Source organism: Neltuma alba, unplaced genomic scaffold (genome assembly GCF_004799145.2).
Source record: "Neltuma alba isolate B1F8T4 unplaced genomic scaffold, ASM479914v2 tig00012964_pilon, whole genome shotgun sequence".
Taxonomy (NCBI): domain Eukaryota; kingdom Viridiplantae; phylum Streptophyta; class Magnoliopsida; order Fabales; family Fabaceae; genus Neltuma; species Neltuma alba.
The window spans coordinates 140756-201703 of NW_021637323.1; the positions used below are offsets into that span (position 1 = coordinate 140756).

Genomic DNA, 60948 nt, shown 5'->3' on the forward strand with positions numbered 1-60948 from the left:
GGAGGAGGAGGAGAAGCAGGTTCAGGGGAGTGAGAATCCCCATAATGAGCAGCGTCCTGCTCCCAGATGCCAGACCGGTTTTGAAGTAGAGTGTAGGTAAGTATTTATTTAATTTTTTTTAATTTGACAACTATTTAATTTATATAGAAATTATTTAAATTAATTAATATATAATTAATTTCTTAATTAAATTTTGTAGACTCTGAGGGGAACTGATCCTATAGGAGGCTGACAGCTAGAGAGCTGTCCATGACGATGAGCGGACAGGTGGTTGTGCCGCTGAATGAATTCGGGCAACTAACCAAGAAAGGTGGCCAGCTATATAATAAATATGTGCACCTTCTTGCTTAGCAGTGGACCATGTTCCCCATTTATGTCAAAGATTGGAAGAAAATCACTCCGGAAAAGAAGCAGCAAGGCTGGAAAATAATGACAGTAATATAAAATTTTTATTTATGATTTTTTTTAATTCAAGTAAATGAATGTATATTTTATTTCCAAACTATTTAATTGTTTGATTATAGTTTTTATTTATTTAATTAATTTGTTAGTTACAATATTTTTAAAATAGTTAAATAAATATAATTTTTTATTTAAATTACTTAATAATTGTTTGATTGTAATTTGTTATTATTGTAATTTTATTTTTATTTATAATATTTTAAAATTAGTTAAATTAATATATATTTTTATTTAAATTAATTAATTTTTTGTTTATAATTTTTTATTTATGTAATATAATTTTTAGTTATAATATTTATAAATTAGTTAAATATAAATATATTTTTATTTAAAGTACTTAATTGTTTGATTATAAATTTTTATTTAATTAATTAATTTATTACTTATGATATTTTTAAAATAGTTGAATGAGTATATATTTTTTATTTAAAGTACTTAATTGTTTGATTATAATTTGTTATTAATATAATTTATTTTTATTCATAATATTTTGAAATTAGTTAAATGAATATATAATTATTATTTAAAGTACTCAATTTTTTGATTATAATTTTTTATTTATTTATAATGTTTTTAAATTAGTCAAATAAATATATATTTTTTATTTAAATTACCTAATTGTTTGATTATAATTTGTTATTTATTTAATTTATTATGAATTTGTAATATTTTTAAATTAGTTAAATGAATATACATTTTTTATTTGATTTACTTAATTGTTTGATTATAATTTTTTATTTATTTAATTTTTTTATTTAAATTTGCGAAATGAATATAATTTTTTATTTTTTTAATTACAGAGTAAATTTATATTAGGAGAGGAGTTGAGGGCAGATACGATCAAGAGACTTGGGGTGGCATGAAAGAATAGGAGGGCTAACCTGTGGCGGGAGAAGAAAGGTGACGAGACGAGGCCCCTGCAGGAGATACTGACAGATGTACCAGGTGGAGTCCTAGAGCAAGACTGGTCAAGTTATGTTTATTTTAGGATAACGGTTGGCCATATGGTATGATAGTATTGCATTAACTATAATTTTTTTATTTGTTGTCCAATATGACTAATTTAATTTGTTTACATTTTGTTTCAGGCTCTTTCCCAGAGAAATACTGGGAGCGTCAGGCAGCAGACGGTACATCATAGGGCTGGATCCAGAAGTTTTGCTATCACCTATGACGAGATTGTAAGTACTTGAAAAAAATTTGTTAAATATGTATATATATTTAATTTGTAATTAATATTTTTTTTCATTTTATTTTTCAGAGAGAAAAGACGTGGTAGGAGCAGGGATACACGCTCACCTATGGGGAGATGTGGGTGACTCTGTACAGGCCTCGAGATGGGTCTCCCGCTTTAGATGAGGTTGAGGAGATGGCGGTAAGTAAGCAATTAAATATTAATATCATATCGCCGTATAAATATTATTTCATACTAATATTTTTATATTAATTTTGATAGGCTCGGATGACTCAGGTCGATACCGAGCTGCGAGAGTCTCAGGAGTCTGCCTTAGATCCCACTGCCTCACTTTTAGCGGGTCGTGGCTGAGCATAGCACCCTGGTCGAGTTAGCAGGCTCGGTCTTGGACCCACACCGACTAGGCTGCCTCGCTCAAGTTGCACGGGCCCTTCATATACTACGGGGAGCTCTTAGTCAGCAGCAACGTCCCATCAGGTGAGCGCAGGAGTGAAGCGGCCGAGTTCCTCATCGTCAGACGAGCTGCGAGAGGAGATCAGGGGAGATCCCTGATATATGCCTGGAGCGTGATCGTCAGTTCCAGTTATAAATTGACCAGTTGAAGGCAGCTGCTATGGTTATGCATGATATGGTCATCGGTTTCGCTCCTAACATCCCGATTCCCGAGATCCCTGACATATGCCTACCATCAGTCCAGCCCCTGTATGACCAGCAGCCAGTCCAGTCACAGGACGATCAGAACCCTGTCCACCCCTAGCAGAACTAGCAAGAGGATCCAGCACCCGACGAGTACGATGATGCTGCTTCTGCTCCTCACCCCTTATTTTTCTTGTTTTTCTTGTATAGGATTTTATTTGGATTTGGACTTTATTATGTTATGTTTTATGTGAATATTTATTTAAATTTATGTTTATTTGTTTACTTTTATTATTTATTTCTATAATTTTATTTATAACTTTTAATACCTATTTATTATTTTGTAATTTTTGTAAAAGTTAATTTAATAAATATCAATTTATTACATGAAACTAAAATTAAATTAGGTTAAAAGATTTGGGCAAAAATAATTAGATTTAAATGAATAAAATTGATGTAATTGTAAAAATATAATTTAGAAATTTCTTAAAATGAGAAGTAAAATAATAAATAAATTTAATTTTAATATAAATTAAGAAGGATAATTATTTCTAGTGGTCACAAAACCGCTACAAAAGTCAGAAGAAATTTTTATTCTGACTTACACTTTCTAGCGGTTAAAACCGCTACAAATTTTGGGCAATGATAAACATTTCTAGCAGTTGATAACCACTAGAAATTCACATTGTCACATTGAGATTCAAATTTCCCTCTCCTACAAATTTCTAACGGTTATAAACGGCTAGAAAATTAATAACAACATTTCTAGAAAATGAATAACTATTGGCAAATTCAAATTTCCCTCCCTCCTCCAAAATTCTAGTGGTTATTGACCTCTAGAAAATGTATAACCGCTAGAAAAGTCTTCTGACTCATTAATTCTATCCGTTGAAATCGTTGGAAAATTTGTGAACCACTAGAAATTTCTAGCAGTTTTAAACCGCTACAAAAATTTGACTGTTATCTATCCGTTGGCAACCTCCTTTATAAGCTGAAGAACTCCATTTGAAATTCATTTTAACTTCTCTTTGACCTTCTCATCTCATATGCTCATGAAATTTGAGTAACATTAGTGATAGATAGGTCGTGGATCAACTTGCATCGGTCGACTCCGCAATACTTGGCTGGTCTAAACTATTTCTTGGATTTTGCTTTCTCCAATGCCACTGTAAACGGTAAGATTCAGTGTCCATGTCCTAAATGTAATTTTAAAAAGTGGCATCCCAGAGATATTGTTAGAGAACATTTGATCTTTAGGCCCTTCCCGTGAGGGTATGTATTTTGGCAACTACATGGGAAACGACTAGATATGGTTGCTGAGTGAGTTCAAGTTGTTTCATGGATGGGAGTTCAGGTGGAAGAAGCCGATGCCGTGAACGATGCTGTGCGTGATGCTTTTGGCGTTCATGAAGGTGAGGATTCCAATGAAGATGAAGTAGAGGGGCCTCAACTGGAGTTTTTTAGAAACGAAACTGCCCGGGAATTTTTTGACCTCATGAGCGAAGCTGATAAGCCTCTTTATTCTGGGTGCACAAAGTATTCTAAGTTGTCATTCTTGGTGAAGTTGTATCATATCAAATGCTACATCTTGATAAGTTGTCATGAGCGAAGCTGATAAGCCTCTTTATTCTGGAATTACTGGAAGATGCTTTCCTTCAAGCTGAATTCCCTCCATCTTTTTATGAAGTAAAGAAGATTATTAACAAGCTTGGCTTGAACTACAAGAAGATAGATGCATGCCTAAACAACTGTATGTTGTACTGGGGAGATGATGCAAACAAGGAGATTTGTGCGAGATTTAAGACGTTTCACTATAAATCGGTACGGAAGGGGAAAAAGTAGAAGAAGAAACCAGCCAAAATTCTCAAGTACAATTCATTATAATGTGTTACTTGTTCCATCTCTAAATATTCGATATTTGAAATTCTCAATACAATTGATTATAATGTGTTACTTGTTCAGTCTTTAAATATTCAATATTTTAAATTTTTAATACATTATTTCCTTAGATACTTTCCTTTGAAACCACGGTTGCAAAGAATGTATATGTCATCAAAAATGGCAGCACATGAGGTGGCACGAAAGTGAGGAAAATCCAGATGGCAGGTTAAGGCACCCACAAGATTTGGAGGCGTGAAAAACATTTGATGCGAAATTCCCAGACTTTGCCAGTAATCCTAAAAATGTATGTCTTGCGTTGGCAACCGATGGTTTTAATACCTTCGAAAATATGAGCACAAGTTACAGTATCTGGGTGATGGTGTTAATTCCATACAATCTACCACGTTGGATGTGCATGAAGCAGAGCTCCCTTTTGCTTTCCATGATCATTCCTGGCAAGAAAGCATCGGGAAATGATATAGACATATACCTGTAACCGTTGATACATGAATTGATCGACCTGTGGACGAATGGTGTTGAGACATATGACTCATATAACAAGCAACTATTCAATCTCTGTGCAGCCTTGATGTGGACAATAAGTGATTTTCCTGGCTTGGGAACTTTGTCCAGCTAGAACGTGCATACTGGGTTGGCCTGTCCTGAGTGTAATTTTGATGCCGTATCATGTCGCCTTCCACACAGTCACAAGTGGTACTTCATAGGACATCGACGGTTCCTCGATTCTAAGCACAGATTTAGATTGCAATGGATTCACTTTGATGGAAAACAGGAGAACAAAGATCCTCCTGTTACTTTGTCTGGTGTGGATATTTTGTGGCGGTTAGAAGATGTTGATGTCGAGTTTGGCAAGAATGTGGATCTCGAACAACTGGGACAACGGTCTCGTGGGACATCTGATACACAACCTATACAATGGAGGAAGAAGAGCATCTTTTTCACTCTTCCTTATTGGGAATCTAATTTGTTACGACACAGTTTGGATGTTATGCACATTGAAAAAAATGTGTGCGATAGTGTGCTTTATACGTTGCTCAACGAATCTGGAAAGTCCAAAGACCATCTTGTAGCTAGAAAAGATTTACAGGCCTGGGGAATTCGTGAAGGGGCTTAGCCTGATGAAAATGACAAGTTTCAACCAGCTCAATTCGCCTTGACGAAGCAGAATAAGGATATCTTCCTTTCGACGCTGAAAAACATAAAAGTACTTGATGGATATTCTAGCAACATCTCAAGATGTATTGCCCTGCAGGAGTGCAAGGTTACTGGGTTAAAAAGTTATGACTCCCGTGTTCTTATGCCACAACTACTTCCATTGGCTTTGAGAAACACACTTTCTTTTGATGTATCAGTGGTTTTAGTGGAATTGTGTTCATTTTTCAAGAAGTTGTGTGCGAAGGTCTTGATAGCGGATGAGCTTGATCAGTTGTAAAATAAAATAATTCTTACACTTTGTCACTTGGAGATGATATTTCCTCCATCATTCTTTACTGTTATAGTTCACTTGACTGTCCACCTTGTTCGAGAAGCAAAGGTTGCTGGCCCAGTTCACTATCGATGGATATACCCTATAGAGAGGTACTAAATTATCTTTTATCCCTGCCTCTTTAAATTTGACATTGTTATTTCATTTGCTCGCAATTATTAATGGAATATTAACCTGCAGGTACTTGGGAAAATTAAAATCATATGTTAGGAATAAGGTGTGGTCTGAGGGGTCAATAGCAGAAGGTTATTACGGAGATGAGGTCCTAACTTTCTGTTTAAGGTATTTTGATGACATGGAGACATCTTTTAACCGCCCGCGTCATGTAGATGATTCTCCTCCTGGTCCTTCCACGTCAACTTTATTTCCTCCTGTTGGGAAACCAATTGGAGGATATGAATTCTTCAGGCTCACTCCCACAGAGAAACTCTAGGCACACAGACATATTTTAATAAATTGCAGCGAAGTTGAACCCTTCATGCAGTAAGTATTATATAAACTCACTAACTTTTACACTTTATATTTTTTAACACTGACTATTCTAACAAATTACACTTCGTTGTAGTGAGTTTAGAAGTTATCTCAGGCGGCAGCGACAGCGATGTGCACGTTCCGCTAACGTTGATAAAAAAAAGTCCACAAAGAGTTTCCCTATTGGTTTACACGTCGAATACATAATCACAACAACCCATACATAGATGACTTCAAAGCTCTTTCCCTCGGTCTGTTAGACCATGCACGAAGGTTTACCGCGTATAATGTCAACGGCTTCAAGTTCTGTACGGTTGGACGTGATCAGGGATTACTCACACAAAACTCTGGAGTTTGCGAGACATTCGGGATGAGACGTTATGCTAGCAGCAGTGACGGCGATATACGCTTTGGAGGCGTTACTTACTATGGAAAGCTAATTAACATCATTGAGTTAAGTTACCAGCTTTTCATCGTAACTCTGTTCAAGTGCTCCTGGGCAAATACGACAACTTCACGAGGACTCGCTACTGACCACTTGGGCATCACCTCTGTTAATTTCTCTAGATTTATTCATACGGGAGAATATGAAGATGATGAGCTATATATTCTTGCCTCCGAGGCACACCAGGTTTATCATGTCGAGGACTAGAAACATAGGGACTAGAATATGGTTAAGCCACGGGATCTTTATGATATAGGTGATGGTGACATTACTTACGACAGCGAATTCTTTTAACCCATGAATTTTGAAAACTTCTTTCCTCAAGGAGATGATAATTTGGCCATTATCAGGTATATGTCTTTTATTAAATTAGTTAAATAATTAACTACTAATTACTAAATTTTTTCTAGATATATTATAATTCTAACAATAACTTTTTTAACATCTCCTTTCAGGCAGGATGATGATCAAGAATAGCAGTCTCAAAAATTTTTATCATTCAGATAATTTGTTTTTCATGAATAATTAATACAAATTAAAATTAGCTCATTTTTTTAAAAATTAAAAATTTGTAATTTCTAGCGGTTTAAACTACAAATAAATAAAATTGTTTTTATCATTTAAAAATTTTTATCATTCAAATAATTTATTTTTCATAAACAAATATGTACAAATTAAAATTATTTCAGTTTTTTAAAAATTAACACTTTACAATTTCTAGCGGTTTCATAACCGCTAGAAAAAAAAACGCTACAAAATCAATAAAACCGCTGCAAATAGTGAGAAACTGTTAGAAACGTCTCGCTGATATCTATAAATACCATATCACCTCCTCATTCATTTAACCCATCTTTTTTCCTTTCTCTCCTCTTCTTCTTTATAATTCTCTCTTTTCTTCTTACTTTCTCATATGATGATTTTTTCCTCTTCTTTATACGGTAAGATGGTATTCATTTTATAAATCTTAATTTCTTTTATTTATCTTTATTTATAATTTACTAACATATTTATTTATCTTCTTCTTTCAGATTTTTCTTTTTCACATTTGTTATACCCTTGTCAACAGATTCAACATAAGAGTTAAGGTTCAATATTATAAATTATCTCATATCTAATTCAACTATCTTATCAAATTAAATTCAATTCAATCCAATTCATTTGACACAATCATAATTTAGTTACCTATTATTTATCACAAAATTAAAATATATAACATCTAATACATTGGTAAATATACATATTAATAAAAATTCTCTAATATAATCAATTTATGAAATAATTTGATTTTATTTTTTAACCATCCATGATCTTTGTAACGGTTCAGAAACTGCTAGAAAATTTTAAAAAAAAAAAGAGAAAATTTTGCAAAATTCAAATTTGGCTGCACTTGGGGCCAAATTTCTAGCGGTTAGGAGCTGCTAAAAATTTTTGGCTCCAATTTGAAAATTTTGTTTCTTGACAAAAGTGGATTTTTGTACAAAACTTTTTAGCAGTTTTCAACCGCTAGAAATTTTGGCACCAATATGAAAAATTTCGTTTCCCGGCAAAAAGCAATTTCGCCTAAAACTTTCTAGCGGTTTCCTTAAGCGCTAGAAATGTCGTCTTGCCTGCTTGTTTTTTTTTTCTAGCAATTAGAGTAATCGCTAGAAATTTTCTAACGTTTTGACCACACTACGTAGTGGTTCCCATAACCATTAGAAAACTGTTTCTTACACTTGATTTTCTAGCAGTTAGGCAAACCGCTACAAATGGTGTTTCTTACGGTTGAAACCGCTAGAAACGTCATAATTTAACCTCTACAAAATACATGTTTTTTTTGTAATGATCAGACGATTCCCAGAGATTGCAATGATGTGAGACTCCCTATCCACTCTAACAACCATTTGCCACTAGATTCACAAATAATCAAATTTCTGATTATGTGAGGCGGCTCTAAAGCTTCTAAAATTATCTCATCATCATCATGCTCGTATTCTTCCTCAAATGAATGTGGAAATACCCCCCAAAGTATGTGTAATCCTCCAAGATATGACATGTGAAGTAGAAACTTTGATGACTCAACCTCCTTTACCTTTCTTTGTTGCCTTCTCAAATTTGTAATCTCCAAATTTCCCCTCAAACATATCAGATCACGTAGCTCAGTTATCCTTGCACTACCACCACTCACTTCGTCCACAATAAATGTTGTCAGTGTTTGGAGATTAGTCAAACACCCCAAACCACATGGCATACGTAGCAAGCCCCAACAACCATCCAATTCAAGATGTCTGAGTCTAACCAATCTCTTCAAGTCACTAGGAAGTTCTATTAAAGAACAACAATGATTAAGTATTAGGGTCAACAAGTTATGTAATTTGGTAATTCGTCATGGGAGCTTATGAAGTTTACTATTTTGAGTTAAATCAAGATATCTTAAATGTTTCAAGTCTCCAATGCTCTTTGAAATTTCCAACTCTTGCTCTAAGAGAACTAGTACATCTAAGTGTTTTGGAAGTGATGTTGTAGGCCCGCAAATTAGATTAAAAACTCTTGACGAAGCCTGACTCAAGATAAATTCCAAATGTCCTTTTAAGAACAAAATTGTTCTCATTTTTTGGGTGTTGGCATTGCCAAGTGGAAACTTCCAGGCACCGTCAAAATAAATTGACATATGACGAGTCCCATCACCAAATTTCTCTTCTTCTATTCTTTCACCTGTGACAATGTAACACTCATTTTTAGTGATTGATTATGCTGGATCATGTATGAGGTCATGCATCTTACACCGCAATATGTCACCAAGAGAATCATGCACCACATCTTGAAACAAGCACCTTGCTTGAAATACTCATCACCAACATCTTCCAAGCACCTATTTTCATCCAAGGGTTGAATGAACCCCCCGGCTATCCACAGCCGAATTAGTGTTTCTCTCTCAATGGTGTAATCTTTTGGAAACACAGAGCAAAATGCAAAACAATTTTTCAAATAGAAGGGAAGATGATCATAACTAAGTTTAAGGATAGAAAAGATCTTATTATCCTCATAATCTATATTTGCAAGTTCATTGTTCCTAAAAGATGACCATCCCTCACTCCTAACTTTTTTGTGAACAATAGGCTGCCAATGGTTCTTATTGCGAGTGGAACTCCAGCACATTTTCTCACAATATCCTTTCCAATCCTACCAACTCTTGATTATCAGGTTCTTTTCCATCTTGAAAAGCCACTCTACGAAATAGCTCCCAAGAGTTTTCAAAATCCAAATCATTTAAGTTAAGAGGCGCAAGCGTGCCCATTATTCGTGCCACTTCCGTACTACGTGTAGTGACAATGACCATACTCCCTTTCGTCCAGCCCTGAACAAGTTTTCTAATTTAAGCCATTGCCCACGATCCTTAATATTCCAAACATCATCTAACACAAGTAGAAAACGTTTCTCCTCAATTTTATGTCTTAATAGTTCGAGGGCACCATCAGATGTTTCCTGCTTAATGATCTTTTGAGCTAACGTGCTATTGGAAAGTTGATGGGATTCATCAGACACACAAACCCATATCATAAGCTCAAAATGATTTTTAGCAGCCATATCATTATACACTTGTTTGAGCAAGTGTTGTCTTCCCCAATCCTCCAATCCCAACTATGGGAACTACTGAGACATCATTTTTCACATCACGGTTTAAAAGGATCCTAACAAGGTGCATTCTTTCCTTGTCTCTCCTGACAACATCTTGTTCGCTCACAAATGGGTCGGTTCGTCTCCATTCATGAGACTCTTTCAAAGTACTCAAAAAGCTCTCATACAATTGGAACGGATGCTTCTCATCATAAATTTCATCTAGTTTCTTCCTAATTGCCCTAATTTTTTGACCCATTTTATGAGCACAAACAATTCGGTTTGATTTGGAGAAGAATATGCGTACCTCCTTCGCCATTTTATCTTTGGTCATCACTTCCCTTGCTAGCTCCTCAGCAGAGTAGGCATCCAACAAGCCTTCGGCATCAAGCAGCATATCTCTTAGCTTCTGTAGCCAATCATTGATCGCTTCACTTTTCGTGGCCTCTCTCAGCGTCACGAAGCACGGCTCTAATTCCAGTGACTTTCCTCTTCATAGTCTCCAAATCATCTTGGAAATTGCAAAGAAGGTCAAGCTCTTTGGCAGCGAAAGGGCCCAGTAGCCGAATGACATTTTCAGCAAGGGCTTCCATTGATGATTGATGGCAAATTCAAATGGGGCTTGTATGATGAGGAGAGTAATTGTAATAAACACACCTCCAACTGAATACAATTCGTGTAATAATCGGAGACATAAGAAGAAACTACAATGCTTATATCATAATATGGAGAGGTTCGGTCACGGGATTCAGCCTCAAGACTAAGCAATTACACCTCAAAATTTAGAATAAGAGAAGCAATAGTTTTCGATAGAGGAGGAATTAATGCGGATGGTGAGGAGGAAGGCGGCGTGCGTACAGAGAGAAGTTAGATAGCAAGTTAGATATCTTCACTAGTTGCTGGCTTTTTGTTGTTAGTTGGGACTATTTCATAAGGAGTTGCTTTTCCTAGTTTGTTTCTTTTTTTTTTTTTTAAAAAAAAAAAAAGCCTAGGCTTGCCTTTGTATCGGAAAAAATAACAAGTTAGATTACCTCTTCACTTTTTTATGGCATTTCCTTCCACTTGTCTAATCCACACCCTTCATCAAATTTATCGGTGAAGAAAAATCGTTCACGTAAATGGATAGTGCTGTTTTGTGAAAATGCCATGGTGTTCTGTTCTTAAAAAAGGAAATCAAAAGAATAAAAGTAAAAAAGTGGAGGTCTTATGTCTGTTTTCCAAAAGCGCAAGATATTAAAATTCAATTAGCACTGTGCCGTCAAAACAGTGAACCAATCTTGTGGCTGTATTTATTTTCCGTTTTAAATTAAATAAAAAATATTATATGTGATCCTAAAAATATAAATTTAAATAAAAAAACAGATTAATTCATAAGTAAATAGCATCACACCATTTACATGAATTATTTTTAATAGATTTGATGAAGGGTGTGGCGTTGTGTGGATTAGAGAAGTGGAGGGAATTTTACCATAAAGAATTGGCGAGGTTCCGCGCGCAGTCCATCCTAATGTCCAACTCCGTGTCACTTGAAGCCGCGTGGGCTCTCTCCGATTCTTTTTCATCTATTTCCTTCCACTTTGCTAATTCTGACCCTTTGTTTAATCCATAACTTAAAAAACACAAAAGCATGATACTTAAAAATGTTTAGATGAAAAACAAATCATGATTTCAAAAATAATGTTACGGTATACAAAATAAATATGTGAAAAACTTATCTTAATCTATAAAAAAGTTTTTTTTAAAAGGCACTTTTATTTGATCACCCCCTTAATACCTTCTCGCTGCACACTTTAAAAACTCTTTCATTTTCTTTTTCTCCATGCCCTCGCTTTTTGTCTATGCCTTTTCCTCCCTTTTTTTTCTTTATCTTATTCTCTCTCTAGCTTCTCACTCGAAAACTACAGAGGAAGAGGATAGTATACAACCCCTTGGACTTATAAAAGAAAATTCCTGCTAAAGAAGATAAAAAAAAACGCAGAAGACGCTATATATTTTATTGCAGGCAAAAATTAGAATAATAAAAATATTACACAAAAGCCATAAACGTTTTTGAAAAAATTGCATGCCAATCGATTAAGATAGTAGAAAACATTTAGTTAATTAAAAGGCGGCAGTATAAAATTGTTGTTTCTTAAGTACAGAATAATGACAATTTTTACGGTTTTTTTAATAGCATTTTATTTGAAGGGAGGAATAACAGTTGGCCATAATTTTTTATGGCTTTGGCGTTTTGTTCATTGTGAATTTAAAGATGAACAATAGAAGACAATAAATAAGGGGGAAAAAATGAAAGAAAGAGTAGAGAGAAGGCGTGGGGGAAGAAAGAGGGTCTTTAATTTTTACAGTGTGTGATGTGAAGGTATTAAATGTCATCTGCATTTGCCTTTTTTCAACCAGACATTAAATGAAGGGCCAGGATTAGGAAAGTGGAAGGAAATGGACGTAAAAGAAATGGAGGGACTAGGAACACATACAAGATTTGTCACCACAAAAAGGATAATAGTAACCCCACCATTAACTACTTCATTTATGAATTTCATAGTAATAGAAATACATGTCTTACAAAACAGAATTTGTAACTTGCTATCCTCTTGCCTAGCAAGCAAAGATTTACCTCCATGAAAAGGATGATTCATTCGAATTGACATGAGAGTCTATCCAACCACATTGCATTGCTAGTGCCGCACTTAAAAACCGGATCTAAATTCTTTCTATTTCCTTTTTCGGTACTTCTAAGAAAAAATGCCAAAACTATAATAAAGTTCTTAATTAAAGAGAATGTTAATGGAAAGCAGGCAGTTAATTAGTTCTAAAATCAGTAATGAAAAATTATTGAGAAAGGAAAGAATAAGAGACTCAGTGTGAAAAAGAACGGAGACAAATCACAAAAGTATGCTTATCTTATCGGAGAGGAAATGGCATTTTTTTGCCGGAGACATGAATTCAATGCTTATCTTGCTCAAAGACAACAATATGACCTCATCGTTCTGTGTCATGATATAACAATGAATATATCGCATTAGATACTTGTTTTGCCGTTAAATATCAAAATTGTAAATTAGTGCTATATCAATATCAATAGCATATTCAAATTCAAATTAAATTAGAGATAAGGTGCATCCGGCATTACAAACTATTTTCTTCGGTACATCTAACACTCTAAAATATTTTGAGGTGTACCTAATATCCTAAAATATTTTTTTCAAGTGCGTCCAACTCCCTTAAGTATTTTTTGGTACATCTAACATCTTAATATATTTTTTTGGATGTGTTCAGCACACTAAAATATTTTTTAGTACTTCCAACACCAAGGCAAAAAAAATTTCAAGGGGTTTGACGCTCCAAAAGGAGAAAATATTTCAAAGTACTGGATAAATCACAAAATATTTTAGAATACCTGAAAAAATACTTTAAAATATTGGATGTACTTTTAATCCATTAAATTAAGGATGAATGACAAAAAGAAAGTTGGAAATTACTAAATCTCAAATCAGGTTTGATAATGACACTTTATTTAATATTAACAACACTGAATTTGCAAATAACAACAAATTTTTATTGACATTTCATATTTGATATTTACAAATTTTCAGCTTATTTTTTGTCATTTTTTCTTAGATTAATAGCAGTTTAATTTTTCAATATACAGACATATTCTTCTCTTTCTAAAAATACTTATTTTTATGGAAAATAACACTTCTTTTATAATATCTTTATATATATTCTAAATATTTTGATCGAAAAGAATATGAATAACTTCATATTTGAAGAGAATTTCATAACTTACTGATTGCTCCAAATTAGAAAATGAAACAGTTTTCTTTTTTTTATAAATAACATAAGCAATTTTCTTTTATGCGAAGCTCAAACAAATAATAGAGAACAGGAACAAATAATGGAGAAGAGGAAGATAAGGATCCTTAATTGAATCATCCATGATGTAGCAGTGTTTTTTTCATCATCTATATTATTTAAAAATTAAAATATTTAACCTTCGTTCGTTAAATTCAAAAGCAGACGGAAATAGAGTTAACTTTATACAAGTGACATTACATTCGAAGAAAAAAAAAATGTAACATTAAGAGGAAAAATTCTGCCATTAGATAAATTATTGCCTTTATCAAATAACAAAGACGTCAAGAAAAGAATACACATTGCTTCTGCCATTTTATTTTCAACAGGACAAATTCTTTTCTCCGTTTGAGATAAACTCTTGATGAGAAGAACTAATTTGTCTAAGAAAAAAGAATAACGAGATTCTCATGCCTACTTTAATAAATAACTTATTCTTATACATTAATAAATAGTTTCATGAAAGTGGGGGGGGTGTGAGAGAGAGATTTTCAAGTTAAAAATAGTATTTATTCATGAACTCTTTAAGTTATAAATCTGTTTGATAATTTTTGAATAGCAAAATTACAATGACATTTCTACTTTCTAAAAAGAATGTTACAAGAAAATCACCTTTTTATGATATAATATCTCCGGTCCTAATTATAAGATCAGACTACAAATTAGAGGTGGGAATCAGGGCCGGCCTTTCAGGACTGGCGGGCTTAAAAGGGCCGGCCCTTCAGGGTTGAAATTTTAAAAATACCCCAATTTGCTAGACCCGACCCTTAAGTTACAGGGCTCAAGGCCAACTCGCGGGCTTTTGACCCGTTTAAGAAAAAAATATTATTTTTTATATTTATCATATTTTTTATAAAAAATAACAATAAACCAATGAAATTATTAAAAAAAAGACATAAATATGAATAAAATTAAGTCACAAATATAAAATATCATCATATATAAATATCCATCAACATCCAAGAACATCTAAGACATTCATTAACAAGATAACAATATCCAAAAGTTTTATCTATAGTGCATTTGTGCAATAAATAAACACTATCATTAATCTTTTGAAGCTTCATCATCACTATAATTAATTACTCTTCTTCATAAGTATGCTTTTCTTTCGTAACAAAAATATCAAGTTTTTCTTCTTTATAGGAATTTTACTTTTAAATTTTATAATCTAGCAATTATTTTACTTTAATGTGAGAAACATTGTTGTTGAAACTCATGAATTTCTAATTCAAATTATAGAATCACAAGTTATATAAGTATAACAATACTCTATTATCAAATATATATATATATATAGTTTTAAAATATCAACGTATATAATATAAATCAAATCATTATTAAAGTCTAAATTAACCCATTTTTTAAAAATTTAATTGGATAAATTATTGTCTAACACTAAATTTAATTTTAAAATGATAATAATAACTAAATATTTGAAATATTATTAACAATGTAAAAAATTAATAACATTAGAATTATATAAAAAAAATTTTAAAAAAATTATAAAAGGGCTTAAAAGGGCCGGCTCGCAACCCTCCAGGGCCGGCCCTTTTAAGCCCTCGGCCCTCCAGGGCTGGCCCTCCAAGGCCAACCCTCCAGGGCTTATCTCCCATTTGAAGGGAAAAATATCAAGTTCGACCCTCATAATTTCAGAGTCTAAACGGGCCAACCCGTTTTCCCGGCTCTACTACAAATAAGGTCTTATAATTAGGATCAAAGATTGTGTATGTGCATACACACACACACATATATATATATATATATATATCAAATATTTAGATTTGATTTTCCAACACCACATATGCAGGGATCTTCAAGCATCAAGCAAGGAATCTCAAAGCCATTTTTAAAGTTTGAGCGAACTATGAGAGCCAAATTATGAATTTTCCCATATTCTTTATTCCTAACAAATAATAAAGGACCTCGAGGAAGTGAAGGTAACAAGATGCCCATTCTTTATTCCGAAAGAACATGTAGAATGTGAACAATTTTGAAACCCCTGTATGCAGTGATACATAGATTCTTTGTGATTGTGGACTCTTGATGTGACTCCAAAACAGAGCACTTCATGAGTTTAAGTTTCTTTAATAATGATGTGACACTATTAATAGATTAAGGAAAAGACACCAATTTAATTAGAGCATTATTAGAAGAGTTCAATTATTCTCTATAATTATGAAGTGAGATTTGCCATTCTATTACGAATCAAAACAACTGCAACCATCAATTTGAAGCCTCCCTAATGATGTTAGATTCCTTATATATCCACTTTGAAAACCTTGAAATATGCTCCATTAACAAAAATAGCTATATCATTATTATAATTATATGGATTCTTGTCTTTATCAAGAAATGCTCTTCTCTGTTTTGTGGAGTTTTTGATGGAGATAACTTCCGCACAAGTTAATGAAAGTGCAATAATACTCATGAGATAAAAAAAAATGATGGCCTGAAGGTTTTTTTTTTCTGTTTGAATTAAGAACAAGAGTAATTAAACAGAACAACTCACATGCCAAGGCTTTTAGTAAAAGAGAAAACTTGGGTACAATATTTACAAATATCTGCTGTCAAATTCTTGTATGCCCACAGATCATTGCCGAGGCAACCTCATTAGTTTGCCATTATGGTTTTAAAATGTTGTGTTCCTCGTTAGAATTTCTAACAAATTACTTGAAAACTCACTACTAAAGAGGGAATATGGTTTTGGTGCACAAGACCTCTAAAAGGAATCTCTCAAACATAATTAAGGCAAACCCATGTCCACAAGACATAAAAAGTCCACTTCACAATTTCAACGATTTAATCATTCCTTTGGAAACATAAGGAAAAATTAAACAGAATTAATTGCTGGTAAAAGTCTTTTTAAAAGAATTCAAACCACTACTTGGAAGATCCTATGATGCATCAGAAAAATCCAATTGACTTAGATATAGTGGAAATAAAATTTGGACTGTATCAACATTAATATACAAAGAATTGGCATCCAACAAGATGCTGCAATTATGTGAGACGCTTTATTGAGTCTGGAAGTAAATCCAAAGCACGTAGCCCATCTTTGGCTTCTAGATACCATGTTTTTCACCTTTTTATATCCAAAATATCAGGCTGGCTTTAGGACTTGGAAACGCGCATTGGTTACATTAATTTTGTATTATCAAGATTTAATTTAAATTTATTTTATATTTTAAGTTAGTTTTTACTTTAACAGACATGTTATTTAAAATAAAGATAATTTTATAATTGTCACTTTTAAAAAAATCATTAAAATAAATATACATGAGAATTTTTGAATTTGCATTGTACTCATAAGTAGGATCAAACTCACGACCACTTAAAAGAGAATATCAATGTTATTAGGTGACAACACTTTTTTTTTTTGTGAAAAAGAAAAGCTCCTTTAATTAAATCTTAGCAAGTCGACAGCATATAAAACTAATATATGAGTTAAAACAAAAATAAAGAAATCTTCCTCTCTGTAATTCTAGGCCTTTGAGCTCACTGCTGTCTTACTAATAAATGAATAAAGAAGAAATCATCAAGTTTATCTCACTAGTATAAATTTAGAGAAACGATTTAAACCACCATTGACCAGTTGCATTTCTTAAATATTATTTAATTTTTAAATCGGTTGCTAAAACACATGGTTTAAAATATAGTACTACCTCCGATCCTAATTATAAGACTCCATTTATAAATTATAAACAAGGTCTTATAATTAAGACGAGAGATAGTAATTTTTTAGACTGTTGGCATACACAACAGGCATAAAAGTCCGTTATTTTAGATCAGTTGTTAATGCATCTGGTCTCAAAGCTTTAGTAAGTTAATGTCATATTATAAGAACATATGCCAAATAAGAAAAACCTTAGAAACCTTAGACCAGCCATGGATATGTGATATAATGTGTGTGTGTGTGTGTGTTTTTTTTTTTTAAATTACAAGAAAATTTTATTTTAATTAAACATTGGTAAGTCAATGGCGCATAAAATAGAAAAAAATGACCAAAACAACCTTGAAAATAGAAAATTCTAAGAAAGGCAGCTAAAATGACAGAAAATAAGGGAAAACTGGAATTGGAATGATAAAAATGAGAAATGACCAATTTATCATTGTGTCAGTTTAAAAAAAAATGACTATATTTGATCTGAAAATAACATAAATTAATAAGTTTGGAATACAGAATAACTTCATTTTCTGAGTATTGCACAAAGGCAAATTAGTTATTGGAAAAACTAATTTGGAAGTCCTTATAATTTTTATCAGTTTGGAATCAAGTCCTTGTAATTTGTTTTCTTTTTATTAGATCCTTTAACTTTCTCCTGTTAGGTCCATTAATCCCTACAGTTAAATAAGACAAACACCGTTATAACTTTCCATTAAATCTTCTCATCACCTACCCCCCATTTGCCCAACTCACTGTTCCTTCCATGGTAAATATCATCAGGTAGTACATCGAGTATGCTCTGCAAAAATTATAGCATCTGGTTTGCTTCAGGTTTGAAGGCCAAGAAGGAAACGCGTTCCTGGGTCATGTCCATATAGCTCACAGGGGTAGGGGAGGAACACAGGGAATAAAGGCGAAGCAGAAAAGAGAACAAAGCAAAGAACCTTAAAATGGGGATTTCGTACAAAGTTCATTTCTTTGAGCTTGAATTACTAAGATAGAATATTCAGAGTCTAGACTAAGGGGAAGCAAATTTGAGATAAGAGGATCGCAGAAAATAAAGGAACAAATGAAAAATAAACTAAATCCAACAATAAAGTAAAGATAAATTCTATAACTAGCATGGATTCAATTTAAGAAACTGTTTAAAGGGAGAGAGACTTGCGCAGATCTAGTGTTAAAAAAAAAAAGGAAGAAAGTGGAAGTGGGGAAGTATATCCGATGAACAAGTGGGATGCAGCTGGAATTCGAGGTGTTTTTATGAGTTTGATGGACGAGCTCATACTACTCATATCAGTGAAGTCGCGAGAATGGCAGGAAAGGAGAAGATGTTGATGGAAAGTTATCACGATGTTTGTCTTATTTAACGATAGGGAGTAATGGACCAAATAGGAGAAAATTAAAGGATCTAATAAAAAGAAAAAAAATCATAAGGACCTGATTCCAAACTGATAAAAACTGTAAGGACATCCAAATTAGTTTTCCCTTAGGGTTTGTTTGGTTGGAGGGGAGGGAACGGGAGGGGAGGGAAAATGAGCCCCTCCCCTCATTTGGTTAAAAATTTTGGAGGGGAAGGGAGCTAAAATGTCCCCTCCCCTCCCCTCCCCTCCCCTCCCCTCCCTCCCCCCATTTTGGCTCCCCTCCAAATTGGGGGTTTTTGGAGGGGAACCAAATTTTTGGATCATTATGTCCTTATAGTTTTTTAATATTCCACTTCTACCCATAAAATATATTATTATAATACTTATTTCAAATAAAAAATATATTATCCTAAGTAAAAAAAATAAAAATATATACATTATTATAATTAAAAATATATTATAAAAAATTATTTAAAAATAAAAAATTATAATGTTATAAAATTAATTGTTTTTTATAAATATATTATTTATTAAATATTTTAAAGCTGGAAAAAAAGATAGCCTAAAGAGAATAAAATTTCATTTTTCTTAGAACATATAGAATTTGTTAATTTGATTATTTTAAATATATTATTATATTAATTAGAATAAAAAATTACTGTACCAATTTTTTAGTACACATATTAACATGATAAGACTGAATTTTTACTAAATTATATGATTTAAATTAAGATGTAAATTAATTTATATAATATATCAATAAAAAACATAAAATAATATGTAAGGGTAAAATGGTAAATTGATTATTACTATCCCTCCCCTCCCCTCCCTGAACGAAACAAGGGATCATTAAATATCCTCCCCTCCCCTACCCCTCCTCTCAAACCAAACAGACCCTTAGTTATTTTCCCAATCATAATTTCAGTTGAAGTTTTTCCTCTTCTCATGCTATTTGGAAGTGATAACCTTTTTTTTTTTTGAACTTCCTATTTTTAAGATTCTTTTTTAGTCATTTTTCCTATAAAACATGTGTTAAAACAAAAACAAATAAATGTTCCTATCCGTGATTGTAGACCATTGAGCTCGCTGTCGTAGCAATAAATAAATAAGGAAGAAATCATCAAGTCCCTCTCATTAGGGTTTAAACAAATTTGGATTACCTTTTTAAAAACAATTTTACCATGAGATAAGTATGTAAAAAAAAATATTGTCTTAATTTACATAAAAATACTCTTTTTAAGTAATTTTGGGAGTAAGCAAACAGCAACATTTCTATTTAAACAGGTCATGGAAAAGAAAGTCTAAATATTTTTAAATATTATTTAATGTTTTAAATGGTTTTGTTAAACATGTGGTCTAAAATATAAATTTTTGAGAAAATTAAGCTTTTAGTTCTTCAAGTTTAAACTGAGTTTTTAGTTAAAAAAAACTTTAAACTTTCTTATAATTCAGTCCTGACTTAATTCCTGAACTTTTGACTGGCCTAACTTCCTCATCTTTTAATTTTTTTTTATATTACTATCTTTATTGTTTATAACTCATCTTATCTCCCATGCTTGTCGGCAAAATCCTCATTAGTATCTTTTTCTTGAGCTCATATTGACACCAAGCATTTTAGTCAGAGCAGTCAGTAAAATTTTACTCTTTTGGCGAAGGAAAAAATAAATAAATAAAATTGATATCCGACACCGTCGACGAAATTCCTCATCTATTAAGAAAAATATTGACGGACACAACAAATATTTAAGAAAGCCATTTTATTATTTACCCTGAAACCATTTCTTTTTGTTTTTAAATAAAAAATATTTTGGCCCAAGTAGCCCTTAATTTGAAATATTGTCTTGAATGTGACATTCCATAAAAAGCTTTTAACTCAAAATTGTGCGAAGAGTACATAATATAAGCATTTAAGTGGAATAATGCTAACCCATAACATGTGATATCATTTAAGCAATTACATTTACACAACATCAAATCCGGGAAATATAAAAATTCTACTTCAGCACAATTTCCACAATTTATTCATTCATTAACAGAGTCAATAGTAATTAAAAGTCCTTTTAAAAGAGTTCAGACCACAACTTCGAGGATTCCGTAAATGCACAAGAAATAGAATTTGGACTTGACCAACAGCAGCAACAACGTCTTTTCTTGAACACATAACATAGCAGCGACACGCACAAAAACATGATAAGGACTGCAAGAGAAAGTTAAAAAAAGAATAGTAGGGAACATAAGCCGCGTGAACCTATCCATGAAGAGAAGAATGGAGTTAAAGGTCATACCCTGATTTCGTTGAAACGGATGATCAGAAAGCCGATTGCTTATTCACCAGGCCAATAAACATTTGGTATGTGAGCAAGTCCTGGCCAATCCACACCCTTTAATTTTGGTCCATATCTTCGCTTTAAAGCAAAGCAACCACTAACACGAAAATGTTGCCATGATGTGAGACTCTTTACTGAGTCTGGAAGTGATGCCAAAGAAGTGCAGCAAGAGAGGTAAAGAGACAGCAATAACGTGAGATTTCTAATGGACTCTGGAAGTGATACCAAAGAAGTGCAGCCAGAGAGGTCAAGAGACTGCAATGATGTGAGATTTCCGATGGACACTAGAAGTGATGCCAAAGAAGTGCAGCCAGAGAGGTAAAGAAACTGCAATGATGTGAGATTTCCGATGGACTCCGGAAGTGATGCCAAAGAAGTGCAGCCAGAGGGGGAAAGAGACTGCAATGATGTGAGATTTCTGATAGACTCTGAAAGTGATGCCAAAGAAGTGCAGCCAGAGAGGTAAAGAAACTGCAATGATTTGAGATTTCTGATGGGCTCGGAAAGTGATGCCAAAGAAGTGTAGCCAAAGAGGTAAAGAGACTGCAATGATGTGAGATTTCCAATGGACTCCGGAAGTGATGCCAAAGAAGTGCAGCCAGAGAGATCAAAAGACTGCAATGATGTGAGATTTATGATGGACTCATGAAGCGATGCCAAAGAAGTGCAGCCAGAGAGGTCAAGATACTGCAATGATGTGAGATTTCTGATGGACTCCGGAAGTGATGCCAAAGAAGTGCAGCCAGAGAGGTAAAGAGACAGCAATAACGTGAGATTTCTAATGGACTCTGGAAGTGATACCAAAGAAGTGCAGCCAGAGAGGTCAAGAGACTGCAATGATGTGAGATTTCCGATGGACACCGGAAGTGATGCCAAAGAAGTGCAGCCAGAGAGGTAAAGAAACTGCAATGATGTGAGATTTTCGATGGACTCCGGAAGTGATGCCAAAGAAGTGCAGCCAGAGAGGGAAAGAGACTGCAATGATGTGAGATTTCTGATGGACTCTGGAAGTGATGCCAAAGAAGTGCAGCCAGAGAGGTAAAGAAACTGCAATGATTTGAGATTTCTGATGGGCTCGGAAAGTGATGCCAAAGAAGTGCAGCCAAAGAGGTAAAGAGACTGCAATGATGTGAGATTTCCAATGGACTCCGGAAGTGATGCCAAAGAAGTGCAGCCAGAGAGATCAAAAGACTGCAATGATGTGAGATTTGTGATGGACTCATGAAGCGATGCCAAAGAAGTGCAGCCAGAGAGGTCAAGATACTGCAATGATGTGAGATTTTCGATGGACTCCGGAAGTGATGCCAAAGAAGTGCAGCCAGAGAGGGAAAGAGACTGCAATGATGTGAGATTTCTGATGGACTCCGAAAGTGATGCCAAAGAAGTGCAGCCAGAGAGGTAAAGAAACTGCAATGATTTGAGATTTCTGATGGGCTCGGAAAGTGATGCCAAAGAAGTGCAGCCAAAGAGGTAAAGAGACTGCAATGATGTGAGATTTCCAATGGACTCCGGAAGTGATGCCAAAGAAGTGCAGCCAGAGAGATCAAAAGACTGCAATGATGTGAGATTTGTGATGGACTCATGAAGCGATGCCAAAGAAGTGCAGCCAGAGAGGTCAAGATATTGCAATGATGTGAGATTTCTGATGGACTCCGGAAGTGATGCCAAAGAAGTGCAGCCAGAGAGGTCAAGAGACTGTAATGATGTGAGATTTCTGATGGACTCCAAAAGTGATGCCAAAGAAGTGCATCCAGAGAGGTAAATAAACTGCAATGATATGAGATTTCCGATGGACTCATGAGGTGATGCCAAAGAAGTGCAGTGAGAGAGGTAAAGAGACTGCAATGATGTGAGATTTCTAATGGGCTCGGGAAGTGATGCCAAAGAAGTGCAGCCAGAGAGGTTAAGAAACTGCAATGATGTGAGATTTCCGATAGGCTCGGGAAGTGATGCCAAAGAAGTGCAGCCAGAGAGGGAAAGAGACTGCAATGATATGAGATTTCCGATGGGCTCGGGAAGTGATGCCAAAGAAGTGCAGCCAGAGAGGTAAAGAGACTGGAATGATGTGAGATTTCCGATGTGCTCGGGAAGTGATGCCAAAGAAGTGCAGCAAGAGAGGTGAAGAAACTGCAATGATGTGAGATTTCCGATGTGCTCGGGAAGTGATGCCAAAGAAGTGCAGCAAGAGAGGTGAAGAGACTGCAATGATGTGAGATTTCCGATGGGCTCGGGAAGTGATGCCAAAGAAGTGCAACCAGAGAGGTGAAGAGACTGCAATGATGTGAGATTTTCGATGGGCTTCGAAAGTGATGCTAAAAAAGTGCAGCAAGAGAGGTGAAGAGACTGCAATGATGTGAGATTTCCGATGGGCTCCAGAAGTGATGCCAAAGAAGTGCAGCCAGGGAGCTGAAGAGACTGCAATGATGTGAGATTTTCGATGGGCTCGGGAAGTAATGCCAAAGAAGTGCTGCAAGAGAGGTCAAGAGACCGTAATGATGTGAGATTTCTTATGGGCTCGGGAAGTGATGCCAAAGAAGTGCAGCTAGAGAGGTCAAGAGATGGCAATGATGTGAGATTTCCGATAGACTCATGAAGTGATGCCAAAGAAGTGCAGTCAAAGAGGTAAAAAGACTATAATGATGTGAGATTTCCAGTAGACTCCAAAAGTAATGCCAAAGAAGTGCAGCGAGAGAGGTCAAGAGACTGCAATGATGTGAGATTTCCGATGGACTCCGGAAGTGATGCCAAAGAAGTGCAGCTAGAGAGGTGAAGAGACTGCAATGATGTGAGATTTTTGATGGACTCCGAAAGTGATACCAAAGAAGTGCAGCCAAAGAGGTCAAGAGACTGCAATGATGTGAGATTTCCGATGGACTCCGGAAGTGATGCCAAAGAAGTGCAACCAGAGAGGTTAAGAGACTGCAATGATGTGAGATTTCTGATGGACTCCGGAAGTGATGCCAAAGAAGTGCAACCAGAGAGGTCAAGAGACTGCAATGATGTGATATTTCTGATGGACTCTGGAAGTGATGCCAAAGAAGTGCAGCCAGACAGGTCAAGAAACTGCAATGATGTGAGATTTCTGATGGACTCTGGAAGTGATGCCAAAGAATTGCAGCCAGAGATGTTAAGAGATTGCAATGATGTGAGATTTCTGATGGACTCTGGAAGTGATTCCAAAGATGTGCAGCCAGAGAGGTAAAGAGATTGTAATGATCTGAGATTTCCAATGGATTTTGGAAGTGATGCCAAAGATAAACAACTATTAAGTTTTAGGGTCAACAAGTTATACAACTTGGTGATTCCTCGTGGGAGCTTCTTAAGTTTACGATTCCTACTTAAATCAAGATATCTTAAATGCTTCAAGTCTCCGATACTCTCTAAAATTTTCAACTCTTGATCTACAAGAACCAATACACATAAGTGCGTTGGAAGTGATGTTGTAGGCCTGCAAATTAGATTAAAAACTCTTGCTGAAGACTGACTCAAGATAAAATCCAAATGTCCTTGTATGAACAAAATTGTTCTCATTCTTTTGGTGTTGGCATTACCAAGTGAAAACTTGCAGGCACCATGAAAATGACTTGACATATGACGAATCCCATCACCAAATTTCTCTTCTTCTATTTTTTCACTTGTGACAATGTAACACTCATTTTTAGTGACTGATTGTGCTAGATCATGTATGAGGTCATGCATCTTGCACGACCATATGTCACCAGAATCATTTTCCTTCACATCTTGAAACAAGCACCTCGACAACAACTGCCTGAAATACTCATCACCAACATCTTCCAAGAGTCTATTTTTATCCAAGAGTTGAATGAACCCCTCAGCTATCCATAGCTGAATTAGTGTTTCTCTCTCAATCTTGTAATCTTTTGGAAACAAAGAGCAAAATGCAAAACAATTTTTCAAATAGAAGGGAAGATGATCATAACTAAGTTTAAGGATAGAAAAAATATTATCATTCTCATAATCTATATTTGCAAGTTCACTGTCCCTGAAAGATGACCACTCACTCACTTCTTTGTTAAACAATAAGCTACCAATGGTTCTTATTGCAAGCGGAACTCCATGACATTTTCTCACAATATCCCTTCCAATCCATACCAATTTGTGATCAGCAGGTTCTTGCCCGTCCCGAAAGGCCACTCTGCAAAATAGCTCCCAAGAGTTATCTTTATCCAAATCCTTTTAAGGAAAGAGGTGGATTTGTGCCCATTTTATCCGCCACTTCCGTACTCCATGTAGTGACAATGATCATACTTCCTTTTCTTCCATCTTTGAACAAGTTTTCTAATTTAAGCCATTCCCCACGATTCTTAATATTCCAAACATCATCTAACATGAGCAGAAAACGTTTGTCCTTAATTTTATGTCTTAATAGCTCGAGGGCACCATCAGATGTTTCCTTCTTAATGATCTTTTGAGCTAACGAGTTATTGGAAAGTTGATGGGATTCATCAGACACGCAAACCCACATCATAGGCTCAAAATGATTTTTATCAGCCACATCATTATACACTTGTTGAGCAAGTGTCGTCTTTCCCAATCCTCCGATCCCAACTATGGGAATCACTGAGACATCATTTTTAATATCAGAGCTTAAAAGGGTACTAACAAGATGCATTCTTTCCTCATCTCTCCCGACAACATCTTGTTCGCTCACATCTGGGCCGGTTCGTCTCCATTCACAAGACTCATTCGAAGTGCTCGAAGAGCTCTCATGCAATTGAAGTGGATTCTTCTCATCATAAATCTCGTCTAGTTTCTTCCTAATTGCCCCAATCTTACAACCCATCTTATGAGCACAAACAAGTCGGTTTGATTTGGAGAAGAATATGCGTACCTCCTTCGCCATTTTATCTTTGGTCATCACTTCCCTTGCTAACTCCTCAGCATAGTAGGCATCCAACAAGTCTTCGGCATCAAGCAACATACCTCTCAGCTTTTGTAGCCAATCATTGATCGCTTCCGTTTTCGTGGCCTTTCTCTCAGCGTCACGAAGCACGGCTTTAATTGCAGTGACTTTCCTCTTCATAGTCTCCAAATCATCTTGGAAGTTGCAAAGAAGGTCAAGCTCTTTAGCAGCTGAGCCTAGTAGCCTAATGACATTCTCAGCAAGGGCTTCCATTGATGATCGATGGGAAACTCAAATGGGGTGTGAATGATGAGGAGAGTAATTGTAATAAACACACCTCTAACTGAATACAATTTGTGTAATAGTCAGAGAAATAACAAGAAACTACAATGCTTACATCATAATATGGAGAGTTTCAGCAATTACACCTCAAAAATTAGAATAAGAGAACCAATAGTCTCAGATAGAGGATTAATACAGACAGTAAGGAAGAAGGCCGCGTGCAAAGAGAAGTAGTTAGAGAGCAAGTTAGATATCTTGACTAGTTTTAATAAGGAGTTTCTTTTTCCCCCCCAAACCGAGGCTTGTTTTTGCATCTCAAAAAAAAAAAAAAAAGAACTTAGATAACCTCTCCACATTTTTATAGTCCATTTCCTTCCACTTGTTTAATCCACAAACTTCATCAAATTGAAAATTTTTTGATCCAAGATATAAGAGGTTGACAAAATAATTAATTATAGTCTTTCACTTTTATCTCTTATTGTAAGGAGAAGACAGAATTTTAAATGCATGAGAGGGGGACGAGAGAATTTTTCAATTACTATCACATTCTTTAGTAAAAATAAGATGAGTAAATTTTATCAATTTAAAATAGATTTAATGACTTAATTAATATTTCTTGATTTTTATAAATTGGTTACTAATATCTTATATATTGAAATGGAAAAAGTATGTCAGTTGTCATTACTGTAAAAGGATCAGTAGAACAAATTCTATCAATCACAGTGTTCATCCTAAATGACCTTCACTTGTGACTCTTTAAGATAATTTAATAATAAGAAAACATCAACTCCAATGTTTTGTGCAATAGCTTTTTTTTTTCTTTTGAGTAAAAGACAAAATGATATTAAGATAATAACAACAATTACATAGTTTCAATAGTACATATGTATATATGTATAGCATGACCAGGCCTTTGAAGTGCCGGCATCAATTTAATAACCACTTTAATAAGAATAAAATTAAAAAATTTAATTTAATGTATTTTTATATGTGAATATTTATTACAAGTGACAATTATAATGAGTAACGGAATGCTATGTAGCAAGCAACATTAGAAAAAAAATGCCAGGGTAGAGTGAAAAGTGGCGTGGGGTGAAATGGACCCTAGTCTGTGGTCTTATCCTTTGGCGTCAATGTGAAGTAGACAATACATTCAATTTAGCACCTTTAGGGTTAACTGGAGTAGTTCAACCTCAAGTGCTTTCGAGGTTTAAAAGCATCCATCCTCCTTTTGAATCGGCAGGAGAAGATTTACTGGTCTGGAAAGGTTCCATCAATGGCCTTTTTAGCATGAAAAGTGCTTATTATTTGATTGAGGCAAACCCTCAACCTCTATATAGCCCCGTCTATAAATGTATTTGGAAGTGGAGTGGAGCAGAAAGGATCCGTGTCTTTTTATGGAGAGTCTTTCATGGTAGGTTACCTACAAACCTATGGCGTAGTAAATGGTCTCAGTGTTCCCCATTGTGCTCACATTGTCTGAATGAAGAAGAGAGTATTTTACATGTGCTCAGAGATTGTGAATATGGGAAGACTGGGTGGAACTCATTTGTGGATCAGAAGCACAAGAGCAGATTTTTTACAGCATCTCTTAAAGATTGGGTGGCGCTTAATCTGCAGGAAAATCTTAAGGGGTATTTGGATAGAAACCAAACCATGATTTCAGAAGTGTTTTTACGGTTTACGAGGTAAATATGTGGAGGAGTTTGTCTCGTTTTGCGGAAAAGTGCTTCTGAAACCATGGTTTTCATATTGCCAAACACCCCCTTAGTGTCAATGAAAATGAAGATTGGAAGCTAATATGGGGAGTTGCTATTTGGAAGCTTTGGCTCTGGAGAAATGAAGCAGTTTTTGATAAAAATTTTGTCAAACCACCTGATCCTGCGTTAACTATTAGTTACTATAGGAGGAAGTTTGTCTGTAGTGCAGAACCAGTGAATTTTAACAATGTGCCTCAGGAAACGAATGAGGACAGGGTTTGGCATCCACCAAAGGAAGGTTGGGTCAAAGTGAATGTAGATGGGGCAGTCACGAAAACCTCTAAACAAGCAAGATGTGGAGGTATTATAAGAGATCACGAGGAGAAGTGGATAGTAGGATTCTCCTATCAGATTGGATCTTGCAGTGTTATAGAAGCGGAATGTTGGGCTATCTTCAAAGGCCTCAAATTAGCATGGGATTTTGGTTTTAAGAAGGTCGTTCTGGAATCGGATGCAAAAAATGTGGTAGACCATTTTGCTCACCCGAAGACCAGTCAGTGTTGCAGCCTATTAGTAATGCAAATACAAGAGCTTCTGAAGTTTGATTGGGAAGTCAATATTCATTTTAGTACGAGAGGTACTAATAGTGTAGCTGATGCTCTAGCAAAAAAGGGGATATCAACTTCTTCCTACTTTGATAATTGCCCGATGGATCTTAGGAGCATGGTGGACAAGGAAGCTTTGGGATTTAATCCTCCTTGAGCCTCTTTTTGTTCTGTTTCCTTTGTACCAAAAAAAAAAATTTAGCACCTTTTTTTGGTCCTGACATTCAATTTATTACTCGCCTCCATCAATCATTTCGTGATAAAGGCTGGACAATAATGAGTGCAGCAGATGGACACAGGTGCATGCATGTGCTTGTGGGGCTGAAAGGGCTGGACGGCACTCCCAGTAATAAAGATGCATACCGATGGCAGAATTTCAAACTACTTGCGTGCTAACTCAGCCTTGGATTCTTGTGGAAAAAAGAAAAAAAAATGGTAAATAAAAATTTTAAAAATAAAAAAATTATAAATAAAAACTCGTATTAATTTTGATAATAATTTAATAATTTTTTTTGAATTGGTCTCTGTACCCAATTCTTTAATTTTTAGGATTTTTTGTGATTTTTTTAAAAAATCAATGGTTCAAATTTTATTAGAAAATCCCGCTAAAAGAATCTAAAGTACTAAATCCTAAATCAGTAATTCCTACAAATTTCACAAATTATTCTTACATTTCTTTCTTCTTTATCTTTTTCAATGAAAATTAAATATGACTAAAAAAAACAGAGAAAATAATAAAAAAAATTTTAAATTTTGAAATCTTAAATTAGTGATATACTACAAAAATATGTTGTTATTTACTTTTCAAATGTCATCAATTATTATTAAAATACAATAGACAAGACTAATTTGTAATTTTAAATTTTAAAAATATTTTTTTTAAGATTCTCTCGTTAAAAAATGATCATTAATAAATAATTTGTATTTAAGATAAAAAAACTTATTTATATTAAAAAACTTATTTATATGTAACTTATAATAAGCAGTGATATAGACTAGATAGGCAACTTTCTGAAAGTTTAATGTATTTTTTAATTACAAGTAACAATTATAATAAGTTACCGGGAAGGCAAGTAATGTGAAGGAGAGTGAAAAGTGGCATGGGGTGAAATGGACCCTAAGAAGTGTTTGACAACTCTCAAAATCACTTTTGAAAAGTACTTTTCTGCGAAACGAAGTAAATTTTTTCATATATTTATTTTGTAAACTGTAAAAACACTTTTGAAACCATAGTTTAGTTTCCATCCAAACACACCCTAATCTTTAGTCTTATCCTTTGGCGTCAATGTGAAGGAGACAAGACATTCAATTTAGAATTTTTTTTTTAAGTTGATCTAGTTGATAAGGAGTCAATTTATAATTCATAATGTCGTGGGTTTGAATCCTGCTACCAATATGAGGACCTTATTAATAGGTGATCTGTAAGCATCTCTGTAAGTGTTCTTTGAGTCTGAAAGCATACTTTGGTTCTGATAAGCTTTTGATACCCAACTCATCTAAATTTTTTTTTTTTTGCACCCAAAAAAAATTTAATACTCTTGTTTTTTTTTTCCGGCATGACGTTCAATTTGGTAGTCTACCAGTCTCCCTCAATAATTTCGTCAAATTTTAATGAATTGGCTGGACAATAATGAGGGTGGTAGATGATGGAAAGAGGTGCATGCATGTGCTTGTTGGCCTGAAAGGGTTGGACAGCACTACCAGTAATAAAGATGCATACCTGTAACAGAATTTCAAACCACTTGCGTACTAAGTCAGCCTTGGATTCTCTTGGGGAAAAAAAGAAAAAGAAAAATGGTGAATAAAAACTTTAAAAACTTAGGAAAAATAACAAATATAAACCCTCTAATATGTGAAATTACTATTTAGGTTTCTTAATTTAGAAAATGGCCTAGAAGACCCCATTTCATATTGTAAATATGTGATCTTGATGAAATGTCTGAAATGCCTCTCAGTTTTTTGAAAAGAAAAAAACCTATCCGCGCGCTCTCTCTACCCCAGTTGCAATAACTTCCCTCCACTCTCTCCATTCTCTACACTCTGTTCATTTTTGCGTAGGAAGTTGCTTCTATTTTGTAGTAACAATATTGGTGAGAGGAGTATTATGTGAGAGAAGAGTGTATTTGTTGTAGGAGAAGCGAACGGAGTAGCAATCAAGTAATGATTTGTCGACATTATCAAAGGCAAAGGAGGAGGTAGAGGCATCGTCGCACATTCGGTGGCCGTCATGTGTGGTTATCAAAGTTAGCAGTGGCATTTAGCGACAAAATATGGTAGTAAGTTTGATGCTTTGGTTTGGTTGTGTTGGTTGCTGCATGTGTGATACACTAAGGAGAGGGAATGCGTTTAGGGCACGAAAGTATATAAATATATATTTCTGTCAAATAAGTTGTGATTGATTGGTAAAAAATGCTTATCTGTGGAAGAACATATACGAATGGGTTTGGGTGGGAAGGGAATGACAAGATCAGTTAGGAGGATGATAGAATTAGTTTGGAAAATAACGACAAAGGAATGGATAAAATGCAAATTGAATTGGTTAAGTGTAAATTGAATTGAAAAGGTGTTAAACTGTTTGTCTGGTTTAAAATGACAACATGAAAGCAGGTATTTAACAAGGTCACTGAGAAAAATATAAAGTATGCTGAAATTACAATTGTGAAGTTAAGAGTAAGAAGCTTGGTAAGAGGATTGACAAGTTGATACTATAAAATAAAAATTATGAAATTGAGAAGTTGGTAATAGGAAATAATAAATTTAATATAGTGAATAACAAGTTATTAAGTAGTTGTGAATAAGAAGGTTGTCATGGGGTCCTAACAAGTTAACAATAAGAAGTGACAAGTTTAAAATTGACAATAACAAGTTGAGAATAACAAAACCGACCACAATAATTAGAGAACTTTATAATCTGAAATAACAAGTTGATAATTGTAAATGACAAGTCAATAATTAGAAATAACAAGCATGCGAAGTAGTTAAAAATAACAAGTTTAGTTTGAGGAATTCATAATTTATTTATAGCAAATTACACCTATAGCAGAAGTTCAAACTACTTGCGTGCTAACTCGGCTTTGGATTCTCACGAGGGGAAAAAAACAAACAACAAAGATCTTAAAAATAAAAAAATTATAAATAAGAACTTGTTATAATATTAGTATTGATTTTGAAAATAATTTAATAATTTTTTTGAATCGGTTTCCATGTGTAAATTTTTAATTTTTAGCGTCTTTTTTATATTTTTTTAAAAAAAATCAATGGTTTAAATTTTATTAGAAAATCCCACTAAAGAATTCAAAATAACAAAATCCTAAATCAGTAATTCCTACAATTATGCGTTGTCATTTATAAGTTGAATATAGACAAAACTTGTTAAAGTCTGACAATCATAATTTAAGATTTAATAATTTTCAGATTTTTTTGTGAGATTTTCCTAATTTTATGTTTTATAATTTTTATTTTAAACATGAATATATAAAATTAAAAAGTAAAATACTCTAACATCACTTACATTTTGTCCTAATTATACATACCTCCCTTCTATTTTGAAAACATATACTTAAGTCCAAACCACTAACTCTAGTAAGAATATTCTAAAAAATATTTTTAATTAAAATTTAGGTTGAATTATTTTTTATTTACTGATTTACCTTTCATAATACTAAATCTCTAAATTTTGACTAAAACTATTTTGAAAAATTTAAGAATTTTCCTTTAGCTTAATTTTATTTTTTATTTTTATAAATAGTTATTTATTTAACGTTTTGTCATATTGGGATAGAAAATTAAGTAATTTAGCTAATATAATCATTAAAAAATTTATATGAAAATTTTATTAATTCTTTAAATAAATATATAACTGGTCAAATAAGTTATAAATGTTTGCAAAAAAAATTTTTGTTCAAAATTGAATGCTTTTAAAATAGTTTCTAGCGATTTAAAAGAAATCTAAATAAATAAGTTTCAATATGTTATGAAGAATAAAAATTACGTAATTCTATTATATAATCAAAATTTGTAAATTCTATAATATATTAAGAAGTTTGAAAATACATAGGTTATAAATATTTTTTTTTGTTTTATCAAAATTATTTTTTGACATATATAAATGTTTAAATAATGTTTATGTTAGGGATATTTTGGTTAAAATAGAAGTTTATAACTCAAACTTGATGATTAACTAACGGTTGGATAGATAGAAATGAAATCTCAAATATATAAAGAAGGTTTGTTTAAAATATATTTTAATTTTAAGAGAAATTTATATACATTTTTAAAATAGAGAAAAGATTTATGTAATTTAGATAAAATAAAGAGGTGATCAATATATTTTATTTAAAATTAAACTGTTAAAATTTGACATGTAAGTTCGTAACTGCGGTACTGATCAAATCAAAAAATTTTAATTTATAAAAATAATATAATAATAATTTTATAAAATGCTAAATTTGAGCCATATATTTTTTTTTATCTAAATGTAAAAATGAGATTTTGAGTGAAAAATGAAAAATAAAAAAGGGAGGATCTGCTTTCCTTAACTGAACAATACTTCTACTCCAGTCACTTGTAACATATTAAGTAATGCATTAAATTAAATGGATAAATTTTTTTAAAATTAGTTTTATTAAAATTTTCTCTATTTCTTTTTATTTGGAAATCATTTTTTATGTTTCTTTCTTTAATGAAAATTAAATAAAAATAGACTTAGAAAACAATGATTAAATGCACCCGTGAGTTACATTATTACTTAGCATAAAAACTACCGTTACAAGCAATTCATACCAAGGGTAACTGTTGCAAAAACTGTTTCCGCCGAAGAAAAGTCACGCAACACGGTCCTGTTTTAAGAGAATCTTGAATTACACACTCCAATCTTATTATAAAATTTAAGTTTAGAAAAGAGGTGCTTCATTTTATAAATTTTAATTTGAATTTATTTTAATATTTAATGTATTTATATTTTTAATTTCGTTTTTAATTAATTATTTTGAATTTTTTTTGGCCAATAACTGTATGTTGCATTAATAAGAAAAGGAGGCTGACTTATTTATGAGAGGGAGAGAGATGGCTTGATAAATATTTTAATTATTTATTTTCTCTTTTTAGCTATATTCTTTTTCGGTATATTTCTTTCATATATAATTCGCCAAAGTTTTCTATCTTTTTCTTTGCATTTACAAACAATTCTCGCATCTCTATCTTTTATTTTTTTCCTATTTTTAATAAGAATTAAATAATAATAAAATGAAAAAATGATCTAATTCCTTTAAGCAGTACTTGAAGATTCCTAATATGATAATAAGCATCAAATCCAATAAGGATATTTTTCTTAGGGAGATCACTACTAAGAACTTTCATCTATAGAACACATCCTGAAAAAAATTGAATACCAATCTTCCTTCGAGTAGTCCATTCAATCTTGAATGTTTTTGAATCAGCAATAAAAAAGGATTGATCACAAGGGATCCATGCTTCAGATGGAAGTATGGTTTAACTTTTTTAACAAAATGAAATCCTAATTCTTTGGCTAATTAGATTAATGTTCTTTAATTAACTTATCAACAATCTCTGATATGATAGACTCAATGATCCAAGTTATTATCCCAGGTTACAGGGAGGAGAGATAATCTTAAACATAGGCAAGAAAGAGGAGAGAAGTTTTCAATCAATGTCACATTCTTTAGTAAAGATAAAAATAAGTAAATTTTATTAATTTAACATATATTTAATGATTTAACTAACATTTTTTTAATTTGTGTAAATTGACTAGAAAACGTCTTATATTTTGAAATTAAGAAAATATGTTAGTAGTCACTACTGATTAAGAATCGCATTGTTCATCCACACAGACTCCGATGCTTTGTGCAAAGGCATATACCGAGCGCAGAAAACAGGTGCATGCATGTGCTTGCGGTGGTGAAGGGGGTGGACGGTAATAAAGATGCATATGGCAGAACTTTAAACTATAGAAGTGAAAACCCGGCTTTGTATTCCCTCCCCTTTTTTTTTTCTCTTCATAATCTCATAACAAAAAAAATCGATTGGTCAAATTTTATTTTATAAAATTATTATTCTAAACACAAATATTTAAAATTAAACTGTTAAAATTTCACATGCACAATTTATAACTGCGGTACAGAATAAATAGAAAATTTTAATTTATAAAAATATTATAAGAACAGTTGTATAAAATATTGAACCTGAGATATCTATTTTTGACTTAAAGGTAGAAATGAAATTTTGAGAAGAAAAGGAGGAAAAAAGAGAGAGGAGAATATGCTTCCACTAACTCAACAATACTGAAATTTTGATCCTTAATATTATCTTGGATTCTTAATATAAGATCTCCTTAATTAATTTGACAAAACTAAAAGAGTTAAAACAAATGAATTTTAACAAACGAATTTTATCTTAAATATAAATTATTTATTAATGATCATTTTTAACAAACGAATTTTTTTAAAAATATTTTTTAAAATTTAAAATTACAAATCAGTCTTGTTTATTATATTTTAATAATAATTAATAACATTTGAAAAGTAAATTAATTACTTGTAAAGGTAGCTTTTATGCTAAATAATAATATAACTCACTCGCGCATTTAATCATTGTTTCTTAATTTTATTTTTCTAATTTTCATTGAAGAGAGAAACATAAAATTGATTTCTAAATAAAAAGAAATAGAGCACTTAATGTGTTACAAGTGACTAGGGTAGAAGTATTGTCGAGTCAGTGAAAACAGATCCTCCCTTTTTTCTTTTTCATTTTTCGCTCAAAATCTCATTTTTACATTTAGATCAAAAAATAGATGGCGTAAATTTAACATTTTATAAAATTATTATTATAATATTATTTTGGGGAAATTGCAAATAAAGACCCCCCAATATATAAAATGGCAATCAGGGACCCTGAATTTGAGAAATTGCTGCAGAGGATCCGGTCCCAATTTGCAATTATGAAATGTGTGTTAAATGGCTGAAATGCCCCTCACTCATTTGAAAAAAAAAAAAAAAAAAACCTGTCCGCGCTCTCCTTCCCCCCAAAACGCGCGATAACTTCCTTTGTATATCCCCCCGGCCATTCTTTGCGGTCTGCTGTGTTTATTTGTGCGCAAGAGTTTGTTTCCATTTTGCGGCGAGAGGAGTATTGTGTGAGAGAAGAGTGTATTTGCTGTGGGAGAGGAGAACGGAGTCGTGCTGCAATAGTGATCTATCGGCATTATCAAAGGCAAGGGAGGAGGTAGAGGCATCGTGACAGTCGTGTGTGGTTATCAAAGTTAACAGCGGCATTTGGCGACAAAATCTGGTGGTAAGTTTCAAGCTTTGGTTTGTTTGTGTTTGTTGCTGCCTGTGTGATACATTAACGAGAGGGAAGGGAATGCGTTTAGGGCAGGAACGTATATATATGTTTTTTCTGTTGAATATGCTGTGACTGATTGGCGAAAAATGGTTATCTGTGGAAGAAGATGGGCGAATGGGTTTCGATGGGAAGGGAATTAGAAGATTAGTTAGGAGGATGACAAGATTAGTTTGGGAAATGACGACACTTGAATGGGTAAAGTGCAAATTGAATTGGTTAACTATTAATTGATCTAAAGAGATGTTAAAGTGATAGTGTTGTTTAAAATGACAAAATTGAAGTAGGGGGATTGACAAGTTGATAATGCAAAATAAGAATGTGTAATTGACAAGTTGGTAATAGAAAATAACAAGTTGAATATAATGAATAACAAGTTATTGAGCAGTTGGGAATAAGAAGGTTGCCATGGGTTCCTAACAAGTTAACAATAGGAAATGACAAGTTTAAAAATGACAATAAGAAGTTGGGAATAAGAAAGGCGATTATGACAAATGGAGAACTTTATAATGTAAAATAACTAGTTGATAATTGTAAATGACAAGTTAATGATGAGAAATAACAAGCATGAGAAGTAGTTGAGAATAACAAGTTTACTTTGAGAAATTAACAACTTGCTTATATGAAATTACAAGTTCATGTTTCGAAATAAGAAGTCAATGGTGGTGATGTAAGAAGGCTGTTGGTTACAGAATAGGTTGTTAACAGAGGTGATAGTTAGTTAGTAAATGTGGTTGTGAAGGATTGTATGTTGAATATTTTGCAGGAAGAGGAAGATGGCATCAGAAGGAGCCTCTGGATCAAAAAAGGCACACAACGGTTGGTTGTTATTCAGAAGTGAGTTTATGGCCACAATAGCTGACCCTGACATGATAGCCAAACAAAAAAGAGATGCTGCGTCAAATGCATGGAAAGCTCTGGCCGCTGAAGAGAAGATGAGGTACACCGAGGAGGTGAAGAAAAGAAGGCCACAAAAGGGAGAAGAGGAGAAAAAGAAACATGTCCCATCATTTCTAACTCGGGTGTCCCTGAAGGGATTAAGAAAATTACTGCACTTTGTGAACAATAATGAAGACTTAAGGGAGGGTGTTGAGAGGATGGGCTTCGGGAGGCTGTTGAAGGTTGAATTAAAGAGACTACCCCGTGATCTCATCGTGACCATGCTGAGATCATATGACCCGCCAACGCATCAATTTACAATCAGGGGCAAATCAGAGGAAATAGGAGCAGAAGATGTTGAGCAACTACTAGGAATCCGTCACGGTGGGGAGGAGGTGAAAACTAAAGTTGATGAGAGTGATGCTACGTATCAGGAGTTGAGAAATGAATATCGGAAAGTGTCATTCAGCAAAATACTAAAAGACATTGTTTCAGGGGAGGAGGATCACAGATTCGAGTTTTTATTTGTGCTATACACCCTGGGTACTTTTCTATGTCCGAATTCAAGCTCAGAAGTGAGTGAGAAGTTGGTTAGAGTCATGCGCTGCACAATGGATGACTTTGGAAAGTATGATTGGGCTACCTATATTATAAAGGACCTCTGGAAAGAAATGGGAGACTATGTCAAAGGGTACAGGCGGGGCAATGAAGGGCAGGGGAGCAGCACTGTTGGTGGCTGCATATACTTACTTCTGGTATTACTATTTTATTTGTCATTGTGTTTGCATTTGATTACCGATGTGCATAACGTTAATGTTGTATATATGTGGAAGGAGAAAGATGAAGTAAGCAGTGAAGATGGAGACAGTCATGGGAAGGGCGACACAGAGAATGACAGCGACAATGAAGAGATGGAGGAAGAGGGTCAAGGGGATGGTGATGACAGGAGCGAAGGGGAGAGGGAATACAAGGGTGATGCAGAGGGTGACATACCTGCAGCCAGTCCCCCTAGGGAAGTGTCACCCACCATTGAAGGTGATGAGGCAGAAGGTCACTCACCGATGGAGGTATCCCCCTTGGCCATTGTTGAATATGTTGGGCCTGATCCAGAACCTGTATCTGTGGAGGCACAACAACTAAGGAGATCTACTAGGGTTCGGTTCAGCAAGATCAAGTCTCCTTGGTTGGAGTTGAAGGCACAATCAAGAGTGAAGAGGCCTATAGAGCCCAAGGATATTTTTTTCAACTTAGTCAGCCGAGCTGTCAAAGGTGATGAGGGTGAGATGTAAGTGAAAATCTTTGCTTATGTGATCTTATTTGTTGACTACATGTTAACATAACACATCTAGTAACTCACTTGAATATGTTTCAGTCCTTTGATCAGAATGTTTGATGAAGACATCCCCCGACGGTTGTTGCATTCGCTTGGTGGAAATAACAGGGTGAGTAACCGAGTGATGTCGTTGGTCTGTAAGGCTTTGGTGCAAGAGCAGCAGGCAGTTGAAGGCCGAGTTAGGAGGCATATATTTGATGCAGACTTCATGGTGAGGTTTCTGTATTACTAATAGGCTTTGTTGATTTACAAGATTGGAAATGAAAATGACAGAATAAAATGTGTTACAGTGAATAAGAACTTGGTTTTCTGCATTTCACAGGCCATGATGACCCATGATCCAGCTCGTTGGGATCCTAACCAGCATGCACGACAAATACTTCCGCATTATGTTGGCTACAACATAGGTGACTGTGACTTGATTCTGGGTCCTACTCTAGTTGGGGAGCATTAGTTCTGTTTTGCATTCGAACCAAAGACCCAAAAGTTTAATGTCCTTGATTCCATGCGAGCAAGTTTACAGCGTAAGAAGACCACCTCCAAGCAGAAGAAGGCAGCCACATATGACTCCCAAGAAATGGCCATCACCGGATGTGTAAGATGTTACTGACCTGTGCATGTTAGATAGGGAAATGACAGTTTTATATTATTATCCTTTTGATGAATATGGCATATGTGCAGAGGGATCGGTTTGAAGACATACTTCATATGGTCAGACCAGATTTTAGTGATAACTTGGAAATTGTCTGGCCTGATGTACCATAGCAGAAAAATTTGTGAGTGTCTACACCCTACTCATGTGATATGTTATTTGGCTGTGTTGGTTTGAGGAGCTGAAACTGTTAGGGTGGTGTTGTGGGCAGGAGGGACTGTGGTGTGCATGTGCTCATATGGCTCAAGAAATGGGAGCCTGATGTTTCCCTTGAATATACCAAGGTATTGACATTACCTTATTTATTGTGCAATCAAGAGTGACCACGTGTGACTTGTTTGGTGGTAAACTTGTTGTGCAGGCTGATGTGTCCTCTTTTCGGCGCGAGCTGATGTGGTGGCTGGTGAACCATGATGACAATGAATGCCGTCAGAAGGTGTATGATCTTATCTTACAACCAGAGAAGGGCCAAATGACCAAGAACAGGAGAACGTCTTTATAGAGAGCATTTAAATTAGGCTGTGACTTTTACTAACTTTGTCAATTGATTCATTTGTTGAAATTGTATACCAATTATTGTAATGGTTATGATATGCTTGGATTGATGGTATAACAGCACTTATATTTGGAATGACAAATTTCCCTTTAGTCAGGCCAAATGGCCAATGACAAGTTTAGTACGGGTAACGACAAGTTCATTATGGCCAATGACAACTTGTGAAAAGGTTTTCATACAAATTTGTGATTCTGTATTAAAGGTGGCTAAATTTGCACATTGATTCACGGAATGAGAGGTTGACAAAGGAAAATGACAAGTTGACAATGCCAAATCACTAGTTCCCAAGATGTTTTCATGCAAGGGAAAATTTTTGTTCCAATTAGTGGAATTCCACTTACGACAATCATGGAATGACAGGTTCACTAAGGAAATTGACAAGTTGACTAGTGAAACTTACAAGTTCCCATAAGGTTTTCGTGAAACCGAGATTGTCTGTTGAGATGAGTGGATTCCCACTTATGATAATCACGGAATGACAAGTTCACTAAGGAAATTGACAAGTTGACTTGGAAAATTTACAAGTTCTGATAAAGTTTTCATGAAACCGAGATTGTCTGTTGAAATTAGTGGATTCCCACTTATGATAGTCACGGAATGACAAGTTCACTAAGGAAATTGACAAGTTGACTTGGGAAATTTACAAGTTCCGATAAAGTTTTCATGAAACCGAGATTCTTTGTTGAAATTAGTGGATTCCCACTTACGATAATCATAGAATGACAAGTTCACAAACGAAAGTGACAAGTTCACTATCGAAAATTACAAGTTCGAATAATGTTTTCATAAAATGACTGGATTTTCACTACTGGTGAACACAAAGTTACAACTTCAGAAAGGGAAATGACAAGTTTATTATGGAAAATGACAATTTCCCAGAAGGTTTTAATACATTTTCATACTTTTGAAGACAGTGATTACATTGCACATTTCCAAGAGCAACCACTTCTAATCAACGCAGAATGACAAGTTGACATTGCCAAATGACAACTTTACTATGCCACATGACAAGTTCCTATAAGGTTTTGACACATTTCATTTTCTGACAGCAACCACTTCTGATAAACATGGAATGACAACTTCATATTGCCAAATGACAACTTTACTATGCCACATGACAAGTTCCTATAAGGTTTTGATACATTCCGTTTTCTGACAACAACCACTTTTGATAAACACGGAATGACAACTTCATATTGCCAAATGACAACTTTACTATGCCACATGACAAGTTCCTATAAGGTTTTGACACATTTCGTTTTCTGACAGCAACCACTTCTGATAAACACGGAATGACAACTTCATATTGTCAAATGACAACTTTACTATGCCACATGACAAGTTCCTATAAGGTTTTGACACATTTCATTTTCTGACAGCAACCACTTCTGATAAACAGGAATGACAACTTCATATTGCCAAATGACAACTTTACTATGCCACACGACAAGTTCCTATAAGGTTTTGACACATTTCGTTTTCTGACAGCAATCACTTCTGATAAACACGGAATGACAACTTCATATTGCCAAATGACAACTTTACTATGCCACATGACAAGTTCCTATAAGGTTTTGACACATTTCGTTTTCTGACAGCAACCACTTCTGATAAACACGGAATTACACTTTGCACATTTCTGACCGCAACCACTTCTGATGAACATGAAATTACAAGTGCACAAAAGCAAATGACAACTTAACTATGCAAAATAACAAGAAGTGACAAGTTCTGATTTCTTTCACAGCAACAAGTTCTTTACAACATTCAATGACAAGTGCACATTAACTTACATCTTCCACTTAATGTCCCTTTGTCCCAAACATAGAAGTAACAAAAAATATATGTGCACATCTACTAACATCCTGCTCCTAAAAAAATTAAGAAGGATGAACCCTATATGTGCCAAAAAAATTAGTTGTCCCATTTGTAAGTGGAAGTCAACTAGTGTTAGGATTTTTGCATGTCCTCTTTGTATGTCCAGGATGAAGACATCTAGTGCAATGATATATTTTTTTGTTGTGGAATTGTGATTCCTTTCCATTTCTTCTTGGTCTTCCAGAAGGCCTAGCAGTGATTGGGGGTAAAAGCAAGGGTTGAGCAGTAAGATTCTCAAACGTATAGTCATTCAGGTGAGGCATATCAATTGTCACCACTGGAACCATGCTCCGGGCATAGATTTTTTCTTGGGATGAACGTTTGTAACACTCTTCAACATAATCATAAACGTTTCCCCCTATGGTCTTAATGGCTGCACAAGCATGTGAGTATGGAATCCCTAACATTTGCCAAGTTCCACAGCTACATTTGTGTAGGCCAAGGTCCACTCTTTGGTCTCCACGTGATGTGTGCACGCATATTCTTCCCCCTCCATAATTCTCACAGTGCATGTACCTACCGAAATACACATGCTCCAATACTTTTGCCTCTATTTTTGGCCCAACGCAATTACTCCACTTAGTCATTGCTGCATATGATGCATGCATCTTTCTTGCTACTTTCTCCCGGTGCTCATGGATCATTTGGGCCACGTTATGCTTCCTCTCCCTTACCATCCAAGCATTAAAAGATTCAGCTAAATTAGTTGTTATGTTGTCCCACCTTCTATATGGGAACTTGCTCAATGCCCACCTATCCACATCACCTTGATTGATAACCCACTCATATAACTCATGAGACATGGTTCTGAGATCATCCAGCGCATGATCAAACTCATCCGCAAGTCTTGCATAAGCCACTTTATCCAGTACCTTTAATGCATCTTCCTTTGAATTTTCACTTGTCCTTCTCCGACCTCTGTTTAATTTCATATATTCAGAGCTAAAGTTCTCCTTCACATGCCTATAACAGTATGCATGCCTTTCACCCCCAAATATTACTTGCACAGCACCAATTATAGAATTATGTCTATCTGACACAATAGTCAGTTGCATTGAACCAACTATTTGTTTAATCTTGTGAAAAAACCACGTCCAGTCATCAAGATTCTCTCCCTTCACCACTGCTATTGCAAACGGCAACATCTCATTATCCGCATCATATGCCGAAGCTGACAGTAACGTCCCCTTATATGGACCACTTAAATGAGTACCATCAACATATAATATAGGCCTTGCACCGTTCAAAAAACCCTCAACACATGCACCGTATGCAATGAACACACGCTCAAATCTATTACCAATGGAGGCCCATTCAGCAACCGTTTTGTCATCAGTTTCCTTCAACCTTTCACATAACCATGGTATTAACATATAGGACTGTTCCGGTTTCCCATGTATTTCTTCTATTGCCTTTTCCTTTGCTCTATATGCCTGACAATATGTAAGCCTCACACCATACTCCCTCTCCAACATCTTTCTTATCTCAGTGGGTCGTTTTTCAGCATGGTCCCTTATCTCTTCAACTATTACTGATGATGTCAACGCAGCACTCCCACCATAAGTCACAATCAAATTGTCTTGGGCTGAATGAATGTGCTTATTGCAAAATGTAGTCACACGTAATAGATAACTGTTCTTTCCAACAGCATTTGCACATATCTTCCAAGGACACCCTTTTACTTTACACCTCACATTCATCTTCTCCTTACTATTCCTGATATATCTCGCTGCAAACTTCTCTGCAATACTGAACCTGTACACAGCTTCCCTAAAAGCAACAGCATGTGAAACATATTGGCCCACTCCTACAAACACTCCTGCCCATTTCGTACAATTCATCTCGCCCGTCAGTCTTCCCTGACTCTCTGAACCACTACACTTGCTTCTCTGACTTGATCCACCTCCTTCAAAAGTTAGGTATTCAACTCCATTCTCAACATTCACTGGCTCATGTTCATCACCAATGGTCATTTCAAATGTATTCATGTATTGTGAAAGTCCAAATAAATTCTCACTCCTGCCACCATAATACCAAGTTAGGACAGCTATATTCAAACGACAGGTTTGAATAAAATAACATGTCTACATATCTAAATAACAAGTCCGCATATGGTTATTACAACTTTACTAACTAAAATAACAAGTCTACATCTACAAACAATTCCTTGCTCAATTAACAAGTCCGTATGTGGTAATTACAACTTGAGTTACTCATATAACAAGTTTCCATATAGAAACTACTGGTTAGTAAAATAACATCTACAGATCTAAATAACAAGTCCGTATATGATAATTATAACTTCAATACGTTGAATTACAAGTCTACATATGGAAATCTCTGCTTATGTCTAATAACAAGTCTGCATTTCTAACACAAGTTTACAAATGGAAATGACATGTCTACTATGTTCAATAACATGCTTGCATTTACTAATTACAATTTAGGACTGCAACACCATTAGCTTCGTTACAATATTTCTATACGAATTACCAACAATATATTAGTAAATAACAAGATTCAATTGGAAAACATAACCACTTACACGTCTGGATCATTCATTGCTCTAGGTTCCCTATCATTCCCTTTCCCTCCTACATACACATGACCACTGCTGTCATTATATCTAAACAAGTTGCTGATATCACCATCATCACAAAGATCAATCAATGTACTCTCATCAAATTTAACTTTATACTTAATCTCATATCCACCACCATCATTGCCTATCCACTATGAAATTATTCCACACAACTCGTCTACTGTTATCCATTCTTTTATACTGGTTACCCTTACACTCCCTCCAATATATTTAACTATCCCTTCACCATTTGCTTCAAAATGTCCACCAATGTGCACGTAACAGAACAACTCCTTCCCACAGCTTCTTCGGTTATTGAAATCCATTTTTCATACTAATCTGCAGCAAAAATTTACGTTTAGTCAGTATGTTAGCTTTACTAATAAATATTTACTCATTTATTCCATCGACTCAACCATTTACATACCAAATTAAAAACCAGTGACCTCCTGTCTTCCCAACATCACTTTAGGGCTTCGCAACTTCACTTTAGGGCTTCACAACTTCACTTTAGGGCTTGACGACTTCAACACCGAAAATCATGGTATCGTCATTCCTTCATTCCGCGGCAACACCTCAACGTTCACGGTCAAACTAACAGCCATTATCCAACCTATACTCTGCCAAACCACTACACTCTGACCCCTTCCCCATCGCAACTAGCACCGTGCACTACAAATGACAGATGACCGTTCAGACTACGAAAACAAAAATATCCCACCTCCAACTAACCACAACCTCCTACATTGTGATATCTTTCATCTTCAACTACACCTCCCATTCCCTCCCTTCCTCCAGCCTACTCACCCACACAGCAGAGATGAAGATGGAGAATGTGACGATGTGTAACTCTTACGGGGAACAATACAAGAAGGGTTTACTCAGTAAGTTACTCGCATTATTGCCAATGTTAGAAGATCCCAATATCACACATACTCGTTCGGCTCATCCTACTCCACCAGCTCTCCCGCCACCCATTAAAATCCTGGTCTCTGCCTTCATTAACAGTGATGATGAGTGAGGGGCATTTCAGCCATTTAACACACATTTCATAATTGCAAATTGGGACCGGGTCCTCTGGAGCAATTTCTCAAATTCAGGGTCCCTGCTTGCTATTTTATATATTGGGGGGTCTTTATTTGCAATTTTCCCTATTATTTTTATAAATTATGTTTTTTTATTTGATCGGTACTGCAGTTACGAACTCGCATGTCAATTGCTCAGTTTCCATTTAAATAAAATATATTGACTACTCCTGTGTTTTTTCTAAATTACAAAAACTTTCCCTTTATTTTGAAAATATATGTAAACCCCTCATAAAATTAAAATATATACTATATAAATCTTTTTTATATATTTGAGATTTAATTTCTATCTATTTAATCGTTAATTGACTATTAAGTTTTAACTTGTAATTTTTTTATTTTTAAGATTTTTGTTCACCAATTTTCTTTTTTTCTTTTGTTTTTTTTCCCCCAAGGGATTCGAAGGCTGAGTTAGCAGGCAAGTGGTTTGAAATTCTGCCATAGGTATGCATCTTTATTACTGGTAGCGCTGTCCAGCCCTTTCAGCCCCACAAGCATATGCCTGCACCTGTTTCCATCTGCAATGCTCATTGCTGTCTAGCCAATTCCATCTGCTTCACATTGACGCCGAAGGACCTGTTTGGGTGACCCTCAAAACCATGGTTTGGGAGGTAAAACCATGGTTTTGGTGAGATGTCATCCAAATACCATCAATTTTGGGTCAATAATCTGAAACCGTGGTTTGGGCCAAAACCATGGTTTTAGGAGAAGTGAATTCATTCTGCTTCTGGTTTAAATTGGAGAGATGATTGTACCTGTCAGAATAGATCTCAACAATAATATGACTTTAACATTTCTCAATTATTTTTTTATAAACATATTTAACCTTATATCTTATAAACATATATACACATATTAATTATTTATTAATTACATTATCTTATGTATTATTAATTATGTTGGTAAAAAATATATTATTAACAATTTTATTCCTTCAAGTTAAAATATATCATAAAATTTATCTTTTATATAATTATCATATTAATTTATGTTTTTTTTAGTAATTTGTATATATAAAAAGTACTTCTGATAACAACTATCCAAACACTCTCACTTCTCATAATCACTTTTTTATAAAATCTATTCTTCACAAAATTTATTCTTCCCAGAATCTATTCTCCTGAAGCTATTCTCCAAACCATGATTTGATTTCATCCAAACACACTCAAAAGATAAGACTAAAGACTAGGGTCCATTTCACCCCATGCCACTTTTCACTCTACCTTGGCTCCCCCCCGGGGAAAAAATATTGCTTGCCTACTTGCCATTCCAACCACATATTATAATTGTCACTTGTAATAAAAAAATACGTTAAATTTTCAGAAAGTTGCCTATCTAGGGTGTGTTTGGATTGACGTTTGGCAAAACTGACTTCTAGGCAAACTGACTTTTGTAACTGAAGTTAGAGTAAAAGTCAGTTAGTGTGTGTTTGGATAGGTGCTTTTAAAAAGTTAGTTAGAAAAGTTAAAAGTTGTTTGGATGATTAATAGAAAAGTTAGTTTAGTTGTAAAATGACTAAAAAGGACATGGATTTTATTGAATAATAATGTTTGAAATTTTATGTTTTTAATGTGATAATAGTTTTAAAAAATACATAAAATTATTATGATAAACTATAAATAGTTCATTTGTGAAATTATAAAATAAGAATATTTATCACTAAGAAAAATTTAAAAACACATTGTAGATAACTATTACAATAAATAAAGGAGGACCTCAGATTTATTTTTAAAAAAAACAGAGAATAAAACTGTGCGTTTTCATTTAGGGCAAGGGGATATCATTATCATTTCTCACGAAGCTAGAGGGAGCAGAACGGTGGAAGAATGAGAATTATTCTTCAACACCCCTTCCCATATATATGACCTCACACACATAGCCTTCCAAGGCAAAAAAAAAAAAAAAGCGCACACAGCCAAGACCCAACCTTACCGTCCTTAATCATCCATCACTCACTATCTACCAACGCATACCACAACCCCGCAGCCATCACCACCTTTTCCCTCCTTCATCATCTTCAACAGCGAGTGGCATAGCACAGGACCGAGACCATCATTCCCTTCCACCTTCACCATCACCATTCATCACCATTCTCGACCTTCTTCATCGTCTTCAACACAGAGTGGATCGAGAGAGAGAGAGAGACAGCGGGAGCAGAGCTTGAGCGAGATTGATCGCGAATCATTCACTCTCATCCCTACTGAGCACATTCATCATTGACACAGAACTAGAGGAGGCAGTAAGTATCAACCTTCAGACCTGTGAATGAATTCGGTAGAGGGGAAATGCAGGGAGAGTTAAAATTGGTAGGTCATATTCTTATGAGTAATTAATGCTCCAATAATGGTAGATCTCATTTTCAAACGTCCCAAAAGCACCACAGCCCAGCGTTGGAAACGGCCAACCCAGAAGTTGGTTGGAGAAGATAGACTACCCAAACAATGTTTTTTAGCCATTGCAGTTTGTAACCGTGGTTTCATTCATTCCAATGCACTTTTAGCGTTATAAACTGAGATCCAAACATACCCCTAGTCTATATCTCTACCTAACCACTGCTTATCATAAGCTACATGTAAATGAGTTTTTTAATCTTAAATATAAATTATTTATTAATGATCATTTTTTAACGAGAGAATCTTAAAAAAATAATTGTAAAATTTAAAATTACAAATTAGTCTTGTTTATTATATTTTAATAATAATTGATAATATTTGAAAAGTAAATGACAACATATTTTTGTAGTCATCGCTAATTTAAGATTTCAAAATTTCAAAATTTTTTTTAGGATTTTTCCCTTTTTTTTTTAGTCATATTTAATTTTCATTCAAGAAGATAAAGAAGAAAGAAATGTAAGAATAATTTGTGAAATTTGTAGGAATTACTGATTTAGGATTTCGTTATTTTAGATCCTTTTAGTGGGATTTTCTAATAAAATTTGAAGCATTGATTTTTTTTTTTAAAATCACAAAAATCCTAAAGATTAAAAAATTGCGTATAGAGACCAATTCAACAAAAAGTATTAAATTGTTATCAAAATTAATACTAATATTGTAATGAGTTTTTATTTATAATTTTTTTATTTTTAAAGTTTTTATTTACCATTTTTCTTTTTCTTTTTTTTCCTCCAAGAGAATCCAAAGCCGCGCTCAAGTCGTTTAGAATTCTGCTATCGGTGTGCATCTTTTATTACTGGTAGTGCTGTCCAACCCTTTCAGCCCCGCAGGCACATGCATGCACCTGTTTCCATCAGCTGCACTCATGATTGTCCGGCCTTCATCACGACATGATTGATGGAGTCTAGTGGAGAAATAAATTGAATGTCAAGCCAAAAAAAAAAAAAAAAGGTGCTAAATTGAATGTATTGTCTACTTCACACTGACGCCAAAGGATAAGGCCAGAGACTAGGGTTCATTTCACCGCATGCCACTTTTCACTCTACCCTGGCATTTTTTTTTTTCAATATTGCTTGCCTGCTTACCATTCCGATAACTAATTATAATTGTAACTTGTAAAAATACATTAAATTAATAAACTTTTTAACTTTATTCTTATTAAAATGGTTATTAAATTGATGTCGGCACTTCAAAGGAAACTTTGTAATTGTTGTTATTACCTTAATATCATTTTGCCCTTTACTCAAAAAAAAAAAAACCAAGAAATATGCTATTGCACAAACTTTTTTCACTATGTTGGTATTTTGTGTTTAGTGTGTTCCGTGCAACGGAAAAAGAAAAAAAGCCGGACACTAAACCAGCTAAGGTAATAATTCAAAAATCAGTGAGTCAGATAGCATCAACTCAAAATCAAACCAATCATATTAAAATAATATCATTTAATTAAAAATAACAAAATATAATAATATTAATAATCACTAATAACAAAATATAAAAAAATATAACAACGGTTTGATTGTAATAATAGCAAAGTACAACATTGAAAATTTTGATCTTTATAATTTTTTAATAATTAAAATTAATAATCCTTGATACTAAAATTATCATTAAAATTAATTCAAGTGTATAGTGACTAAAATATTAAAAATTGAATAAGCAAGCATAGGATCAATAGCAATATAGTTATTCAAACCAATTCATCACTGATTCATACCAATTTCCTTTGGTTTGCCTCAATTTGTTACCGGTTCAACTTCCAACCGATCCAATATTTAAATCAGACCAAATCACTGACCGATTTATTAATTTTTAGGTTGAGTCTACTAGTTCGGTTTTTTTTTTTTAACTATAATTCTGTGTATTGTGTTCTGTGCATCATGCCCCAACTGGTCTGGTCTTTGTCTTCTAGTTTCTTAGTCCAATTTGAATTTTTTTATGCAATCATTTCATCTTTTAATAATATTAATGGTTTTTAAACCAAAATACGATAAACAGTAAAACTATATACTAATATGCTACACTTTTAAAATTATTTACTAATATGCTGTATTTAAAATCGTTCTTGGCATGAACGATTTCAGAAGTCGTTCTTGGCTTGAACGATTTTTGAAATCATTCTCTACCAATTTTACACGACTTGTCTGATCTCTGCTGCCTTTCCCGTTCGCTGCCCTCTACTGCCACAAAATGCCAACGTTTTGCCTCAATATGGAGAGATTAGGCGAGTGAATTGAATGGATAGAAGAAGCAAAGTTCGCAAGAGAGGGAAAAAAAAAAAGCAACCTGGATTGTTTTTTTTCACTAGTGGATGTTTAACGCCATTAGCAAATAAATAAAAAAATTATTCAACACTTACTAATTTTATTTTATTCAGCTCACTATATTTAATAAAAATTAAGGATTGAATATAAACTACTACCTCTAGTCTTTAGTATAAGATACAGTTAACTAATTTAGAACGATTAAATAAGTTACTAAATTATTTTAAAGTATTTATATTTATCATTTTTATCCAAACTAATTTGTCCCATTTATAAATTGATATATAATTTAATGATTCACATAAGTATTAGAAAGATCATGTAACATATATATTATAATGAGGTAATTTAGTAACTTTTTTAATCTCTCCAAATTAACCAATTAATTAACTAGATTTTATATTAAGGACTAAAAAATAATATATTTTTATGGTTTACGTTTTAATTTATGAATTTTATATTAATGAGCAAAGGACGAGAGAGAGAGAGAGAGAGAATAGCTGGCCTGGATTTTTTTCTCCACTGGTGGGTGTTCAATATCATTAGGAAGTAAATAAAAATTATTTAATACTTACTAATTTTATTTCATTAAAATTCTTAAATTTTATTTCTTCTACTTGTTTCTTTTACACCATACAGAACCTAAAAATTGAGTGTATTTAATTCTCATGAATTAGATAACAAATATTGAATGATGAGAATTTTCTTATAAATTAAAACGTACCATAAAAATATATTATTTTCTGGTCCTTAATATAAAATCCAGTTGATTAATTAGCTAATTTGGAGAGATTAAAAAAGTTACTACATTACCTCATTATAATATATATGTTACATGATCTCTCTAATACTTATGTGAATCACTAAATTATATATCAATTTATAAGTAGGACAAATTAGTTTGGATAAAAATGATAAATATAAATACTTTAAAATAATTTAGTAACTTATTTAATTCTCTAAATTAGTTAACTGTGTTTTATACTAAAGACTAGAGGTAATAGTTTATATTCAATCCTTAATTTTATTAAATATAGTGAGTTGAATAAAATAAAATTAATAAGTGTTGAATAATTTTTTATTTATTTGCTAATGGTGTTAAACATCCACTGGTGGAAAAAAACAATCCAGGTTGCTTTTTTTTCCCCTTCTCTTGCGAACTTTACTTCTTCTGATCCATTCAATTCACTCGTCTAATCTCTCCATATTGAGGCAAAACGTTGGCATTTTGTGGAAGTGGAGGGCAACAAACAGGAAAGGTAGCGGAGATCAGACAAGTCGTGCAAAGTTGGCAGAGAGAGAAAGTGAAATCGTTCTTGGCATGAACAATTTCAAAAATCGTTACCCCAAGAACGACTTCTGTATAATTTAAAAGTTGTTCTTGTCAAAAATAATTTTAAGTGCAGTATATTGATAAATATTTTTAAAAGTGCAGCATATTAGTATATAGTTTTACTGTTTATCGTATTTTGGTAAAAAAATCTAATATTAATTTTTATATTAAAAGAATAGTATTTTTTGAGAAAATAAACATTAAAAATCCATTGATTCTAAAAATTGCCGATGTCCTTTTGGCTTGGTCACATGAAAATGGCATCTTTCTCTTCTACCACTTTTCCTCCTTTTTTAATATTCAAAGCACCAGGCTAGCTTTGGAACTGGGGAAAGCAATGCATACTTGTCAAGACGTGGACCATTTAAATTAATTTTGTATGATCAAAGTCTAGTTTAAATTCATTTTATATTTTAAACTAATTTGTATTTAATAAATATAAGGTTTTTTAAATAATAATTTATAATTGTCATTTCTAAAAAAATTGTAATTGAAGTCATTTTGTATTAAAAATTTTGAATTTAAACCATCCAACAAAATTTTAGATGGTAAAAATGTAATTTTGCATCAACATGGACATTTGTGACTATGAAATAATATATGTACATAGAGAGAGGAAAAAAAAGGGGTGTTTAGATTAAGAAGGTGTTTGGATAGAAACCAAACCATGATTTTAAAAGTATTTTTACAATATATGAAATAAATATGTGGAGTAGTTTGTTTCGTTTTGTGAAAAAGTATTTTTGAGAAGCACTTTGGCTATTTCTAAACACCCCCTAAATATTTGTGTCTATGTTACAATTACAAGGAAACACGCGTGGGGGACACGTAACTAGACTGCAACATGAGTTGCCGGAAAACCAGAAAGTTCGACCGGACAAGCTTTCCCCTTCAGCTTACGCCTGTTGGCTGGTTTGACTCTTCCAACACACTTCTTGGGCCCATACTAAAAAGCCCAACAATTGTAGTTTAAATATGAGGCGCCCCAATTTAATTTTTCCAAATTTTTTTATAAATATAAGTTGGGAAAATTGAGGATAAGTCCGTTGTTAAGAATTTAATTAACAAATGGTATCTAAAAACTTTATACAACTCAACTTTCATTGTCTGTAACGTAACTTCCTTTATGTGCAATCCATCTTTCCTTATGTAATGTGCAACTCAACGTCCTTTTGTACAACTGAATTTTCTTTGTATACAGGTCATCTTCTCTATATGCAAATTAGTCGCTTATGTGTAAATAATGTTTTGTACAAATCATCTTCTCTTTATACAATTTAATTTTTATTGTGTATAGCTTATCTTTAGTTATATAATCCATTATCTTAGAAATCATTTGCCAATTAAAATTCTAATAAAGGATTTATACCCAATTTTCTCATATGGGTTTTACTTTTCACATAATATTGATGATTATTATGTCTGATATATAATCACATATAAGTTGTTCTTCTTGAAATATATAATTGCAACCTTTAAAATGGCCGCTAAAAAAGTTCCACCTCCTTGAAGTCTAATTCAATTCGATCTGGATTAAGTCAATGACATATTTGAAAACCAAGTGATGTTATATAAAAGAGAGAGAACATTCAAAAATCCATTAAATTTACGCCAATATCTTTTCATTTGGTGTGAATTGGAAAGCACAGCTGGCACTGTTGTGTAGCTCCCTTAAGAAAGTCCTAGCCTGCTTGGTGTTGATGACGTTTTGGGTTAGTAAGTTTTTGGTTCCAAGAAATACAAACACATAGCATTTCTTCCTAATATTTCTCATGAAACCGAAATAAATATCACTTTTATTATCAAACCGTAGTGATATATAATTTAGAACATGATGACACATGTAGGTTATGGAAACAACAGATCAAGTTGGCAGGGTTTCAGTTTCACCTCCCTTTGACAAGCCTTATAAAGAAATGGCTCTCCATTGTGAGGCCCTCCTCAGATCATAAAGATGGGTCATTCTCAGATTGTTGTAGTTGTCATAGGAGCAAGTCCTCATTAGCTTCTTTTCTTCACCTCAAAATGACACCAAGCATTTCAGGCAGAGTGGCTGATTGGTTGGTGTTTTTGTGGCAGCCTTCAACAATCAGATTGTATAATGAATCATAATCCTTCTTCAGTGATTTGCTTTCAGTAAGGAGGTGTATCTTTTATTCACTTCCTTGCTCTTTATGCTGAGCTGGTTATATATGTGCATAGGTTATCCCAACTCCCCAACCATGTTGGGTGTGCACGTCTTTTTCTTGTCACTCACCATTTGAAAGTGAGAATTTTGTAAAGATAATTCTTTTTAGAATGAAATTATAATTTTAGAGAATTTTTGAGATGCACTCATGATTAGAACAATAATATGATGCTGAGCTTAGTCTTCCCATGAATGAGTGTTCAATCAATATTAAGAATTGTAATTCGGCTCTGCTTCCTTCACCGTCACTCTGGAAGTGAAGTCAAAGCAAAGCAGTGAGGGAGGCTATTGAATTAATTAGAAGTGATGCCAAAGCAGAGCCTTCATGGCTCACTTATCCTTCTTGACATGTCTTTTAGATGCTTCCATCATTCAACAAAGTTAAAGACAAATTGTTTTCTCTACTTATAGTAAAGGTTTGACGTGATGACGCTATCAATTAACGAGAAAAGAATAAAATGTTTCTCAAGCATGCTTTAAGAAATGGTTTCACACAAAATGTGTTTGTGTGTGTGAGTGTCCTCTATTTTCTATCTCAAGTTACTGATATTTATGAATTTCATCTGTTGGTGATTTTTTTTTTAATAATTTCAGTCGAATACAAAATGCCTAAATTATAATAACCTTTCTAAAGGGACTTTTTTTTTTTTTAAAGTGAACTAAAGGGAATGTTATTGGTAAAGTTAATATAGTTCCCATTTTCTTTGACCGTGAAGACAGATAGTTGATTGATTACTTGTAAAACAGCATAATTTAATCACAAGAAAAAAATTGGTTATATTAATTAGAACGACAACAAAGTTAAAGACAAATTCTTTTCTCCACCTGTAATAAAATATTGACGTCTGAAGTTATGATTTAGAGAAGGAAAAAAGAATACAAAAATTCTCAAGTATGTTTTAAGAAATAGCTTCATGCATGGAAGTAACGTGTATCATTTTCAATTTTAGTTGCTTCATTAGCTTGATTCAGTTACTACCATTTATGAATTTTTGACAAGTTTAATTTAGTCCAACAAAAAATGTCAAAATTACAGCAACATTATATATATATTGATGATGGTAAGCACAGTAGACTAATGCTAAAAGGACAATGTTTGGCTGAAAATCATAACATGATTTTAAAAATAATTTTACAATATATAAAGCAAGCATATAAGAGATATTTTATCTTGATCTATATGAAAATACTTTTTAAATTTTTTTTTTTTTTTTTGTAAATCCCAACACCCGTAGAACCAATAACGGGAAATTACTGATACTGAGAAAGGAAAGAACAAGGGAGATGTTTATATTTCTCAGTGAAAATTGGAGACGAAAGCATGCTTGACTTGTGCGATAGGAAATGACGTCAATTCGTATACTTGTCTTGCTAAAAGACAATAATGACCTCTTCATTCTGGGTCATGAATATATTATACTATTTCCCATCCTTAACATAAAACTTACTAGGTTAATTTAGAAAAATTAGATAAGTTACTAAATTACTTAATTATCACATATATTACATGATCTCTTTAAAATATTTATATATTTTAAATATTTTGATAAAAAAAGTGCATGAATAACTTCGTATTTGAAGAGAATTCCATAACTTATTAATTCCTCCAAATTAAAAAATTAAAAAATTTTCTTTTATGCGGAGCTTAAACAGACAATAGAGAAGAGAAAGAGATAAGCATCCTTAATTGAATAATCCATGATGTAGCAGCGCTTTTTTTTTTCATTATTTATATTATTTTAAAAATAAAATATTTAGCCTTCCTCCCTTAAATTCAAAAGCAGGCGGAAATAGAGTTAACTTGATTAGGCAAAATTACAAAAAAAAAAAAAAACTGTTATAATAGAAAAATTACAAGTAGGGACCCGTTCTAATATTGTTATGGGTTTTGATAATAATAATAATATAAGTTTTAACAACAATTTTTGTGAAGGGGTCCTTATATATAATTTTTTAATTCTGATTATCTTTTTTTTACGATTTTCCTAATTTTTATACAAGTTAAACTGCTGAAAAGGCAAAAGAATAATAATAATAATAATAATAATAATAATAAACAAAAAAGAATAAGTAAAAGAAAATACTACGCAAGTGACAGGACACTCGAAGAAAAACGGGTTTTTTTTTTGGGTTGTCTTTATGGAATAACAAAGAAGTCAAGAAAGGAATACATGTTGCTTCTGCCATTTTCAATAGGACAACTTCTTTTCTCCGACTGAGATAAATTCTTGAAGGGAAGATTAATTTGTCTGAGGAAAAAAAAGGAAGAATTACAAAGAAAAATAATTACTAAAAAATTTCAATAGCAACTTAAGCAGCCTGTAATGACAAGTTTCAAAATAAAAAATGATAACTTTCAAACAAAGAATTTCAAAGGCAGATTGTGCGAACTATGAGAGTCAAATCATGAATTTTCCCTTTCTTTATTACATTCTTTTTTATTGTAACAAATAATAAAGTACCTCAAAGAAGTGGAGATAATAAGACACCAATTCTTTATTCCAAGAGAACATTTGGAATGCGAACAATTTTGAAACCCCTGCTTGCAGTGATACGTATACCAGACTCTTCGTGGACTCTTGATGTGATGCCAAAACAGAGCACTTATGAGTTTAAGCTTCCTTAATAATAATGTGACACTGTTTATAGATTAAGGAAAAGACGCCAATTCAGAGCATTATCAGAATAGTTCAATTAGTCTCTGTACTTATGAAGTGAGATTTGCTATCATGAATCAAAATAATTGCAACCATCAATTTGAAGCTACACTAATGATGTTAGATTCCTTATACGTCCACTTTGAATACCTTAAAAATTGCTCCATTAACAAAAATAGTTATATCATCATCATCATGGATTCTTATGTCTTTATCAAGAAATGTTCTTCTCTGTTTTGTGGAGTTTTTGATGGAGATAACTTCTGCACAAGTTAATAATAAAAGTGCAATAATACTCCTGAGATTAAAAATAAAAAAATAAAAAAAGATCAGCTGAAGGGTATTCTTTTCTTGTTTCAATTAAGAACAAGGGTAAACAGAACGACCCAACATGCTCAAAGATTTTACAGAAAGAGAAAACTTGGGTACAATATTTACAGATATCTGCTGCCAAATTCTTCTGTACGTAAATTCATCTTTTTTTGGGCCAAAAAAATCAATTTTATTAATATCACAAAACGTAAATTCATCCTTGAAAGCCAAAGAATAATACAGGTTTCTCGTACTAGTAGATTTTCTTCAAGTTCCTATATGTCCACGGATCATTGCCGAAGCAACCTCATTGGTTTGCCATTATGGTTTTAAAACTTCTTGTTACTCATTAGAATTTCTAGCAAATTACTTAAGAACTCAGTACTAAAGAGGGAAAATGGTTTTGGTGCACAAGACCTCTCAAAGGAATCTCTGAGATATAATTAAGGCAAACCCATATCCATATGCACAGGAAAACTTGCAGTCAAAGGATTCTGTTTGGTTTTCCTCTCTGGAAACTGGAAGTTATCAAATTTAAGTTAAACGTCGTAATTGTCATTTTATTTTTGGTACATTGAAAAATTATCGTTATATGATTAATGATTTAAGAAGACTTTCACAAATATATATATATATATTTATATATAGAGTCTTGTCGTGAAGTCTTCACGAGGGCATCAGAATATTTGGTGCTTCTATCAATCCCACAATTAATGAGTGTGTATTATTCTCTTTCAATATAGTCACTATATATAATTTATGAATTTTTGACATATTCAACATAAAATGCCAAGATAGCAGGAGATGTTATAGAAAAATAATAAATTAGTCCGTTATTTGTATGTATAATAACATAATTCAATGAGGGCAAAACAAAACATATTTTTTTTTTTTTGGGTGGAGAAAGAAAACAAAATAATTTAATCACAAGGAAAAATTTAGTTTTGTCCTTTTAAAACCAGTAATAGATAGATAGATGCTCAAATAATTCACAATTTCAATAATATTCATTCATTTCGAAACACAAGGAAACATTAAACATAATTAATTGTAGCATAAAGTCTTTTTAAAAGAATTCAAACTGCAACTTTGAAGATCCTATAATGCACAAGAAAATTCCAATTGACTTAGATATAGTAGACATAAAATTTGGACTTTATCAACAATAATATACAAAGAACTGGCGTCCAACAAGAAGAACTTGCAGCAGCAGCAGCAACATCTTTTCTTGAACACAACAAGCACATGAGGAGTACTGCAAGACAAGGGGAAAAAAGAAGGCAAAAGCCAAACAAGAAAAGGAAAGAGTTGAAGTGTTTGAGTTTTCATCTTACAACTGTAATTTGAGGATAGAAATTGATACATTTGAATGAGCGTTTATTAATTGTTCCTACCCCCAGCACTTGGAATTTGTGACCTGAATATCATTGAAATGAAGTTTATGGTGAGTGGTCGTGAACCAACTATCCATGAATGAATAGAAGAATGGAGCTAATTAAAGGTAAATATATACCTGGATTTTGTTGAAATGGATGACAAGGAAACCGAGTATTACATTCACCAAATATAAGCATTTGGTATGTGAGCACGTGCTGGCCAATCCAAACCCTCTAAACGCTGTCCATATCTTTTGGTTAAAGCAGTGCAACCATAAATGGAAAGATGTTGCACTGATGTGAGACTCTTTATTGAGTCTGGAAGTAAATCCAAAGCAGAGCAGTATAAGAAGGCTAGCTTTTGCAATGATGTGAGCCTTCCAATGGACTCCGGAAGTGATATCAAAGCAGAACATTCTTTGATGTATAGCTTTTGCAGTGATGTGAGACTTCCAATGGTTTCCGGAAGTGATGCCAAAGAAGCACATTTAATGAGGTATAGCGTTTGTAAAGATGTGAGACTTCCCAAATCACATGGCAAACATATCAATCGGCCACAATCACTCAGTTCAAGATGTTTAAGTCTTGCCAGTCTCTTGATATCTCTAGGGAGTTCTATTAAATTTGCAAACCTGTTAAGTCTTAGGAACAGCAGGTTATGCAACTTGGTAATTCCTTGCGAGAGCTTCTCATATCTAGTATTCCCACCTAAAGCAAGATATCTCAAATGCTTCAAGCCTCCTAGACTCTTTGGAATTTCCAATTGTTGATTGTTGAGATCTAATACACGCAAGTTCTTTGGAAGTGATGTTGTAGACTCGTAAATTGGATTAAAAACTCTTGACAGAGATTGACTTGGGATAAATTCGCATTGTCCTTCTAGCGACAGTAGTGTTCTCATTTTTTCTGTTTTGACATTGCCAGATGGAAACTTCCAGGCACTGTCAAAATGACTTGACAAATGATGAATTCCATGAATAAATTTCTCTTCTTCTATTTGCTCACTTGTGACAATGTAACACTCATTTTTAGTGATTGACTTTGCTAGATCATGTATGAGATCATGCATCTTGCACCACAATATTTCATCAAAAGTGTAATCTCTCTGAACATCTTGAAACAAGCACCTTGACAATAACTGCTCGAAGTACTCATTACCAATATTTTCCAAGCACCTATTTTTATCTAAGGGTTGAATAAACCCCTCAGCTATCCACAACTGAATCAGTGTTTCTCTCTTAATCTTATAACCTTTTGGAAACACAGAGCAAAATGCAAAGCATTTTTTCAAATGGGAGGGAACATGATCATAACTAAGTTTAAGGATAGAAAAGATCTTATTATCCTTAGAATCTATAGTTGCAAGTTCATTATCCCGAAAATGTGACCACTCACTCACTCCCAACTTTTTTGTGAACAAGAGGCTACCAGTAGTTCTTATTGCAAGCGGAACTCCAGCACATTTTCTCACAAATTTCCTTTCCAATCCTGACCAACTCTTGATTACCAGGTTCTTTCCCATCCAGAAAAGCCACTCTACAAAATAGCTCCCAAGACTTTTCAACATCCAAATCATTCACGTTAAAAGGTATAAGTGGGCCCATTATTTGTACCACTTTCTCACTACGCGTGGTCACAATGATCATGCTTCCCTTTTTTCCTCCCCTCAATAGGCTTTCCAATTCATGCCATTTCTCACGATGCTCATTCCAGACATCGTCTAAAACAAGCAAAAAACGTTTCCCCTCAATCATTTCCCTTAAACCCTGTGCCACTTGGTCCATCACACCATATTCCTTTCTAATGATGTTTTGAGCTATTCTCTTAACATTAAATTCACCCGATTCATCAGACACACAAACCCACTTCTTTAGATCAAAATGCTTTTTGAGCTCCTTATCATTATAGACTTGTTGAGCAAGTGTAGTCTTCCCCAATCCACCAATCCCAACTATGGCTACTACTGAAACATTACTTTTCACATCAGGAGGGTTTAAAAGGATGCCAACAAGTTGCATCCTTTCATTGTCTCTTCCTACAACATCTTCGTCCCTCACAAATGAGTGGGTTTGCCTCCAATCATAAGACTCAATGGAAGCATTGGAAGATGTTTCACTTAAACACAAGTTGTTCTTCTCATTGAAAATGCGATCAAGTTTCTTCCTAATGGCCTAATTTGACAACCCATTTGAGCATCACAAACAATTCGATTGTTTTTGGAGAAGAATATGCGTACCTCCTTCACCCTCTTGTCTTTGGTCATCACTTCCCTTGCAAGCTCATCAGCTGAGTAGGAATCCAACAAGTCTTCTGCATCAAGCAGGACATCTTCTAGCTTCTCTAACCAATCATTGATTAGATGACTCTTCGTGGCCTTTCTCTCCGCATCAAGGAGAAGGGCTTTGATTGCAGTCACCATGCTCTTCATGCTCTCCAAATCATCTTGGAAGTTGCAAATGAGATCAAGCTCTTTAGAAGCGAAAGACCCCAGTAGCCCAATGACTCTATCAGCAATGGCTTCCATTGATTAATTCAATGGCAAATTTGATTGATGGGTTTGTATGAGGAGAGTAATATGGATAATTGTTGGGTGATATGTCACAATGTACATCCCAGACTGAAGCGCATACACACAAACACATATATATAGAGCCTTGTTTTGGATGTTTCTCTTGAGAGTAAAAGAATATTTGATGCTTCTGTCATCCAACAAAGTTAAGGACCAAGTTCTTTTCTCTACCATGCAAGGCTACTAGTTAGAGAGAAATAAATAAAGTGATTCTCATATATGCTTTAAGAAATAGCTTCAAACAAGTAACCTCTACGTGGGTGTTTTTATTTCGATCAAGTTACCAAGATTTATGAACTTCTAACAATTTTAATCAATACACCAGAAAATGCCAAAATTACAAATAACATTTCTAATGGGAATGTTATTGGAAAGCAAACAGTTAATGATTACTTGCATTTTAAAACAACTTTATTTACAAAAATAAAAAAATAAAAAAATTAGTTCTATAAAACCAGCAATGGGATTAGGTAGAAAGAAAAGAACCAACAAAGAGATGCTTCATATTTCTCAAAGTAAAAAGTGGAGAAAAATACATGCTTATCTTATTCGAGGAAATTGCATAAATTCTGATACTTGCCTTGCTCACGCAAGTTTCAATCATTCTAATGGTAGAAAAATGGTTCAAAAACAAAATAATAGATGTTCTTGGAAAGCTATATACTCCTCCGGTCCTTAATAGAAGAC

General features: G+C 33.8%; 1 long non-coding RNA gene and 3 pseudogenes across 1 annotated transcript; all 4 read right to left on the bottom strand.

Annotated features, from left to right (window-relative positions):
* Nucleotides 1-8422: 8422 nt before the first annotated feature.
* Nucleotides 8423-10164, bottom strand: LOC114733084 (putative disease resistance protein RGA3; annotated as a pseudogene).
* Nucleotides 10165-20980: 10816 nt separating this feature from the next.
* On the bottom strand, nt 20981-21465 carry LOC114733073 (uncharacterized). The gene is made up of 2 exons (XR_003739048.1): nt 21360-21465; nt 20981-21224 (listed from the first exon to the last, which is right to left on the bottom strand). It is a non-coding gene; the product is annotated as an uncharacterized LOC114733073 (long non-coding RNA).
* Nucleotides 21466-24744: 3279 nt separating this feature from the next.
* Nucleotides 24745-42812, bottom strand: LOC114733085 (putative disease resistance protein RGA1; annotated as a pseudogene).
* Nucleotides 42813-57873: 15061 nt separating this feature from the next.
* LOC114733086 (putative disease resistance protein RGA3) lies at nt 57874-60216 on the bottom strand (annotated as a pseudogene).
* Nucleotides 60217-60948: the final 732 nt, after the last annotated feature.